We start from the raw sequence: 72,089 nt of genomic DNA, 5'->3' as shown, positions 1-72,089 counted from the left end.
GTCAACCACATAGCCGTCAAATCTAGATGCTGCGTTTACTTTTCAAAAGCCATCATTAACCAGATTTGTTCACCTTATCGCAGTGAAGCAACAACTCAGGGCCATACTACGGACTTCTTGTGCTTCTGTTTTGTCTAATTTGAGCATTTTTTGCTAAGTTAAAGTCTAACCTGATGGACATTTGACAAACCAGAAAACCATTTCTGTACAGGCATGTACTCTGAGTGAGCCGTTCTGTTTCAGCTATAGCACAGAGGAAAAGCAATGCAAGACTCTATCTCCCAGATAGCACTGTGAGAGCAGAGCCAGAGCAGACAAAACTCTGATGGAGGAATCCCAGCACTACCAAATCACTTAAGTACTTAAAGATACTGTTTTTATTCATACTGAGACCCTTTCCCATCTCTGGGTGCATCTCCATAGTCCAATGCAGACAGCTGCCAGGGATTTTTCTTGGGGGTCAGAGCACCCTACACTGAAGAGCCCGGTTGCCAAGAAGAGCTTCTTTTGTTGTTGCTGAACTGTTGTTTAACAGTCTCATACTAATCTGTCTGCAAGTCTGGAGCTGGCTTGCACCCAGCCATGCAGCCATAGGCTATGTTCCTTTAAACCTTCCCAAGCTCTCTGCTCCCTGTTTCTCATTATCTGTCCCCTTGCTCCTACACCTCTTTCACTGCAGTTTCCTGGCTGACCCAGCAATAAACATCAACAAGGTTATGGTGTGACAGCGCTCCAGGCTCCCCAGCCCACTTAGATGTTGTGACCATGAGAAGAGGAGGTGGCCTAGAATCTTCTCTGCTCTTTCTTAGGACATAAGCTGGAGCCACCTCCCATAGGAATCACAACTGTCCCTCAAGAGGGTAGGAAAGGACAGCAGCCGTGGGTTTGATGGGGCAGTTCTGGAAAGACTGAAGGTCAGTGTGAGGAACTGGAGTAGGCTGTGGAGGGAGAATTCAAAACAAGAGATGTGCAGAAGTTTGCCAGGAAAATTATCTCGGCATCAGCCCCAAGTGGATGTGAAACACATTGATCTCCACAGCATGATGAATGCCTGCCATTTTGTCAGGAAATGCCAAATGCCTTGACTTAATTATGTTGCCAACATTTTCCTGCTGGAAAGATAGCTTTGGATCATTTGACATAATGAAGCTTATGCAAACAAACAAGAACTGCATGATCTAAAGTCATCTCTGTTAATTTATCTCAGATAAAATTAATGGATGTTTTCCACCCTTCTGCCCTCTCTCCCCCCAGTTTACTTCCAAAGACTAGGGCCTATATTTCAAAGGATTTTTCTGTGATTCCTCTATGTAAAAGCTTCAAAGAACAAAAGAAAATGAGAATTTAACAGCAGTAGTAAATAGACACAAAGTAGCAATTTATGATGCCTTAGAAAGAAGCACCATATAAATATTCAAAGCTGTTTCTATGGAAGCATTGCCAAATTGGTACTGTATCACACAGGGGCAAGCAAGTTACTATGATAATCCCAAACTGGCCTCTAAAAGGCAGAGAAGTTGGAGAAATCGCAAGGAAAGTCAAGGAAAAGGGAAATTCAGAGAGTGACAGCACAATTTCTAGGACATAAACTTATACTGGAGGGTTATGAAAGAGAAAAAGGATGGGAGAAAACTAGCAGCAAAATCCTAATGGCTCAACTGTCATTCAGAAACAATGGGAAACCAAACGTTGGCCAGAAGTGATTGTTCTCTTGTTCCTGGAAGGGAAAGAATTATATGCTCAAATTACACACGCTTCATGAAGGAAATATCACTAGGATCTTCAGATGAAATGCTTATATTTTCCTAAGGGGCAGACTATCCAGTGAAAAGAGTCAGTGCTGACCCCAGTCTGGAATTGTCTCCTTTACTGACAACAGGGAGAAAATAACACTGCCGAAATCCTTAAGTGTTATTAAGCAAAACACAGCTGAGCTGTGTGAAGCAATCAATAAAACTTCCAAGGATGTAGAATTTTGGTAAGGGAATGAACTAACGCCAGATCCACTACAAAACATTTGTCCCTCCCAAATTAGAGCTGATTTCTGGATGTTAGTTGTTTCATCCTGGACACCTGCTGCAGAGCTACTGAGCAGAGTAGACATAAAGGATCACTCTTGGAGAATGATCTCTATCCAGATATAAAATTTTTAATCAGAACATAAATAAAGTCTTCTGCCAAGATGATTATTAGGAGAACTAATTTTGGCTGCTTCACTGATAGCTGTATTTTCACTTCTTTATTCTTTTGTAAAATGCCTTTCAAAGTCTGGATCAGAATGAGCTTATAATTTAAAAGAGACCATATATATCTGTAGATGTACATGGAGTGTTTTATATTTAAAAGCAACTTGCATTGATCCACAAATTACAGTACAAGACACTTCTTTTTTGAAGCAGCATCCACAGTTGAGTAACTTTTGAACTCCCAGGCAATGCTCACTTTCCAAGCAGGAGGAAAAGTGATACGGAATAAACTGTTGGTTGATAAATATCCAATTCTCTTATCCATCCCTGATCTCATAGGAGAATTTGAGGAACTGGTACCCAGACTGGCTCTCTCCCAGTGGATGTGCCAGGGCTCCTACTGGTGTTAGCAAGGTGCACATCTGGACTTCTTGAGACGATGTCGTTGAGTGCTCAGGCTCCAAGCTGAGCACTTGTATTCCCTTGTTTAGGTTCAGCTGCACATTACAGCAGTGTATTTCAATGTATCATAGACACAGTCTGGGGATTGACAGCACATCTGCTTGATTTTCCCAGTGGAGGAATCACAGTTGTGAGACTTTAGGTCACAAGAGGAGGAAACTGGAACGACCTCTGGCTGTGCCAGGAGCTATACTGAAAATTACCTTTTGTAACAGGAACACTGCCTTTTCCCAGAAAAGCTAACCTGAGGTACACCTGTAAAAGAGGGTTTCAGAACACACAGACTGGCATTCGGGCAAAGCCCAGCTTCACTCAGGAGACTTTCTGTCCCAGTTCTATCAAAGCAGTAGGTCGGTGTTTCAAAACCTACGTTGTATAACCAACTGCATATGCTTGAACATGCCCAGCTAATTTATTCATCTGTATTCATTCTGCCAACATTCTGCACAGATGGCACCAAGGAGGCAACCACCAGGTACAGGCCTGTGCTGCCGCCCGACTTGCAAAAGCTGTCAGCCTCTTGCGCAGGTCAAGAGCACATACAGATGTGGCCACAGCACAAACTTCATTCTAGTATCTGACCAGGGCACCAATATTCATTAATTAATGTCTCTGCTCAGAAAAAAAATGTTACAGCAGATACATTTACTTTCAGACTGTTTCCTAGAACTAAGCATCAGAGTAAAGAAAGGGAAGGCAAAAGCCCAGAGTCAGAGATTGTGCTCACTTTGTGAAATAAAACTGTCTTTAATCTTCAGGTAGTGAACAGTTGTTTGTAAAGTCAGGGAAGAAACAGTGAGTAGTGACCTGTAAGAGCATTGTTTGGTGTTAACATTCAGTGTAACCAAAGCTGATTTCTGGAATTTCCAGATTTCTGGATTTCAGAGCATTCTCGGTGGATAATTGCATCCCCTCATCCATTCAAGCCTCATTTTGTGATTAGATTTTTTACTTCTACTTTGGAAAAAGAAAGCCAAGATTTTTCAGCAACTGATGGCTGACAAGATGTATTAATTACAGGAGTAAGTCTCTCAGTGCCAAAGGCCAAGAAGAGTGGGTAAAATACTCTATATAGTATAGAAGTATAAAATATTCCCTGCAGCCAGTCACTGCCCTTTCATTGTACATATCACACATCCTTTAACCTTTGACGTGTATAGCTTTCACAAAAAATAAGAATAATTGCTTATTCGATCCCTCTGAAAAGAAAGTGTTTGGAGACAATTCTTCCTGAGACCTTCCTGCAAAATATCTTTCTGATTACTTTTCCTTTGATATTCCTATGTTATTGCAAATGCAACAGCCTGTCAATTTCAATTACTGCGGGAGAGAGAGATCACCAGTATGTCGCTGTTCCCACATATTCCAAACATGTCAGCTTGCATTATTGTGCTTTAGTATCACCCCTTTTCCAACTGCTATTTGCGTCGTACCACAAGCTGGCCAGCTTCTTTTAGAGTGAAATTGCTAATTATTGAGTAAGACTGACTTACAGTCAGAAATGAAAATGCATACTTGAAAGTAGTAAGGTGACTGGTAAAAGCTATGGTTTAGGTTAAAATGTAATTGAATGTCTCAGTTGCACTTAGACTTGTTGTCTCTTGTTTCCCAAATCCTTGATCTCCCTTGTCCCTCCCTGCTCTTCTACAGTTTCTCAGTTCTGTGCCAAAACCTGACATTACATCGCTGTGCCATTACAGACTGGTACAGAAATCAGAACTTTGGCCCTTGATCTGGGGCAAATTTTCAGAAAGATTGCTCTTTCAGGAAGCATGGGCCTGTGTGGGGGGACCTCTTACTGCAGTAGTCGGGTTGTAGAGACACCAGGAGTCACAACAAGAAAACTCCCGCCATCTACCCCCATCCCTAACATCCCAGCTCCTTGCCAGGTTCCCAGCTGGGGTCAGATGGGGAGAGGGACTGAGGTCCAGGGTCAGGCTGCAGGGCTGGTGGGAGGCATTTGCTGGGGCCTGAGGGGAGAGGAGATGGCAGTGTAATGAGCTCAGAGGATTGCAGCAGAAAAATGCACTGAGGGCACAAAGATGAATGAGCATCGGCTCTCAAAGGACAGGGGAGTTATCCTTCTTCCGCAGAAGCCAGAACCCATTTCTCTATCAAGCTACACAAACATAACTTAGAAATAAAGTAAAGCTACATTTACCCAGTACAAGTAAATCCAATTAAGTAACAAAGTAGCAGTGAATTCTCCAAACAGAACAGCTCTATTAAAATCATGGGGAATCCATTTATCTCTCCTATGTGCCATCACATGGGAAAGGCTCCCCCTGACTGTCTTCCAAAATTTTCCACCATGGAAAAAGCACAAATACTGGATCTTGTTTTATATGAGGCAAGGGTGCAACAAAGCTGTTCTTCCCTGCTGGTCAGCTTTGAGGATAAGGTACTGCTTTCCAAACCTGAGATTGCAAAACTAGTAGAAAGAGGTTCTGACATAGGAAAAAAACTCCAGAGACCTTCTGCATGAGTAGAAGTAGAAGGCTAGAATGGTTAATAGCTATTTCTAATTAAAAGTGTGCCAGGAAGGGAAGACAGGAAGGTTCTTTGGATTACAGTGAGGTTTTAGTTGATAACACAGTTAACAAAAGACGACTCCACAGGGATGCTCAGATGGGCTCAAGTTAGGCTCCACTCACATCTAAGTCAACATAGCACAGAGAAAGCAAGCCCTGAGGCCAAGGCCGTTCCAGGCCACTGCACTCACTGCAGGGAAGCTTCTTGCAGTGGCATATTGCAATGTGTCATCCCTTTGTTTTGCCACTGTCAGATCATCTCCTGTGCTCCACAGTTGCATTGCTTGAAAATCTCCCTACAACAATGTCTGCCAAAGGAAAGGCCAAAGGTGGGCACAGCAGTCAGAATGCAGGAGGGACAGGGAAGGAGCCTGGGAACTGGGAGAGGTCCTGCCATCACAAACTGGAGAGAGCAAAGGAAGGGCGCACTTGCTACACGCTGTCCCTAGGTGGGACCTTACAACTATCCTTGCTGTGTAACAAACCATGGGCACAAATTTTGATAGGGAAGACCAGAAGGAAATGGCAGGCCCTCTTGAATGGAGAAAGCACCGGGACTGTATTCTATTAATGCATTAAAAGAGCAAATGGCTCATGACTACAGTGTAGCACCGGTCTTCATCTTAGCTCTGCATCATTCAGTGCACCAGAACTAAGACAATGTTGTCGTGGAAATGCATGCAGGAAATGGAACAGCTTTCAGACTGAAGGAGAAAATGGCCCATTTTTAACAGGATGCAGAAAACCATGACAAATCATTAAGTGTGGTTTTATGGGCTTGTGGTCTTTATTGTGCCATCTTTTCTAAGCTCCTGTCTTCAGATGTTGGCAGCAGGTGACAAAATTTGTTAGGCAGTTATAAAGAGACAATTGCATGGTTACCACCTCACAGTGTAAAATGGGTATCTTGCTCCACTTGCAAAATAAGGCAGAAACATGGAGATCTGGGAGCAGAAAGCTCCAGGGAGGAAGAGACAACATAGGAAATAAGAAATGGCAGTGACTCAGCAGAGGACACCAACAATTCAGAGTGTTTTTCTTTGCAAGCAGTGAAATGAGGGATAGGAGTGATGACAAACAGAGATAAGAGGAACCTATTCACATTCCTTGTAAAGCATATGGCCCTGTAAATGAGAGTTCACTGCCTGATAGCATCCATTATTGTACATTCTGGACGGCGTGGGACTTTTCATCAGATGCTGTCAAATCTGCCTTACCCACCCTGTGTTTTATTATACAGATTACAGCCTTCCAAGTTGTAAGCTGCCTTTCTTTGGGTTTCAAAACAAAAACACAACAAAATGTGATTGTTCTCAAGCTGACCTATCACCGGCACAATCCCCTGACAGCTCCAGTCTGCCATTTGTTTGTTTCTGAAATCCTCCTCAAATTACTTAAGATCAAATGAATACGGAAAAATGGAAAAGCATCAAGTTGGAAAATACCATCAAAACACTTTGAAATCTGTGCAATGCTCTTGGAATGCTTCTGTGCCATTAGATGTGTGTCACACACAGCAAAGTCTGTCAGGCACTGGGGCTCTCATTTAGAGCCCTTTTCCCACACTTTTCCATCTGTTGACACAAAGTTCAAAGCCAGGCTGGGAAACCTGTTTTGTCAGATGGCTGCTAGCTGTTTAGAGAGGTTATTGGTAACCGGTGTGTTCACCCCATGCACAGCAGCACCTCTGCAAAGAGACACAGCCTCCTGTTCCTTATTTTACATAGTGGCTCATGGAGCTTGAAAGGAAAAGAAGAAAGTGTGAGCACAGGGCACAGTGCCACCAAAACCAGCCTGTGCCACCCCATTCATTCTGTGCCACAGAGGCTGAGCAGTAAGCCTGACTGATTTGGGTCTCTGCATGAAGGACAGCCAAACGGAAAATCAGAAGAAAAAAAAACATAAACATTTGAAATATTTTTTTTTACAACAAGCATAGCAAGTTCCTACTACTTTCATTGCAAGACTGACGCTTTTTGCTGTCTAGGAAGGTTCTGCATTTCACCACCTCCACACACTCTGCATTTGCTGAAGTGACCATTTTTTTTCCTCATGCACATGCAGTTTCCCAAGTCACACTCCTCTGTCTCATCATTAAAAGTGCCTGCATAACACTTAAACCAAGGTAACAGAACACATCATTTCAGCTGAAAATGCTGCAGAAGCACCATACTAAACATCTGTGCTTGTAAGACGAAAAGGCTGAATTAAATATATAATACACAGAAAAAATCCATCGTGCCTGGCCTTATTGAAATAGCAAGAAACCTGAAAAGTCTTTTCAAATAGGTTAACGAAATTAGGGTTTTTTTTCAAGGAGCAATCAGATTTTCACTTAAGTGAGATATTTCTTTAAGAAAAGTGAGAAACCAAGCTGGGTGGAAGATCTGTTTTCTTTCTTTAATTAATCCCGTCTCAGACTTTGAAGACCTTTCTGCCCACTGTCTTAAAGAAACATCATTTATCTTGAGTACTGGGGATGCATTTACTGGTGCTCACAGTCATTCAGCACAAAGTCAGTATCCCCACCCTTGATAAGGCCGGCAGATTTCAGTCCGAGCTGTGACTGTTAAATGTCTTCACAAGCATCAGCCTGCCCTTGGCTGAAGAGACACTGGGGGAAATCTATAGGAGTAATACTGTGGGAGTTTAAGGAAAAATCAGGGGTGGATCTGCGTGCTGCTCGGTTTCTGTCTCGCTGTAGGGCAGAAGCCACAAGCTGTCACACGGCTGCAATTGCTTTGTCGTGTCAGATGAACTGCCAACGAAAAGCACCCGGCTGCTCCCAAGGCATAAGAGTCCTCTCTGCAGGTCTTTCAAATACAAGTTCTAAGAAAATCATCTACTTATTTTCAGTAGGAAAAAGAAAAGGAATTTAACCGAAGTTATAAAGCTGGTGATGCAGTTAAACAGGACATTAAATCTAGGGGGGAAATGTGTTTTATAAGAGAAAACATATTCCAAACACAATGAACATTTACAGTTTGGAAGTAGCATTCTATCATGACTGTCCTCTTAGTATAGCCATTTCCCTATTAAATACAGGCTTCTGATGGGAAAACTGAGCGCACGAGTGTAGTAACTTGACTTTATAAGGTATGACATGAATTAAGCAAAGCCTTAACACTGAGCAAGCCACTCTTATTACAGTTGTGCACAGGATGGCATATTTCAGATTGTTAGACGTATTTTGAAAACATGATTTTTTTCAAGAATGATTTCTTTCTAGCTTTACACACTATATAACCACTAGAAATGGACAAGACTTCATAACTCCTGCAAACACATCTTTTCCTTGGACTTACGTCCCAACTAGATTCAACTCAATCCAATTCTGAAAGTGAGGAAATCCAATTCTGAAAGGTAAGGAGACATTTCTTTTCATATTTACTCAATATAATTCAGTTTTACTTGTAATCAAAGTTGATGAGAAAAATATCATCACAACCACATTTTGTTGATTTTTTTTTTTAATTGACATTGTGGAAGAATATCTCCCCCTCTGTGTTTTTACGACTTATTTCATAAGTAGTATTTTAGTACTTTATCAAAAACAGTTGGAATTTTTTTTCCGCTAGGCGTTGCATGCCAATGTCTGCTGCTCATCTTTTTCCAAACATCTGAATTAAACTGACATAAAGCAGAATACTCCAGATAAACCCCCGATTCAATGTAATTTAATGCCAGTTTCACCCTGGTTTTAACCTGATCCTTTTACGCTTCAGAAAATGGCCAGGACATAGAATGGACAAGAGAGGGAGCTCTTTTGCTGCATGTTCTCTGAAGAAGCATGCTTGATTTCCTTAAAACTCAGCCCTGTTTCCAGGATTTCATAACACAGGAAACAGAAGTTATGTGTTCTGCAGAAGATTAGATATTGAGCAATACTCTTAAAAAAAAAAAAAAAGAAAAAGAAAAAATCATATAGCAAAAGCAAGCAAACAAGCCACCTTTGCCTTCCCTTCCAAACTAACCTTTGAGGCAGTCTTTTCATTCTGAACTGGAGGGCTTTCCCCCCCTTTTTCTAAAGTGAAGGCTGTCCAAAAAAAAAAAAAAAAATCGTTTATAAGGTTTTATTAACCAAAAAAAAAAAAAAAAAAAAAAGAAAAAGAAAAAAGAAAAAGAAGAAGAAGAAATATACAGGGTTCTGTTCTAATGCCCTGTGTGTTGTCCAACTAAAATACATCCGTTTCATCATATCGTTATCTGACTCCATTCCCTGTGCTTTGCCTTGCCCAGGTAGCAAATTTTTACACATACATAGATCAAACCAGAACAACCTTGCTGCTTTACCCTACTACAAGTGGCATGCCAGCCATCCACTTGCCTGGGATTCTCCATATACAACGAGTGTTCCTGTGAGCATGGATGTGCTCCCTTCCCAGGTGCTCAACCAGGACTAGGGCTCAGGCCCCAGCCTTGACAGCATCGCAGCAGGGTTGGGATGAGCCCAGGCTCTGCTCAACACAGTTACTGTGCCAGACCTTGGTGAGGAAACTTCCCCTGGTATAGGTCTGCTACTGGCTGGCTTTGGGAAGGCACAGCACTGCTGCTGCTACTCAAGAGAGGGCAGCTCAGGAGCAATGATTCCACCCATTTGCCATCTGGTGCCTCTTCAGTTCTAGGGAATATAATCATGAAGAAAGAAAAAAAAAGAAAAAAAAAAGAGAAAAAAATATAAAAAAAACAACAAACAGGGCAGGTGAGTGAACAGAAGCACACAAAGAGTACGTGCTGGGTTTTGCCAGCCTGGCCACACTGCTTGTTGGACACATCACCAGCAGCTGGCACAACATCCAACAGCAAAGCCAGGGCCAGGGTCCGCTCCCTCCTGGCAACAGATTTTGGGTTGGGTTTGAGCAAAGAAAGAAGTGGGCTCCTGAAGAGATGGTGCAAGGTCTGAACCCATCAAAATACATTGGTGTGTGACTGACAGTCACTGCATCCAGCAGGTCACTCAGGCATGAACTTAAGGCTGGATTTTAAGCTTAGATGTGTTTGCTTAGCAGAGACAGATAACAATCCGAATTTCCAAGGGAGGACATGAGTTTTAAAAACATTATTTGGATTTCAGGCAAACTGCAGCAGTTGCCTCATCTAGTCCATGCCTACTTCAACTCTCTCCTTCAAAACATCTCCACCCAGTGATGGCTGCTGTCCCAGCAAGAGCTTTACCTCAGCACAACTTGAAGAGCCAGGCTGCAGGCTGTATTCCTGTTTTGTTTCATTTGTTTTTTCTTTTTTGCCTAAGTGCACCATTTGGTAAGCATGTAGCTAAAAAATAGCAGACACCTATTCCCTAGAAATAAGAAAATCTGAGAACTTCGTTGTAAACAAATCACATCGTTGCTGGACTCCAACATTAACAATGCTTCTTGTGCAGTGGAAGTGACCATAATCTATCCTATTTTTCTTCCTGTGACATAAAACAATACTCAAACCCCATAAATACTGACCTCTCTCCACTCTCTGACTGGAACTTGGCAGCTCCATTCCCAGCAGAATGGAGACAGACCCAGGAGGTCGCAAAAGCAAGGCATTACTGCTCATACTTTCTGGGCTGTGCTGTTCTGGGGTTGGGAGCAGCTGGGATGGGATTAGTGCTCCATGTCTGGTGCCCAGATAAACTTCTCTGAAGCATCCAGGAGGTCTGATTAGGAGGGATGGAACAATGGAGCAGCAGATCTGTTAGCAGGAAGGTATTGAGAGATAAGAGCCTTTTGTATTGTAGTTCCTTAAGGGTAGTTCTTGGAGGAGACAAGAGAATGAAGAGCTAGAAATAAGGCACTATGATAAAGGTAAAAGTTTTAAGACAACAAAGACAGGAAACTGTTGCTTTCACTCAGTCAAGATGCAATGTCTACATGTACCATCATCCAAGTTTGCATGGTCCTGAGGCCTCAAACCCAGCATTTTAGGTGGGCAGCTTATGCAGACACACTTGTGAAATGTCTATGCTATTTGGATATATCACTGTGTGGGAGCAACTGAAACACACTGCTCAAGAGGGAAGCCTCTCCCTCTGAGTAGGTTTGGGCAAAATACAAGAAGAAAAATTTGAAGGCAAGACCAAAATGTATGTTTGGGGAGGTTAACCCAAACCAAACAACTGGGGAACATGAGTACTGATAGAAAGGATATATACCTCATCATAGCTATTCCCAAAGAGAGATTTTCCTGTTTCTACTCGAGGTCAGGATGCATACAAAAACAAACTGACATATGTAACAGATTAGAACAAATACAAGGGAAGGGTGTGGACAGCTACCAAAAGCCAAGAAATGTAGGATGTCACAAGTGAACATACAGCCGGGTGGAGTGACAGCAGTTACGAGCAAAGGTAGGTTTTCTGGGCAGACAATGGTGACCTTGGATCCCTACTTCTTGTTGATGGATTTGGCACTACATGAAATATGAGTGAAGTTTCTGCTTCCACAGAACTGATCAGCTCAGCCCTGAAGTCTTGCGACATGTTTAGGAGGTGATAGAGAAAGCAATGATCATTTGTATGTCCAGAGCTCCACTGCAATCGCGGAGCAAAGTTAAACTGAGCAGTGCTGAAGCCAGTAAAGTACTTGAGTAATTGCAAATTTAGCCAAGTAGTCTTGACTTTCTGTTGTGCAGATTTAAATCACAGTAGCGTAAAATGATCCCATTCAGACCCAGATACTTTGCAACACTGTCCCAGGGCAGAGGGCTGTAGGCATTTCATGCAGCTCTGGGCAAAGGCTCTAATCCTTAGCGGACATGTAATGAGCATTACACTCCTTCTCAGGCTCTATTTGCAAACATAAATGGCAGAGGAAAGAGAACCTGTGCACTGGAAGAAGGAAAAGCTTCATCCCACCTCCTACCAGCAGCAATGCTCCCAACTGGTACAGGACTTAGCACTGGAGCCTGCCGGTTCTATGTTTCCAATTATTTCCATTGACACTGGAAAAGAAAAAGCCCATCATCCTGTCATTTTCTATTTTGTGACCTGTTAAAGCTTGCTTAATTCTCATTTTTTGCAAGATATCTCTGCTGCATAGATTTTCTAATGCTGAACAATTTCATGCCACAGTCAGGGAGCTTAGAGAGAAAGGCCCTTTTCTTCACCCAGTCACCAACTTTGGTGAAATTTCATGAACATGGTTGTCTCCAAGGCCTACACATTTGTCATACACTGCTGAAATTGGAAGGGCCGAAACCCCCAGTGTGTCAGAACAGCCCCATGAAACTACAGATCTGTGTCTGCCTAAAGACAGAGTGTGGCAAATTTCCGAAAGAAACATTTTATAAAAACTGCTTCTCCCATCCCTGTTTCTCTTTAAAATCAGTTACAACAAAGGCACTCACTATTGACCACAAGGTTTCTCATAATCAGGTTTCTGTCTCTGGAAGGCATCACTTTTCCACAGAGCACTGGATGAAATCCAAGGCACAAATTATGAGATCCATATGAGGGAAGCAGATGTTTCTAGGCAATGTTTATGGGGAATAGCAAGTCTTTGGGGAGACATAGAATTACATTTTCTTTAAAGCAAACACTTAAACTGTGCAATAAATAGCCAAAATATAAAGCGTAAGAGTTAGGAGATAGAGACAAAGGTGTATGTATCTTTGTTTAAAAAGTTTTAGAAGAGCTTGCATAGATCACAAGCACTTTAGTTATTCAGTATGTTGGGTAAGTGGTGTGCTGTTCAGGGGCTCCCTCTGACATGTCAGGCTGCAGTGGAAAGTAGTGTATTCAGCCACCCTGGAGCTACACAAGATTGTCCCGGGTCCCTTAAGCAAAGCTGACCTTACAGACCTCACCATTTGTATCCCCACAATCACTGACCTTACACCAGTGACTCCAAGGCTGAAAGGAAAGAAACTTAAGAGTGGAGCAACATGCTCACATTCTGGGGACAGCACCCACTTGGCGCAGTCATGGTCTACCCTTTGGTACTTTCAAACAAGTGCCAGGTGGTACATCTCCTGAACTCCACCATTTCTGACGTGCTTTTTTATTGCAGTGTAATGTCTGAAGCTAGGAACTGAGGGAGGGAAACAGAGCTCCTCTGATTGTTAGTTTTGTAGTTCCCATTATGCTTCCCATTGTTTAGAATCAAACTGTAAAGCAGCCCTTTTTTTGCCAGGGAAGAAATTAACCACATGGGAGCAACATTCAGCTCCTGAAACACACTCAGCATTTGCCATTTGAAGAGCAGATGGCTGGCATCCTTCTATACAGTAGCCCACAGACAGCCTTCCCTGTCATTTGGGAGGTCACTTTGGCTTAAGAAGACATTTCTGCCTTGAAGAGCTTAATCTTCTACGTAGATACTGTTGACACATTTGTCATTCTCTGTTCAGAAAGATCATATGAAGCACTGGCAGAACTAACTAGAAGCAAAGACTTTAATACACTATACTCAAGTCTTCATTTTCTACACTGTTAAGAGAATGCTACTGCACTGGCCTCACCCTCACCCTAAGCCATCTCAAAATAAATAGCTGTCATTTCATTCTTGGTTGGCTTTACAACTGATGGAGAGGAAATCATTCAGAAATTGTCAACTATATTATGCAGAATGATGTATATTTTCTGCTCCACACACTAGAAAATATCTGTGTAATATGGATATAGGAGAGGGATTAGAATTGTTAGGTGACTGCAGCCCCTACAGGGCTCTGTAACCCCAGATAACGTTACGAGCCCAAACATAGGGCTGGTTGTGGTGGACATAGGCTGGCCACGTGCCCAAAAAATTCAGCACCTCAACAGATTTTTAAACTATAAGAGGGAGACGTGAAAGATGTGATGCAGCAAGTCCAAACCACATACAGCTAGTGAGCCTGCAACCTGGATAAAATGCTTACAGCCATGTAAGTGCTGTCTTAAAATACAAATGAAGGGATGGCAGATCTTCAAATCATTGTTTTTTAGCAACAACTTACTTGTTTTAGCAAATAGTTTGCTCCAAAATTATTCATAGCTGTTGTAATATGATAACATAGATGCACTTAAGGCACTTCAGCTAACAGGCTAGTTAACAGGCCAGTGTGGCAGGTATTGTGTTACATGTTACAAAAACCAAGACAGGCAAAATCTTCTTAAGAAATTATTCTGAGACCAAACTCAATATATATACATATGCATTCAGAAACTAGGGGAAAAAAAATCCTTCATTGAATTAGCACTTCTTTCCTTCATAAGTCCAGCTCAGAAGTCTTACTGTCAGATACCTGAAATGAAGTGAGATTCTCCTCAGCCAGGGTTTCTAGTATTGCTTCTTGCCAATTTTGAAAACAGGTCTAATCTATGGTCTCCCTGCTGAAGTCCAGAAGAATTGCATCTATGCTGATTGAGATCTTGACAGTGAAATATTTAGACGGTTCTCTTCACAAACACAATTTTACACTACTATTAAATCACACAATCATAGAATGGCTTAGGTTGGAAGAGACCTAAAAGCTTGTCCAGTTTTGACCCTTTGCTGTGGGCTGAGTGGCCACTAGATCAGTTTGCCCAAGGCCCCATCCAACCTGGGTTGGAGACTGGCTTGAGACTAAAGTGATGCGGATAGAAAGTAAATGTTGTGACGGAGAGAGATTTGCAGTATCAAAGGCTGGAAGCATCTTCAAAAGTTTGCAGATTCTGCTGATCTCTGAGGCAAGCAATTTCTGAAGGAGAAATGCATAAAATGCTTAGCAGAAGCCCACTGCCGCACCTTCACCTGCCACATCTCTATCTGCCTTTATAACACCAGGAAACAATCTTTTTCCTAACATCACTAACGTCACCTATTGGTCTTCCATATTCTCTTCCTCACAGTTATGCACAGTCTTGCTGCATTTCACTGCTTTCCAGAATCCTATCAATCTCCTTTTAAAATTATTCAGTTATTTAGTTTCATATTTCCAGACCTAGATTTTCCCCTGGACACCATACCAAGGGAGTGCTGTGAACCTTAATTTAGCCATCACACCTGCAAAAGCTGTGGCACGAGGGCACTGAGTCCACTAAAACTTCTAGGCTAGGATTACATTAAATGTAACTATAATTTTTCTTTTCTATTCTTACAGAAAGCAGCTACTGGGAAAGCTGCTAGGTACCCACACTACCTCAGGAAATACTGCCTTCCCTAATAAGCATAGTTCCTCCCACTGAAGAGTAATGGTTGTATAATTAACACTCCATTTGGTAAAATGATTGTTTTTGGAGAACCTTAATTTATTTCAAGTATGTAAAGGATTCCCTTTTACCTCAAAAGAAATTTTCTAATTTTTCATAAATGAAGAATTTTCAGTCCTAGACAAACTTGAAAGCATAAATCAAGACAATTTTCTGAGTCTGTGGAGGTTTAATGAGTAATATCAACAATAGATGGTATCTTTATCAGAGAGGATTAGAAAGGGGTCTGATACTTTTGAGCCAGTTTTTTAGATGGGCTCATTGTAAGTGGTAGTTTTGGAAACAGTACAAAAATATCAAACATTATTCCCTTTCTTGGCTTCCCAGTTATGTATAGTGAGGCTTTTCACTAAGGCCCAACACCAAGAACAAATGGACAAGGCATAGAAAACAGATTTACACATGGAAGTTCAGTGAATAAATGAACTGCAGAGTCATAAGAGGAGAAACAAGTATGAAGTGTGCTGTCACTGTTGGAATACTCATGTGGAATTGGAAGCTGCAGTGAGGGATGGAGGTAACAGGCAGTCATTCAGAAGCGGGCAGCATCTTCTTCAACAGCAGAATATTATTTTCACTGGCAGTAAATGCTATCTTTCAACAGGTGTTAGATTTTATGCACTCAGGGAAGCCAGAACAGACACTAACAAACCCAATATGTAGGGGAAGATATCTTGTAGACCACAGCCAACGTTTAGCCTCCACCACCTTGCAGCTGACAGAACAAACTGTGTTAAAAAAAACTGCTGGCTTCTGCATAGAACTGGAATGTATATCTTTGAGCTGTAGGGCAGATCAGGAAGCTTTCATCATGCGTTCACCCCCTTCTCCCTCTTAATCCTGCAAGGCTCACCTCCTCAGGCCACATGAACTGCTTTGTAGCCTTTCAGGGATAAGGGGAAAGCCCTGCAGAGAAGATGGAAACTAAGGAACTGCAGCTCCTCCTGCTCTATCTGCCTTTCAGCAAAGATGGGACTCCTGTCTGAGTTGAGAAGAACTGCAAAAAAGTCAGCAAGGAACCACGTCCTCATCATTGGATCACATGTGTAAAGACTCAAACTCTACCAGAAAGGAGGACCATTAGTTTGGACCAGCATCAGGGAGAGCTGGTAGCCCATTGCTGAGAGTCACTTCAGGTTTTGTTCACTGTTCTCAGAGAAAAGGGGTCCCAATAGGCACCTGCAAACCTATCCTACTCAAGGACATTTTGTTTGTCTTAATCCTATAGATTAATCCCACAGCTTTTCAGTTGTAGCTTTGCTGCTATTGTCACCCATAAGCCCTCTATGAGGCTTGTAGGCCAGTGTACATTGACTTCAAGGCTGTCACTGTGATAACACTGACAAAGAAGAGCCCCCAAAAGTCACAAAAATTGACTCTCACACCAAATACATAAAATAAAGAAGAAGGTTGGAAGAGAATTGTCTCCTGTGACCGCTTAGAAGAATCTCAGTTGTTATTGGTAGCAGGAAGCTCCCAGAGATAGTAACAGTTAGAGTTATCAAAAGCACACAGAGGTATGCTCCTCTGCCACCTCATCACCATGAGTTGGCTTAGTCAAACCAGAGGTTTGCCTGAGCTCACAGTGTACATTAAGTGTACATTAAGTGTCATCATCACTCAAGCACCAGGCATTTGTTGGCACACTGCTAATTATGAATGGTATTACCTGTAAAGTATTTTGTACCATATGGATAGAAAGCACAAATAACTATGTATTAAGAGATTATTTTTACAAATATACAGGAAATTAGAAACTCATGGACAGTAAAATACTTTTTTGTATACAGGGCCTTTAATATGAGTTCCATCAATTTCCTGGACTTCACTGCTCAGTGAAACTTCAGTACCAAGAAACTCAGTTTTAGACAGTGTTTTCTTGGAATCAAAGCTAGCTAAAGCATTCATGCCACATCCAGATTTTCATCCATCTTGTTCACTCTACTTTTCTTTAGTCAGTTTATTCACTTTATAAACAGCCTGGGATAATTTCGGAAGAGCAATAAATCAAGCAGCAGAATACTAGAGCTCAGTTCTGCGTACCATGCTCATCCTGTAACTTATGCTCCTCTTAAAGAAGATTCAGAAGTATCTCACTTAAAATAGAATTGATCTCAGAGCAACACAGAGCTTGAAATACCATGCTCGTTCCAAACCCCACATTTACTGATCTCATTGAGACCATAAGCATTCTTAAATCAGAGCAACTTGCCTTCTGGATGCACCTTTTGTGAACAAAGCACGAATGTGCAAAAAGGTCTTAAAGTTCTGTACCTGGTACCTAGAGGATGTAGTAACGTGGGATGAACATCTGCCATTTTGTGAAGATCACATTCTGCACTTCTACAAAATAGTTTCCTGTGTCCGTGTGTTTCAAATGATCTATTGCAATGTTTCTGGACTCTTATGACCAAGGAGGGAGTCCATGTTCTCTTCACAAATAGAGCCTAACCCAGCCCAGACAGGACTTGATAGCAGGATTTTCAAACTGAGATTTGGCTACATTCCATACATTTGAACGGGGAAAAAAAAAATTTGGATGCCATCAACCCAGGGATGTTTTGGAATGCGCTAATAATCCCCAGCAGAAAGCAGCCAGGTTTGGCTTGTAGTGACTAATGAAGCTGTCATACACCATTCCTTCCTGCTGTTTAATAATACTTTTGAAAGAGCTCTTTATGGAGATGAATAGCATAGTAGTACTGCAGCTGAGGAACTGGCATGCTGTCAAAGAAAACAGAGGCTAGTTTACTATGCATGGCACTGTATTTTTCATTATACTTCACAAAGCCTTGTTATAACTGAAAATGAATTCATCACTGGGGGATAGATATTATTTAATAAATAGTTCAATACTGTTCTGAGACTTTATTCCAATAGGCAGACTTCATTATAGCAGCAAAATTATTTGTAGTTGATACAATCTGCGCTGTTTCTCAGATCCTGAATTTCAGGGGATTATATCAGACTTACCAGCAAAACTAATTGCGATGGAAATGCAATCCATTCTTTCCACTTTCTCCTCAGTGACACACATATGCACACATGCTCTATATAGCATACAGTTAATTGAGGGGCAGTTCAGCCAACTGAATGATGAAAGTAACAGAGACATGACAGATCCTGTGTTCAGATCCAGATCACAGCTTCTACTCTGTTGGTGGGGTGATGTAATGTAGAGCTATACATGCTATTTTTTGTATTCCTCAATGTTCTCATTGGTCATCTCAGGTAATCAAGGGGCACAGCAATACTACAGCTGTGCAGAATACTCATGTCAAACATTACTTGCAACTTGTAAAGACTTACTGGATATTTTTTCACTCAGGTGGAAGTTCACTAGCCTCCTGCCTCAGCACTGTGCACAGGCCTGTTTGGATGAGTTCACCTGTTTAGAAATTCTTGGGAACTTCAGCAGCAACATCAAGTAGATGGGTTGCACCTCTACTCCCTTACTGTCTTACTGTGAAGCATCTCAGAAAATCTAATGCTCTGCATAGCCTTACAAGTATTCTTTACCACCTGCTCTCACATGAAAAGCAGGGACACGAGACTGACATATCAGCTCTCCACACAGAGCTCCATCAGCATTAGCCAGAGCCCAAGATTGGGTTGCCATGCACGCACTGAGTACAACTAAATCTCAGAAGCTGTAGTTAGGGATCATGGGCCTTATCTATGAAGGGATATTTTTTATTAAATACCCCAGCTGGTTTGCTTTGAAGTACTGCAGGGTTGTACAAAACATATCAATGATTTTTAACATTTGCCAGCATCAGAATTGATACTCTATAGACCTAGCTTGTTGATTCTCTGTTCAGTGATATAAAGGGGGGAAAAACACCTCTGAACACCTTATATTGGCATAACCCATGTTGTTCTGCATCTGGAGAGCTACTTAACGAGTGACCCAGGGAAGCATTGCATCCTGCATGAAGATTCACCCCCCAGTTCTCTTTATTCTGATTTACCTTACGGAAAGTTATGGGGCTGAAGGACCAGAAGTCAGAAGGCCCATCCTTCTTTCATGGCATCCTCTTTTTGTTGCTGCCATTTTTAAGCCACTATCAGCCAGCCTAAAAGTCTCACTGATAGAAACCAGACAGCTATGTATTTTAGGAGTCACGCGGACAGATAAATTTGGCTTTTCATGCTAAAACCAGCTAATTGGAGAGGAATAATAGGAAAACTGAAATCGGACAAATACTTCTGTGAAACACCTCTCCAGCAACTTCACAGGACTGTTATTTCTAGCTTACATCTACTGGCAAGTGGCAATTTAGAGTAACAAGACAGTATTTGAAATTATTTGACAATATTTTCTTCCTAGAAAACTCTAGAGGGAACAGAACAGAACTGACCCCTCGAAAAGCCCTCAAAGTTTATGCCTTTTCTACCAGACTCTGATACCTAGCAAGAAAATACGTTAAGACCTGGGATAAAGGACTCCTGAATCTGCTTGACAGAAAAGGTCTGCATACTCCTAAACATCTGCAAGAAAGTTTTTTTAATTTGTTTTTTAAATGGGCTGGAATCAAAACATGAGATCATTTTGCAACTTCCTGCATATGTTGATGCATTTTGTCTCCACAAGTGCCAGTAAACAAAAACAAACAGAAAGCATTCCTTTGTTTACTGTCAGAAGGCAAAATGCTTAGTGCAGTAGAGATTAATAGAGGTTTCATTTTTGGTCAAGAGAGCATTTGAGTAGTTCTGCTGCCTAATGAATATTCTCATAGGTGGATAGTCCACAGAGAGGATCATGAAAAACTGAGACCTAACAACACCAAACAGCAACGTGTAGTCAATTAATTCTGCATATTATCTATCAGCATCCCTGCAATACAGTACATTAATAACCCAGTTTATTTTATAATAGGGGTATCTGCTAACATTTTACAGAGTGCAGGCAGCATCTTAGTAAAAAAAAAAACAAAAAAAAACCACTAGTTTGTGGAGGCCTCCCATCACATTTGCACAGATAATCTCTCTATTCACAATCCCAGTACATCTTTTTGGAAACAATGAGAAACAAAGAACAATATCTTACATGGATAATACATACTTGGAAAGCATCCATAATTTTTCTGTTTTTCTAATGCAGACGACAACTGGGAACAGGCAGCCAAGTCAGTTCAAGAGAGGCCACCAGTGAGCGCTGCCCACCAGAACTTCAGGGTTATTCATGTAGTGATCTCGGCACCCGCTAACTAAATAGGATGCTGCTGGATCAGGCATCCCCCAGAGGTTTGTGGGCATTGCTGAACACAGCCATTTCCCCAGATAAGCATTCTTCCCTTTGCACAAGTGCCAAGCAACATGATGCAATGGTAGATGCGGCTGCTTTTGCAGGTGCAGTCTTGGACTGAAGCTTAACCCATTGACTACTGAAGGCTGTGGCACACTGCTGGATAGGGCACCAGACTGCTGTCTGTTCTGGCTGAATTTCAACCTCGAGAACATGCTTTGGCATTGGAAATTTTATGGTATCAACATCAGTAACTTCTCACCACACTCGTGCAATATTCTGATAAACAGTGGAAAGCTCTTCGGTAACAGTAGGTGAAGTCATCTAATTTTATCTTAACTTCCTCTTACATCTGTGAGACTCAGCTGATGTCAAAACATTTGAATTTGATCTGGGGAAAAGAAACTGGGGTAACACAGATTACACTGTTCACGTTTTACAGAAATAGCCTAGAAAATCTACTGTTAAAAAAGGATAATTGCTTCTGTGGAAGATTGGCTGGGATTTTTGAAATTACATCTATGTATCTTAGTAGATCTGAGGAAACTCTAATGCACTCTTTCCATCTGGAAGTTGTGCAAACAAGCTGAGATGCGTTTGCTATTTTGTAAGAGCTAGATAACATTATATGAACAAATCAGTAAGCTCACACACCCTTTCTGGCTAATTTGATAGGATACTAAAAACATTTCAGCAAGGTAAGCGTTGACAAACACCTATGCACAAATTGCTTGAAGAAGTTAAAAAGCTGGAAAACCTCATTCTATGTTTCTCAGTCTCAAAACTACCAGCACCATAGCTGTCAGCTCCCCTGCTGAGGTGCTATGCCTGGGAAGTTCATCTGAGCTGCTCTTTGCTTGTCCCCCAGTTCAGCAGTAGTAGTAATGCATCACATACTTCAGTTTGAGGTCTCCAGGAAATTTCAGCTGGGGAACTGAGGACCAGAACCTCCATTTCACTCTTCTACTGATGTAAGACAAGTAAGTTTGAGGTATCTAGGATTTCTATTACCATTTCACACATAAATCAAAGATCAGACAACTCCATACTTTTTTCCCCTAAGATGCACTTCAGCCTCCTTTGCAAAACAAAATTGACACTTATTTAAGAGTTTTCCATTTCCTTATTGAGCCACATGCAGGAACAGAATTCAAGGGGCTGCCCACACTATGGGAGCAAGCAATGCACCCTACGTCTCAGAGGCAGCAAGTTGTCGCTGTCCCCTTGCTATCCTCTTTGGGAACCAGGCGGCTACTATCATATGTCTTCCCTATCCAGAAATTACTTCTGTTTGCAGTCACTGATCAGACAGGGATACTCTCAGAGAAGGCAAACTGCTGCTGTAGTATTACAGAACTTAAGCTTCCCCTAGACCACATCTGGAGGGTATGTGATGGACTGTGCCTTCTTAAATTGGTATTGCTGCACTGAAGCCTAGAGGCCCCACACCATCCATGGTTCTGACCCATTCATTATAAGGTGATTGCACACACTGCCAGTGCTTAAGAGAACAGCTATACAAGTTTTCTACTAAGAGTACACTTGTTATTTTTTCCTAGAAGATCACTGCTTTCAACTTTAGACCTTCTTAATCCCCTGACAGAAGCTTTAACCACAAGTTTGCTTTTATGCCGCAAGACATGCAAGTGACCACCAATTTCAGTTCCATCCCCAGAGTTTACATTATGGGCTGTTTGCCCACACTTGAAGGAGTGCCTGACATCAGGATTAAATCAGCTCCAAGGACTTCAGTAGCTGGCAAGTCCTTTCTGCTTCTCTTCTCTACTCATTTATCAGATCTGGCTCAAAGCCCACTCCTTCCCTCTTTTGATTTGTATCCTGCCCATAGGTATACTCACAAGGGTTTTTTGATTGTTTGCTTGAAAGGAAAAAAGTGTTAGTTAATTAACATTGGAAGAAATTAAGTAAAGAGGAATAGTCCTTAAACTTTCAATGAAGCAACTCTACATTGTTAAATTTTTTTCCTCTTGGTTTTCTAGGGCAGTATCAAATCCATGTTAGGAAAAGATAAGCTAATTCCATCTGCAGACAGGTCTTCATCTCCAAAGGAGACAATTACTTTGCTGCTGAATTAGCCAACGCTGCTAATATAAGAGCTTTTCAGACTTCAGGTATCACACCACTATAGCTCAGAATGATAATGAACGCCACTCTACACATCACACAGAGAAGGGCTGCAGAAGTTGGCAAAAATCAAGTATCAGAAGGGCTGATACAATGATAAGCTGGCTTTGGATTTAAGTTTGCAAAAGTCACGCAGTACAGCCCAGTGATAATGCATCGCTACTTCATTTCAGACCTAAGTAATACAGTTAAGTTTAAAGAGGTAGAAAAGTATCAAATGGACCGTGATGTAGAAACATATTTTGGAAATAAATCATTCTTCCTTCGCTTACAACACCTGCATCAGAGGATGAAAGCAGAGATAGAGAGATTGCTTTTTCCTAAATGAATGGATTTACCTGTTGGGAAGTTTTGTAATCAGGATTAGCTGTCCATAAATCAAAGGATTGATTTCATGCAATATCAGATGGCCAACTTTACATGATAGCTGCTGCAGAGTGCTTCACCATTTGAAATATTGTCTTCTCATAACACTTAACATCCATCCAGAGACTACAAAATTTAAACTGCTCTAATTAAATCTGGAAACCCCATACTTCACATGGGAGGTTCAAGAGGAAGAGAACTTGAACCAGAATGACAGGCGAAACTCATTCCAGTACAGGGGGCTCCATACCACTCTAGGCATTAACTTCCATTACAAATAAATGGAATCCAGCAAGTCACTAAGCCAGATGATATCCAGAAAACTCAATACATTGTTAGATACGCCCCTCATTTTCAATTCCCAAGGTGACAAGATGACTGGGCTAGAGATAGAAAGTCAGAATCCAGAATGGACTGTTCTTATTGCACAGATAAAATTTAGTGGGGGGGGGGGGGGGGGAAGAAAAAAATCAGCAGTATGGGAATAAACAGTCCATCTCCAACAATTTTACTGTCATTTTTCCATTCAAACACTCCTTGAAAGTATTTAGAGCAAAGTACTGCCTCTTCTGCAGCAAACAGTTTGCAAATTTACTTCCTGAAGCCCATACAGGTTCTCCACGAGCAATATTCTAGGAGCAGTTACTTGGGTAAGCTGGGAGATCTGTAAGAAGCATGTCTCAAAGATGATAGACACTATCTGCCGTAACTCCTTTTTTATTGGAATTGAGGGGACAGCTGCCTGTTATTTTCTGCACCCCAGGAAATGCCTGGCTGCCAAACAGCTCAGAGCCAGCAAGGGATTAGCACACAAACAGAATCCATGCACCTGGTAGCCACACAGTTAGATATGCCATCTTCATAGGATACAATACTTAAATCTCATTTACAAAGAAACAAAACCAAACAGAAATTACTTCATGTCGCTGTAATTATGATAAGTATTGGAATAATTTTGCAGTCTTAATACTACATTAAGTGGCTGTTGTTTTCCTTTAATTGCAGTAATTTGTTGAAAGACTTATATAACTGTCATAAATGTAACACTCCTGGTTGCATGCATAAACTGTTCCTAAATAACGCAGGACTAATATCATTTTAAGTGACCAGAGCCCTGATGGCTCTACAGATTTCATGTGCTCTGTGCAGTATATTAACTTTGTTCCCTAACACCATTCAGAAAGCCAAGTTTCTGCACGGCAGCCCTTCCTCCTCCCACTACTGCCTTTGTGCTTGACAGCTGCTGGAGGAGCTCCCTGCCCTTGGCTGTACATGTTGGGCAGGGTAGTGCTGGCTACCACTCCTGTGCCCAGCCAGGGTACAAAGATGCTGGATGTCAGCCACCTCATAGGGCTGAACCCTATGAATCACTCACCCATTCCATTGTCAGTGCCCACTGTGGGACCTCTGCCACCAAGCTGAACTGTAATCAGGCAAGCCTCAGTCTGCACTGGGGATTCAGACAGTCCAGAACAGATAACTTGGGGAGTTTTTCCTTCTATCTGTGTATGTGCTCATTACGCCAAGGCAAATGAGTTAGTAGAAGAATCATCAGAAAGTGTAAGAATTCAAAAAAAATGGTTCCCATCTGCAGTCTTATGTGCAAACACGACAAATGCTTAAGAAATTTCAGGAACAGGTAGCCAGAAATAAGGTCTGAATTTACTGAAGAAGAGCTGCCCCATCCTGGGAAATGAGAGCAGAGCCAAGCCAAACAGAGCACAGGAATTATCCTGACCATGGGTGGGAAAGGATGACTTTCACAATGGAGCCACCACTGACCCTTCAAGGCAGCATCTATATTGTCCATGCTAATATTATGTATCACAGGAACCCCTAGGAATAGCAGAAAGCAAATTTCAACAAAAAACAGGAGACCTTTAAGCCTCCCCCAACATAGGCCATGATGTCATTTCAGTCACTGACCTGAAGAAAACCAGGAGCAGAAAACAGACTGTGATGGATCTACTGTGACTGTTTTGAAAAGAAGAGGTTGTGCAATCACAGTAATATCTTAATGTTTGAAAATAGAAGCTAACAGAGTGTTCTTTCCCCTATTTTCCTTTAGGGATTTGTGAGCCATTAAAAAAGAAAAAAACATTTAAGTATATCTGCATTATTTCAAATTTACAACTATTGTCCTAAATTAAGGAACTGCTATCTACAAGATCCTGTAGTTCACTGCATTACTTAAAAGCCAGGCCTAGAAATAAAGGTCTGTATTCTCTTATCAAGCCACCTGCTAGCCTCTCCAGACTTCATCTTACCCCTTAACCTGAAAGAGGCTTCATCCGCTCTCACCTGATATGTGATAGCTGAAATGACAAATCCACAGAGAGCACAGTTCTGGAGCTGCACAGACCATCTCACCCAGAGGCAGCCTCCTCCCTCATACAGAATTGGGAGGCTTTGGGGTCACAGGCTCACAGAGTTAAAAGCACATTCACGTGTATTGGCCTTCAGTAGAAACTCTAGCAAGTGAAATGATTGGCAGTAATTCATGAAACTCCACCAGCCCCATTAGGATGTTAGGAGCAGCCTCCTCTCTTCATGAATCCCTCGTGTTCAATTCATTTCCAGTTTTCTTACCAGAGAAAACATTGAAAAAACAGAAAACTTGAGTCTGAAAATAACAGTTTCCCAGTCTCCCAATCCTGCTAAGCAGCTTCCTGACTGTAACCTCCTCTTCATGCAGTGTAGCACACCTAAAGCACACGCACTTCAGCACTCATGGGTAAAAATGAAACAATGCAATTCTTATTCTTAAATTAGACTTATTTTCAATGTAATATAGGTGTGTCATGCAGTTTCATCAGCTATCTAATACTCAGCTCTTAAAACAATGTGACCACAAATCAATGAAAGCACTAATTACTTGAATGCTTTAGAAAAAGTGAAAGAATATTTCCCCTGACAAAATTCATACAGAATACTCTGATTACTCCTTGTTCTCAAAGGAGATCCTCCACCAAAGCCACTATCACACTTAAAAAAAAAAAAAAAGTATTTTCCAAATATCATCACACACCATATCACCAACTGCTACACAGAAGACCTCATACACACACATAGGCTTTCAGTACATTTTTTCCTTCCTTGGTTTCATTTTGTACAGTGTCTCTCAGGAAGCCTTGTGGGAAGAGAAGACTGACAGAAATCCTAAACTCATTAGAAATCAGCTCAAGCAGTGATTACAGGGTGCTGATCTGCCTACTAGCTTTCTATCAATTTTTCAGTTTCCAGCCAACAGCCGCCCTCTAAGCAAGAGCTGCAGACGGCATGAGTCACTGTGTTTGCATACAGTACTGATGAAGCCAAGACTTACCTTTCCTGAACCCATCACTCTTCTGCCCTGTTCTGTCACTGAAGTTATCTGAAGTAACATTTGTCTCTGAAAAACAAATACAAAACAAAAAACCCTAAGTAAATCAGTAATATCTATACTACAGAGAGGATCAGCTTTCTGAAGTTATTAATGCAAGAAAATACAGAAATAGTCATAAAAATATGTCCACAACACAAGCCTCTTGCCACACGCAGCTCCATGTCTCTTTGCCTCATTAACTTTTTCTGTATTTCCTGAGAAACACTGGATTTTCTTCCACAAATTTTGAGATGCTGGAGGGCAAATGGAAATGGGTACTCCCTGTGCAAGTGGAATACACATATTTTTAACCCTCATTATGCACAAGGAGGGTATGTTAAGCAGAAAGAAACATGGAACCATGACACAATGCAGTGCCACATTTTGGAAAACCATAGTCCTTTTGTTCTCCTCCCTCCTTCTGTTTTATTTATATTGTTTCTGCGGTCATTGAGCTCCTAGATCTGGGTTTTCAAAGACTCCCAAGGCATCTCAGGACAGGGAAGCCTGTGGTGTCTCTCTGCAGACCTACACCACTGGCCATGCAGCATCCCCCAGGACTGACAATAATTCAGACCAACACCCTCATCTTGGAGTCACTCACTATCCTTTCCTGAACCAGCTATCATCCTCTCTCCCTCTCAATCTGCTTTTACAATCGCATCCACAATGGATGCTAGTTCCTTTCTAAAGCTGTTAGCAATCAAAATCTTTAGCCCTGAAACTGCTTGGGGAGAAATATCATAGCAACTGCAATCCTAGATGTCCTTCCATTAACTGTAGATGGCTTTCCAACACGCTAATGCGCTTCATGCTACTAGGCAGGAAACATCTGTTTCTCTGTGCTCAACCAAGTTTTCCTTATAAAGCAGTCCTCAGTATGCATCGCTGGGTCAGTTTGGACAGAGACTAGCAGATGAGGTATTTCAATGTATTATATAAGTTGGAAGTGAATTATACTGGAATAACTTCAGGAGGTCCACCTAGAAATGGTTCTCTCGACACACATGGAAGTACTTTATCTCAAAAATAGGAGAATTTATACTTTTTTTTTTTTCTTTTTGAAAGGCTTTTGTCTGTAATATTCCCAAGTAGGAGCTTACTCAAGAATTACTCACCAGTCAGATGCACACTGTGCCTGAGAGCATGACTGCTTGTGTTTTGATATTGGAGATTAATTCCCTTTTCTCCCCAGTGGTGAATTTGCCTAACATGTACAGAGCCACGCGTCTGGAGAAGGGAAGCCTTTTCCTTCAAGATGTGCAGCTCACACAGATGCATGGGCAGTAGGTGTTCTAGCTATCCCTATGGATTACTTCACACTATGATTATAGGTAAAACTAATATGTAATCACTACTTTTGTGCAGTACTGACAAATATTGGATAAGCTTATAAGAGAGTTTAAAAAAAAAAGTATTTTATTACCTTAAACTTTAAACACAATTATATAATCAACTAGAAGAGAAATGTGAATGCTAAATTATGTTGTGAGCTACATACATATTGCAGTGAAATTACCACTGTTTGCACCAATGTCAGTACATAAGAGATCGGAATATTGTGTTCAAATGATCCAGAATTGAAAGTGCTTCTTTTACAGCTTTCTTTTCCATAGAAAACAGCCATTTCTCTGCTGAAGAATTAGTTTTCCTTTATCCTTTCAAATAGCATACAAATATTGAAGAGGAGTGAGTTCCCACACAGTGAGTGAAGATGTTACCAGACAGAATTCACAGTTATTGGGGGAAGAACAAAGCATACTCTTGGGGATGTAGTTACATAATTCTTGTTTTCTCCCCTGTAATAAAGGGGAGTAAGGCACTTACTACACTTCAGTAGACCATTTCTGGATCAACGTATAAAGTCAGACAGTTGCTACTATTCCCAAAAATGCTTCAGCCTACAAAAGATCTGCTCCTGCAAAGGTTTCTAGTACGAGAAATTACTGATACATCAACGCAGCACACGTCAGGAGTTAAAAACCGTCTTTTTCTACTGTGGTTTAAAAAAAAAAAAAAAGCAAAAAAATTACACGGTCACAAGTCAATAAGAATTCAAGGATCTGCAGAAAACACTACCTAATGAGGACAAGTAAGTCCACGCAGCAACTACTTACAGTCAACACAAGTATTTCTCAATATTCAGTATTTTAAGATAAAATATTTGTGTGTAAGGTACTTTGGGACTTCCTATATGAACACTTTCCATTTGGGAATACCTTTTCCAAGTAGATGAAGCAGTACACACGAGTATTAAGAGATGAAGGAAAGAGCCCACAGACAAGAAGCTTCAGACAGCTTCAAAGAAAAGTTTCCTTCTTCCACTAATGGAATTTCTTAATAAGATTGTTTCTATTCAAACTCAGCCTTTGTTTTTCACTCTGACAACAAGTGGGGTGCAGGCAACACACCAGAAGGACAAGATGCCACCCAGAGAGACCTAGACAGGCTTGAACAGTGGGCTCAGGTGAACCTCAAGTCAAGACTGGATCAGGCCCTGGGTTACCTGATTTAGCTGTGCACACCCCTGCTCATGGCAGGGGAGTGTAGGCTAGATGACCTTTAGAGGTCCCTTCCAATTCTAAGGATTCTACAGCTAAGATTTCTGCTGAGCAAAGGTATAGAGCTCTGTATACAACAGATATTCTAAATTATCAAAGGATGAGTCATTTCTCATGCAGAACCACATAGAAGCTCTAATATGCCTATTGCTTTCCATCTATATTTACAGCCTTGATTTTAGTCCCCAGAATCATGGCCTCCCAGTGCACAAAATGCAGTTTGCAGCAGTGCAGCAGAACTCCATGCTACCATGGATTGTTGTGAGTTGCACAGAAGAGGAAAAAAAAAAAAAAAAAAGCTACTGAAGTTATGGTCAAAGCTACTGAATGTTGCCTAGAACACTAGATATAACTTTTACTCTAAAATCCTGATGTGAAATAAAACATCACACAAAACATCTTAAAGTACTTTTAGAAGCATTTAGAGCAAGAGTGAACTAGAAAGCAAATAGCATGCAATCACAAATCATTGTAGCTTCCAAGGTTTTTTGTCAATTATTGATTCCTTAGCATCAATCCAATGTAGATCTTCCAATTTACCTTTATCAACCTAAATCATAAAAGATATATTGATGATCAAGCAGCAATTTCTACTGTTTTGTTCAGATGGAGCTCAGTTGCTTCTTCTTTGCTGTCTCTATGCTATGATCAAAAGTTTGCAAAAGCAAGTTGAGTGATAAAAACATTTTCAAGTTAACTCCTAATGAATGTAACATATGTGTCTAATTACAAGTTAGCAACAGACTTGATAATAAAACCTGTACCTTCAATGTCCACTGCAGGCATGAAAAGTCTCTTCCTGCGAAAGAAGCAGCACTTAGCACCAAGGTATTTTCATTCTGTCAACATCAGTAAGAAGAGCAACCATAGTTTCGCTAGCAGAGATAACCTGGAGGTTAAAAATCAAGCACAGAACAGAAAAACCCTACCACTACACATCTGAAGTATCAGCCATCCCTGAAGCAGCTGTAGAAATGCCTGCAATTACCTCAGGAACGAGGAGCAGCTGAGTTCAGTTCCCAGTTAGCATTTATTGATCTAGTGGTTGTTAACCCTGTACATGTTGGTGAGTCTTTAAGAGTCTTTAAGGTTCTGTCCAAAGTAAGCCATTCTATGATTTAGGAAGTAAGCTAGGAGCGGAAGGATCTTAAGGTTTTACATCTTAGTAAATCCTAGTATAGTCTTAGGTTTGGAGGCAGTGGGAGGACAAGTGATGTGGGAGATAGGTGTGTGTTTAAGCTGTAAGTGTGACGTTTGATCTATTTCTCTGAAAGGCCCTGTAGTTAGTTGCTGAAGGGTTGGAGGAGAGTCTCCTCTTTAAAAAAAAAAAAAAAAAAAAAAAAAATCAGGTGTGTGTCACCACAGCAGAAGATACTGCATTTGGATGTGTGAGCTAGTGGTGGTTCCTCTGGGAAGTGCCAGCAGGGCCTGGTGATATTCATGCCTCCAGAAAGCTGCTCTGGATGTGGATCTGCATGTCTTGTTTATTCCATTTGCTTATCCAGGGCACCCTAGAGATGGAAGATAAGAAAAGATCAGAGGAATTTTTTTCTACCTGCCCTTTATCTTTCCAGCGCACTGTCATATATCTGTAGTTGCATGCACACTGCTAATACTGGAGCTTAGAAGAAAGAGAATGCCTTAAGATGAAAGGAATCACTTAGCAAAGTGTTATGAATGTTCATCTCCTCATCTTTCTGTCTCTCAGTTAGGTGGAGGGAGTGATTTTGCCTGAATAACGTCTCTTTTGCAAGTCTGACACTGGAAATATCACTTGTACAAAGAACATTTATACAGTTGCATGCACACTTCTGTAGGAAGTCTGACCAGAAATTGTAAAACCACTGCAAGCTCGCTGCACAGTGAGCCATTCAGGACACATGATACCACAGCCATTCATATGCAGGTAACAGTGGAATTGCCCTCTTAAAAGTGAAGAGTATTTCTCCCTTTTATTTTACAATATTTAGTGGACAATTCTGCATGTCCTTTGTACTTTACCAGCAGTAAGGGCGCAATCTTCACATGCTTTCACAAGGAGAATTAATCTTTAGGAGTCGTTTAACAAAGCAGATTATATGAAGGTGTTTTCTTAAGGGAGAAGACAAGTAATTTCCTGTTTCACAGAAAATGAATGGAGAAAAATAATATCACAGCCAAGAGACAGAAAGAATCAAATCTCAGTTTGTGTGTATGATTCACGATCCCTTCTTGTGATGAATGAAGCAGCATACATTTTGATATGGAGTCCTTTCACCATGTCCTTGGTTTCGTATTATTTGCAGAGTAAAAACAATTAAAAAGTACTTCACCTCCATGCTCCCTGCAGGAATTCAGATGCTCAAGTCACTCTGTCCTTTCTGGAACACATTAGTTTCACAACAGGTAAGCAGGAAGTAAAGACACTGAGTAATTTAGGAAGCAATGCAATACCTCTCATAGCTGAATGGGATGTATGGCCTTGATTTGAAAAGGAAATTCTACCTTTCTGTCCAAAGCTGTTTTCTTAATGTTGCAGATGTATCTTTGCAAGAGTTAAAGGACAGTCGTAAACATCTCACAGTCAATATTTAGTGTTTACTAGGAAGAGAAAGCTAATGATCGTATGGTCTGTAATGGGTAATTTTTCTAACTTTTATCTTACAGAGTATTCCTCATTTTCACTAGCTAGGGAAAGAATATTCATCTGCCAGTATGTTCTATGGATGCATTCTATAACTGGTGTTTTTAAACTAAAATCAGATGTATAGCATATTTTACAAAGAGACAGGGAGGTATATGGAGATCTAATTCAAGTGTCTTCATTTAAAACAGCACTGCCAAATGCAGGTCATTTGGTCCTTCATGGAAGAAGATGAACTTAGATCTGTTTTCCATTCTTTGTCCTGATACAGCTGTTAGTGCTGTATCTTTGAAGATAAGCTGTCCACATGTCCTTCCAAGGGAAGCCAGATGGTCACAACATATCACTGATGCACAACTGCAGTGTTAGTACAGGCTGAGTGGAACTAACAAGTGGAGCGTGGGTGGGATGCTCAATGACTTAAACATTTGTTTCTTTTTCCTTCTTTAGATGATGCTGGTGGTCCGTGCAGCCTAGTAACCTTTTGGTTCAATTAAAGTTGTAGGTGGATGATTCACACATTATTTTTTCTTAATGCCTGGACACTAATGAAAGCACTCTTCCCACCATATTGTACATCAATATCAGATATGCCGTACTCATAATCACCTAGACTACATCTAAAATGATATTTTGTACTTCACACAATGCTGAAGTAAGCCAAGATTTCTCATATAGTAAATTTAGTACTTTTATGAAGTTATTTTAGAGAGTAATTGTTGGTCTTTCCCGGACAACATTGCAAAACATCCTTTAACAAGGATATACTGACCATTGATCTAAAGCAGTCCTGTATCTTATCTTACTGGTTAGCCTGGCAATGCAATTAGGAAATTCTGTGCTCCTTGGAACGTTACTGGTTCATATTTGATTTTTGCTGCAAGTGCTACTTCATCTCTTTTGTTTTTTCTCTGAATAAAGTCGTTGTGCTTAATGCAGCTTTTGTAAAGGTGATGACAACAGTTTGTGAGACAGCAATAGGTAAGAGGAGGAAAGAGCTCTTGCAGGAGGGTGAGAGCACATGAAAGAAGTGAACAAGAGCCCAACTACCCCGCTGCTTGCTGCTGGAGATACGCTAAAGCTGACTCTTCCAAAGAAAACAAACCCAACCTTTCTATTCCTCCAGTTTTTCTGACTTTTCTATACAAGATCTGGTCACATTACATATTGCTTTGTTACAGGAAAAAAAAAGTAATCCTTAACACTGGTTGAGGTCAGTTAATTCTATAAAATTCACAGAAACATAGAATCATTAAGGTTGGAAAAGACCACTAAGATCATCAAGTCCAAAAACTGTCTCCTTCTGTGCTCTTTTCAGACATATATAATTTGGTCTTAAGTACTTTATAACTTTAGTCCTCTTTTCAGCTTAGCACTTCAAGACAGTGTTCTACAAACTATTATTTTAAATATATAAATATAAAAATATTTATTTAGGAGATATTTTGGGGTAATCCATATTTATTTTGCTGAAAATTTAACTATAAATGAAGTCACACATTTTTTACTTTTCTTGGTATTTCATACTCTTCTTTTATTCTGCATTTAACCATTGTCAACACTAAGAAAAAAATAGCAGAAGTTAGCCTGATTTCCTAGAACAAGCCATGCATAGTCACAGTACATCTCCCTTGGCTTTTGGCCTAAACCACAAGGATTATACTCTTCACTGCCACTCATAACTTCTAGTTTATGCTTTCCAGAGCTAAATTCCTGAATTAGACACCATATTTCTTGCAGAAAATAGTCTAACACGTTGTAAAGAGAGAGTTGGGAGTACCTGAACAGAGTTTTCAGCCACCAGCACGCTGACCAGAGAGAAACCGAAGGCAGCACTGTCAGAACACTGAAGTAATGCAGACCCCTCTGGGATTCCTCTGCACAGCTTGAGGCCATCTCCCCTCCCTGAGGCTGGGGCTCACAGTCTGGAAATCCTCCTCTGGACACTGGCACCTGCCCTGGGCGACGTTTTTCATTCAAAGTTTGGCAGAAGAGAAGCAGCGGGAAGCAGCTCTTCTTTCCTCCCTCAAGGGACATAGATGCAGTCATATGGTTTAAGCTGGTTTTTGAAAAGTAGTTTTCCACCTTGACTCCACTTCTTTGCATGCATGTCCACCTTCTGTGTACAGAACTTGATTTATCAGAGCTGAGGCTGTCTACTGGCTGCCCTTTTGGCTCGCTCCTATTCACACACTGAGCACAGTGCAAACACAGATCCCTCTGTTACAGCCCCCAAAATGAACCCCAGCAGCATGTGTTGTCACCTTCAACTGCTGTAGTAATAACAGCATTCATCATTAGCATTGTTAATTGGTAAACTGCTAGTAATGTTTGTCTTTTGTCTGTTGCCAAGCTCTTTTATTCTGCATAAGGGATACGGTGAAAGTATCTAATACATTTACATGAGCAGAATCTCCATTTTGCTGTTTGTTTTTCTAAATCTGAAGCCAAAATATCTTCCAAACCATTGACACAAAGAAGACAGAAAGCCTTTAAACCTTCAAAAATTAATATTTTTCTAAAGATTTTTTTATTAAATGAACTGTGCTGAAATACTGGATAATTAACAAGGTCTTCAGAAATACAAAATCAAAGCTATCATCATTTTTTACTCAGTTTGGGACAAAAATTGACTACAAACAATTACAGTATACCTTTCAGGTACCAGTGTGAGCCTGCAGGAAAATCAGAGCATCTCTGTAAAGCAGGAATTCCCCTGCCCACCCTCCAATATGTACAGTGGTTCCTGATGACAACAGAGGCCAGCAGCTCACCTATTCCTGTTCAGAAGATGTAGATCCCACAATCAGAAAAGCAGCGTTGAACCTGAATTATTCTGTGTACTGTGTACTAATTGAATTTATTAGTTCCCAGGCATGCAGCTAGGTTAGAGTCTCACTCATAAAATATCTGAAACCTATCAATCGGCTTATATTTAGTCCATTAAAACAAGCAAAACTAGACATTAAAAAAAAAAAAAAACAACACAGCCTTTCTACAGTTTTTCCAAGTCATCCTATGATAATCAGTAGCTGTGAAAATGAAGTCCCTACACACGCATACAGAATCATATCATAGAACAATAGCATGGCTTGGGTTGGAAAGGACCCTAAAGCCCACCCAGTTTCAATCCCCTGCTGTGGGCAGGGCTGGCACTCACCATCTCAGGCTGCCCAGGGCCCCATCCAACCTGGCCTTGAGTGCCTCCAAGAATGGGGCACACACAGGTTCTCTGGGTATCTGTGTCAGTGCCTCTCCACCCTCAGAACAGATATTTTTTTTCCTAACATCTAACCTAAATTTCCCCTCTTTCAGTTTAAAGCCATTCTCCCTTGTCCTATCACTATCAGACTGTATAAATAATCATTCTCCTAAAGGGAGCTATAGAAGGTATCTCTCAGTGGTTCCTGAGATGGGAATCAGGAGTCAGCATGTGTTGGAATGCAAACGCTGAGCTGCACAACAGTGTGCTTGTGCCCCAGTCCTGGGGAAGGGTGGGTGCAGCACTGCGCTTTAAACAAGGGCCCACGAGTGGAGCCAAGATGCTGAAAGCCATCATTATAGAGCCTGAGACAAAACAGAACAATAACAACAAACAGTGGGTAACCTTTTTGAAGTGGATGTGCTCCTCTTTCCCTGTTTTCTGAATCTTCTTAAATTTTGATTGGCTTTAGGTTAGAAAGCAATTGGCAGACAGTCAAAATTTAAAATTGATGAAGCACAATCAGTCTGTTCATGGGCCTCTTGGAAAAGAAAATAATGATCTTTCAGACAAAAATGTTCAGAGGAAGCTAAGCCACAATGTCAACACGTAAGAAAGCAAACAGTGGCACTAAAATGTCTGGAGCAAACAGTATTTAAAAGAAGGATTTGTCCTGGAGGAGTTGTGGCAGATGTAGAGAGCTTTGTGCTTGGCGATCTGCAGGACACTCCTTTATGCTTCTAGGACATGATGGCAACACAGCGAGGCCCAGGGTCACAATTCATTTGCAGAAATCACATTAGTTCAGAGGTGTGACCTGCAAAAATGTGATTCATGACATGAAGGAGTGGTACGGCTGCATTTATCCAAGAATTAAAAAAAGTCAGCCTCATAAAGTACCATCGAAAAAGGTAACCCAAACAAGAGCACCTAACACACTTTGAGGGAGCTGTGACCTATGGTTAAATTTTTATTTTTTTTTTTATTTTTTTTTTGCTAAGAAGGCATATGAAATACATGCACTAGTCTCTCCTCAGCAGGAGTGTGGCAGTGCTAAGTCACTGTGAGTCCATCGCTTACTTTCTCTTCTCCCTGCACAAAAAGAAGCAAATGCCATGGGACAACCTGCTGGGTCCTGGCTCTGAATCCCCTTGGGATGCCAGGGCAGCCTGTGGGATGCTGGGATTCTGATGGAGCTCATGAGTTCGGCAGTTCTAAAGCTCAGTATTTGATTTGTATATCAAATTTGATCTACTTTTACATCTGTATATCCGAGCGATGTGTCACTGTCTACTTGAGACTAGTAAAAGCTGCAAGAGACAGATAAAGGAAAGGTTTGAAACAGAGTCACTCAAATTTGAAGACGTGGAAGCCTCTGGTCAACTGTGAAGATGATGAGATTTGGCAGTCAACCAGACAAAACTTCTAAAATGGCATTGTGGTACCTTACAGAGAAGACTTTGGGATGTGCAGTTGCTTCTCTTCAGCAAATCCAGGCCTCTTTATGGGTATCTGTCAGGTAATATGTGAAAATATCAATAATAGTTCTCTTTTTCTTCATGCCAAAAGGCGTAGTTGCAGGTAGAGGCCTTAGATGTATAAGTGTGCCCAGAAGAAACGACGTTCCTTCCAGTCAGCCAAGCAGCAAGTTGTGCCTAGACTGTAGCCGGACTTTTTGGTGTGTGAAGGATCAGGGATGGGATTAAGTGAAGGATCTGTTCTTATGGGTTTACCAGTTGTCTGCTGGAGTAGTTTGAACATTTGGGGGGGGCAGGAGAGGGAGGGCAGTGGGCTGTGTGTGTACATGTGTGTGAGGAGCTGGGGAGCGGATAGAAAATCTGTAACTAATAGGCACCTTTTCATCTTTCTTTCTCTGTTTTCCTTCCAGTGGTGCCCAGATAGAGGACAAATCTTCCCATAAACAGTAATCCTTTAGAAAGTGCTCAAGTACTGCTATTACTTAACTTCCTGATTAGTAGCAGTCACCACCTGCTCCTCCTGCTCCTCATTGTCCGGCATAATGGAAGCGTTCATTTCCCCTGGCTGTGAAAAGGTAATGGGAGGGGAGTCCCTCTTCTCTGCTTTGGCAAAAAGAGCAACAGGCCCTCCTTTTCTCCTGTAACTAATCCCAGACCATATTTATCCAAGAAAATAAAATTCTGTTTCTGCCAACAAATAGCTGGATAAGGCAGGTTATGAACACTTTTGGAAAACAAAACACCGCACAAAAGCAATCATTCTGATCACTTTGAACTAAATCAAGGATTCCTGCTGCAGGGCTCTTTTATTGCCTGACTGTGGCTTTGAGATCCCAAAGGAAAGACAATATATTCAATATTTTTGACACCTCAGTCATGCAAAGACTTCTGTTTTCTTCTGAACTTAATAGCTGAAGCTGCCAAGAGAGCTGCACATGCTGCCTTGAAAGACAGCTGTTAAAATAGTCTCCTTTGATCAAAATTCTTCCACATTTATAGTTAGAGCAGATAGAGTATTATAGGAATTTCTTAGCACGGGCAGAAAATCATAAAAAGAATGAAAGTTGCAAAACCCAAAAACTGCATTTGTCATGAGCGGGCATAACTTTTGAAATGTCAGTTAAAAGGAGACAACCCCTGAATAGACACTGAGGATTCTCAGACTTTCTATTTCCCTAAAGTCCCCTATTGTTTTACACCAAGAGTGGTGCTGTCTCTTCCTAGGGAAGCACAGGCGGGCAGTAGATTAGTCCTTATTTAGATGGTAAGTTCCAGCCTATTTGAATTGTATTAAGCATTCTCCTTCCTTCTGTGGGATTTGTCATAAATCTTGAGTAAATATACTTAGCGCAATCTCAAAGACTGAAGTTTTGATTTCTCAGAGGGCTCAAATCTTTAAGCCTTAAAACTTCTCTTGTTTAAGGGAGATAAAGCAAAAGAATCTACTTGTCAAAACAAACACGGGGAAAAAAAGCCTCCCTACAACCCTAGACATTATCTCAATGGGAAGTGGCACTCATTTGAGGCTTTTTGCTAGCATTCTTTGCCCAGGAGTGAAATCTATTATAGGAATTAGTACTGCCCCTTAAAATGGTAGCATCGCTAAGAAGCAAATGAATCCTACTCTCCTTCCCTCTGTTTTCCTATCCATTCTCCTTCTTCTAAACAGTATTCAAAGGTTTCTTCAAAGGTCTTCATCCTATCTTTGTTGCCATGGTCTCTCACAGAGTTGAATCAACATTTTCAAAACTAATGCCTGCTCTAAATGCATTGTTGTTGAGATGCTGAGTCAGTTCTCTGCTGACTATGGAGAAAGGAAAAAAGGATCTTTGAAAATCAGTTTTAACATTCAACTAACCTGAATGGGGAAAAGCAAGAGATCTGTACTCTGCTAGAAAGAAGCAAAACTTCTCAGGAGTGAGATGCCTTGCATTTCGGGAAGAAAAACAAACCGTCCTGAGCTTTTTGTGCCAGCTGTTCTGTCTTTTTCCTCTTTCGCTTTATTCATACTAGACCTGAGAAAGATAATTGCTTCTTAGAAGGAAAAAAAAAAAGAAAGAAAAAAGAAAACAAAAAGCCACTGCAGAAAGATCCTGTTGATTAACACATAGATCCCAAAGTAAACCCTTGCTGTGAGGGTGACAGGGATGCTTGGTATGCAGTAGCAGTGACAGGCAATGCTAGCTTTGGCACGCTTGAAGCAAGCAGGGGTAAATGGTGAAGAAGCATCATTATTTTAAGGGAACTAACAGGATACTATGCTTGTATCAGGTGTTGTTTGCCTCTCTTGTTTAACTACTTGCACGTTCTTTGGAACAAGGTCCAACTCTAACACATGTATTTGTACAACACACAGAAAAATGTTTGCTAGCCTAATTTGAACTTCTCAGCTTTGCTCTATAAATAAGAACCTCTATTTGCTATGTAAATGAGAGCACTAGACGCTTCGTAGTTGAATTACCAGAAGAGACGAGATCTTTGTCACAGGTGAAGCTGCATCAACCTTAAGCTGCCTTTAGCTGCCCAGCCCCAGCTCTTTTAGTTCCTTTGAACAACTGTCCTGAGCCAGTGGTCTGACATGGCATGCTAAATTCTGTATATTTGTTCATTATTCCTAGGGGAGAAATCCACACGAAAATTCTGCTGGTGTATTTATATGCCTCGGCTAGAGAAACTATTCATCTGTCTGCAACAGATTTCACCTTCATGTAACAGATGATGACTTTGCCAGAGACTTTCTGGACGTTGTAGCAACCGCAGGTTTTACAGCATGTATTTGTAATATCGGTCATAAACTGAAAGAAAGGAAAAAAATCCAAAAGTGATTAGATCCTTACAGTGTGCTCGAAAACAGCCCTTCATCCTCAAGGAAAATCACAGTTTAATGGGGAAAGTTGTTAACCGCAGCTTAGGAAATGTAAATGCAGTCCCTTTACCCTTCTGCCATTCTATTTCCCAGTGCTAGGGAATTCAGGCAGCGAATGAAGAAATGCCAGAGAAGGATCTGACAACAGCATAGGAATGTGTTGTGGGTCTTGATTGCTGAGATAGATGGGGCACAATATCTGATACATTTCATGGTGACAAGACTCCTATAATTAAAAAAAAATAAAAATAAAAATAAAAAAGGCATCTATGTGAAGTACATTCTTAATTGGGAGTAGTAACAGTTGTCCCCAGTTTTCCTATAAAATGAACACACTGAAACACAGATTGTGATCACTGCCTTTAAAGTTTCCATGTTTTGAAGGCTTAAAGATATTCCCAAAGAGACCATACCCAAATTGTACGTTGTTATTTATGAAGAGAGACCATGCTCCATTTTTTTGCCCTTTTCTCTGTGACGATGTCGCTTTTCTCCCCACAGTTTTAATTCACATAACTCTCCCCATTTCACCTCTAAATCCTTTCCTTTCTGGTCTTTGGAATTTCCACTTTACTTTTTTTTTTTTCTTTCTTATCATTTGTGTGTGTGTGTGCTATTTGTCTTCCCTCACTAAAATCCACTGATTTTCACTACTCTTCAATTTACATCCTCTCCCTAAATTCCAGCCTCCCAAAACTTTCCTGTTCCTCCTTTCTAGTCTGTTCTTCGCTTTACAGACTATTTTAGCACTGTTTGTTGCTGGAGCTTCCATGGCCTTTTAGATTTCTAGAATTTATTTCCACACTCTGACCAGTCCTGTCAACCCATCAATCCTACAGCTCAACGTACTGTGAGCACTTGCACTGCAACAAAATACTTCATCACTTGAAATCCATTTTCCCAATTAATGCCTTTTGTTGGATAGCAGTGCACCTGTATTCTTCTTGTGACTTTCCGTCTTTTGGATTCCCCCAGGCTCATTTATTTTACGTCCAACAAGCATTTCTTCTAATGAGTAAATTCTCAGAGCTACAACATTTCACTATGTTTTCTGTTATCCTTGGTTTGGTCTCAGATGCACTGCCCTTTTTGTGCCAACTGATGTCAACCAAAATCTCTCTCCTTTCCATGTCCATTTCAGTGCCATCAGCAATTGTGATGAAAGGAGTGGAGAGTAGTCTCCTCCCCGTCTGCCCACTTGGGCTTCCTTCCTTGCAGCATGTAGCCTCTCCATGGAAAAGATGCACCAGTACTCAATGCCACACGGGTGGGTTTTCCCACCCCACACGCAGCACAGAAGAGGGATGAGCACTGCCCTCCTCCCTTTCTTCACTCCACACTATTGGCTTCATCTTCATCCCCTCTTTGGGCAGATTCAATGAGGGCTCTGACATCACATCTGGGGACCTGGACCTCCCCAACGCTCATCAAGCAAACAAGAGTGTCTGCCTCTTCTCAGTAAGGGCCAAGAATGAGAACAGCAAGGGTATTTCAGGTCAAGCCTGAGGCAAATTATCAGACAAGTTGCAAAGCTCACACAACATGTGGCCACATTATGTGTGGCTCCAGTCAGCACTAACAGCCTTCATTGAGCTCCATGTTTAAACAATTTGAGCAAACAGGAAATACAGAAGATAGGAGTGGGGAAAAAGCCTTCGAGGAATTGGAAAGATCACACTGCTTAGTATACTTGGTAAGCAAACATTGCAGCAGTGAGGAGGGCAGAGTACTCACGGGATAGACAGAGATGTGCCTAACTTCCTGCCGTGCAAAACCAAATGTACATAAATAAGTCATCCCATTTTAAAAAGTCACTCAGCCAGCGATTTTCAGAGCTGCATAGGAAACTGATTGCTGGTTTAGACTGTGCTTGATCATGTGAATTATCTGGGAGAAAAAAATTGTGGTTTTGATTTAGCAGCAAGGAAACCAAAATGGGGGGGAAAGGAGGAAAAAGAAAAACAAGTCTTAGTAGTAACAAAGTAAAATTCAACCACACCAATATAAATAACGTTGATACCAGTGTTGGGAAGTAAATATAAAAACATTTTAAAATAGAACTTAGAAACCATATTGTATTATTTAGTATGAAAATAATAGGCTTTCAAGGCAGAACTATTAGAGAATGTATTTAATCCAGAGCAGAATTGGCTATGAAACCGTCCACTCTACCATGGGAATGCTTAGCTCAGTATCTGGTAGGTTGCCAGCCATTTAAAATGTTTTTGTGTTGGTTTAATGATTGTTCCCATGAGCACTGATGGTAAGGGTTGACATTAATTAAAATACTAAGTCATCAGAGCTTGCATTGTGGGGAAAGGGAGAATGGGCTGGATCCGATTGTCTTCAAGGTTTCTTTGGCCTTCCACATTATTTTTTTTCTTCTTAGATGCATCATACATGCCAAGTATCCTCTTAGCAGAGGTATAACAATGTAAACAGACTGTCTCTGCAAATATAATCTTTTTAGGTTTTCCACACACTCGTTTAACTGATTAGAGGACACTCATTAAAATCAGCTAATCATGTAATGTGGCTGTGTTCTGAATGCTAAACAAAATGCCTAAATGAAAGAGGATTTTAAAACATTGTCTGCCTCTCTTAATTTATTTCTACTGTATACTCAATGGCACACAATACAGTAGGAATGCTGGGCCCTATCCTCATTAACCTCAAAACTCATTATCTCATATAAAATCCAGCCTTTTACATAGAGTGTACTGGAAAAGGTATGGAAAAGGATATGAAAGACAATGTCTTTAGGGATAGATTCTTGGAACACTACAAAGGATTTCACTTAGAACTGTGATGCTAATATAGAACAGCACAAAATTGCAAGTATGATGCTATGCTGAAACAAGACTTGCAGAATTTGGATACAGTAGCTATCATTATGTCTTTCACTGTCACTTCATTAACTATCCAAGATTGCTCAGAGAGGTTGTGGATGCCCCATCTCTGGAGGCATTTCAAGGCCAGGCTGGATGTGGCTCTGGGCAGCCTGGTCTAGTGGTTGACGATCCTGCACATGGCATGGGATTGAAACTAGATGATCACTATGGTCCTTTGCAACCCAGGCCATCCTACGATTCTATGATCCGGATCTTCACGGGCATACAAGCAGAGCTCATTTAATACATAGAGTTTTCTAAAGGCCAAATACAGGAGTCAAGGCTGCACTTTTCTGCTACCACCACCTAGCCAGTGAATCAGCAGAGAAGCAAATCCAAATAAGGTATTCAAATGAGCTACCATCCCGGCCCTGGTACTGGCACAAGGAACGGGGCTTCCTGTGACACCGGGATGCTGTGCAGTAGAGTCCTTACCTCTAAGTACCCGCAGCTCAGCCACCATTGCTTTGGCAAACACAGACGTCGCTCAGCCAAGGCCCTTCATGCAGCCGTGTCACCCTGACATCGGGTGGGGCTGAGGTCACCACAGGCTGGAGATTTATGCTTGGAAGGGATGGGCATACTTGTTGGCTTTTGGATGTGAATCTCCAGCCTCCTCGTATACAAACGACCAGGTCTTTGAGTCCCCCCATGTAACATGGAAGAAGGAGAGCGTTTGAGGAGGCCTCGTCCACGCACGCGGGGCAGTATGCCCGCTGCCCTCCTGGGGCTGTTCTCCAGCAGAACCACCTCGGAGCACGAAGGAAGCTTGTCGTTGGGGAAGGGGGAACGGCTTGCTTTTGTTTTTGTTGAAAAGCGTTTTTTGTCTAAGCGCTGGGAGAGACGCGTCCGATGTGCGATTCCCCCCGCCCCTTCCCCTCGCGCTGGGTGCGGAGCTGGAGAAGCCCGCAGCGCTTCCGCAGGGCCGGGGCCCCGCTCCCCATCGGCGGGGCGCTGGGAAGGGGCCGGGGGCCCCGCTTTGTGGCCGCCCGCCGGCCCCGCCGTGGTCGGAAGCGCCAGGGTAATCCGGGGAGCCCTCCGCAGCGAGTGGGTGGTCCGCGGGGACGAGGCACGGGCTCCGCGCTGCCCGGCCGCTGGCCTGAGCCAGCTCCTGCAGCTGGGCCGAAGGCGGCCGCAGACCGCTCTCGGCACATTTCTTCATTTCTCACTTGAGTGCCCTTCTTTAGTTCCCTTTCAACTGCCCACTTTATATCGGCTTCATTACACCACCGCTCCATTTGTAATGTAAATCGGGAAACTCAGGGAAGTTTTTCTTTTGGCCTTGTCTACGGAAGAATACCGAGAGGTATTCAAAACGTATTAACACAAATCAATGGCACCAATAAAAGCAAAATCTCCTTAGCAACATAATCTTGATTGCAAAAGGAGAACTGAGAGCATTTAGCAGAACAGTGGCCCACATGGAATACGCATTTGTCTAGAAGAATGCAGCACAAAGCCTAAAAGAGAGATGCTGAAAAAATCCAAAATTAACTCACACCGAACAGTTACTCTTTTTTTCAAAAGTACACAATTGGCTACATTAAATCTACCGTGCGCTTTTCTGCTCAGCAACATTGTATCATACCGCTTTGCAAGGCGAAATTACAACACGGAATGCTTCACAGCCCCTGGCCGAGCACCCTCCCGCACGCACTCGGTCTGATGCGCGCTGCGTTGGCGCAGACAGTTGATAAATCACACATGCACATATCACACATGCAAGGTACGAGGAAGCTGCTAAGATCTCTACACTCGAGTAACCCGAGAGCTGTAAAGTGTTCCACTCGCAGGAGAAAAAGCCAGCTCCTTATATACCACACTAAGCCCCACGCCCCCGAAAGCACAGGATGCCTTCTGTTCGCTGGTTCAGGTCTGCCTGCATCTGGTGTCGGAGCCCTACACACACACAGGAATTACACGAATGGAGTGATTCCCTTGTGAATACACGGTGTCTACCTCAACGAGATGTGAAGTACATATGGAGAAAACTAGCACATTAAAAGCGTGAAACAGCTTCAATATTATCACCCAACCATAACGGTAACATACACAACTGAGCTTACTGGCATTAGGATGTGAAAAGCTTGAGTAACTCCAAGCGCAGACTTGATGCTAGCCTGGAAATTTGAAGACAGGCAATTCCTCTAAGTTTGGTGACTCTTGGACTAGAGTTAAATTACTGCTTTCCTTTCTTCTTCCTCCACCTCCCCAATCCAACCAAACATTAACTAGAAATGAGGAGAGAACACTGTGTAAATTTCTGAGGTATTTTGTTCTTTTTTCTTATTCCTTCCCCTCCCCCCAAAATACTACATAGGCAAAAAACAATAAGGCTTAGCAGATAAGTTAACAAACATTTTATTAGTTTGTAATACAGACAACTTAAGAAATGCTTTAAAAAAAAATCATATTGGAGTCCATTCCAATTCTGGGTCAGGTCAGGAAAAACAATGCCGATGTAATTAAATAATACTCTATAATTCAACAATAGATTAACTTCAGTAATTTAGCAGTTGTGGTTAAATATTCTTAAATACGTGTATTTACAATTGTGCAGCCTTAAAAAGAAATCCCTTTCTTCCCATCTTCTCTCCCCAAAGCCCTGTGCCCTGTGAACACAGTGCTGGCCTCTGAGCTTTCAGACTCTCATCCAGACTTAAAATATTTGAAGAGGAATGTTACAATAGCAAAAATCACAGCAACCCTATCTTCCTAAACTCTTCATTAAAGGGAATCCTCTGCGGGCTTTATATTGAGTCCATATAAATAGCAGCTTCTTAATATCCAGTTCTATGTTAAATTATTGCTTATGCATTTTCTGCTTCATAGATCTAGCATAGATGCAAAATATTCATTTTATTTAAAAGTTTGCCATCTTGAAAGCTACCACCCCTTAAGTGACTCACTTTCTGCTACTGCTTTTTATGTTTAAGAAGTTCTTCCTAAGCGAAGTCCATGACCTTTTAAAAAAAAAATGAATTACATTGGGCTAGCACTCAACATTTAGGCACCATTTTCTAGTTTATTGTTCTTTTTATGCTTGGAATTAGTTGCGTATTCTCTTTGCCGTATTCAGTCTCCTATAGAAAGACTCAAGTTACACTTTCCAAATCTCTAACTGCCCTGCATTCCTCGTTACCTCACTGAACCAAACCACTCAACTACCAAGCAGTTAACACACTGAATATCCCAACAAGTTAGAAAGCCTATTGCAAGCACAGAGGAGCAGAGATAGTTACAGTTGATGAGTGAGGTGTGCGTACTGGTAGACTTAAATCAGTTTAAACAGAGCCAGTAAAAATATCAGTTATATTGCATCTGGATATCTGACTTCTGTTTTGTTCAATTTCTAAGCGTGATCATAAAAAATGGATTCACAAACCTAAAGCAGTGTAACAGAAAAAAAATCATCAGCTGATTACTAAGTCTAGTTTCCAGCATGAGGCAAAGAAACTATCAATGATGTAAACGAGGAGAAAAAGCGTGTTTCAGCAAAGCGTTTAAGATCTGCCCTCCAAAAATGAGGATTTGTTAACAGTTCTCTTCTCCACGGAACTAAAAACAAACTACAAAGGTCTCTTAGTTAGCTGAACTTAAGCTATCCTAACTGGATGCCACTCCTGGCACTCAGATATACTGTCACATGACAGGAGCTGCCCGGGCAAGAAAAGAATTTTCTTTGGGAACAATCAGCCGTGCGATACAGGCCCCAGCCTAGGGAAAGACTGGTCTGTAATCTGTGCAGCTCTCACCAGTGATTCCTTTTCGGTCTGGATACTTTAAATTGAAAGATGCTGAGTTACAAAGTACGCTTAAATCTCCCTATCTGCATAATAGCACACTTGTTATAACAAAACTACAATAGAAATGGAGACACTCCATATAATTATTGAAACGGACTGTTAGCCTTTACTTAACTTTCATTATTTAACATCATTTCATATGGTTCAAAACTGTTTTCCAATACACACAAAATTTTAAACCTAAACCTCGAGTTCAATATTTCATGTGTTGCTTCTTCTAATGTCTGTGTTTCATTAAATTTCTCCTAATGGTCTGTCGTATTTTCAAGAGTCAAGCATTTATTAATCTCATTCAAGATAATAAATCTTAATGAAATATTAATGAGCATAATTGAAGCAGAAGAATTTTAAATAAATACAACATTCAGCTAATAAGAGATGTATTTTCCAAATGCCACGTGGTGGAGATGCACACATCAGAACAAGTCAAGAAACAGTTTCATACAAGGACTCCTTTTTAAAAATTTGCAAAAATAACTTCTAATTCAGCCCATGCTGACTGAAACACCACTGTGAAATAAGTTTAAAAAAAATTAATGAATTACAAAACGCTGTTACCAACAATACAACCTGAATGGATATCTGTAACTAATCTGTAATGAAGAACAAATGCAGGATGTTTTTTGCTGTAGTTGTTTTTTGTTTTCTTGCAGTGAAAGCATTTGCTTTCGGGTACTTCTCCCCTTGAAATGCTTCTACTTCCCTAGGAATTACAGAGTTTCCTCATTACCAGCACCTCCTGATTCATCCAGCCTGAAGAGAGAACTTGATACAAGGAACAAACACAGTAACGAAGAAGGTAGCACCGTTAGAAATAATCACTCTGTCCAAATCAGCAAAAAAAAAAAAAAAAAGTTCATTTATCCTTATTCAACACACTTTGACATTCAGCAGCCTAATAATACAGGGTAAATAGAGCTCTCATTGCCATATATTGGTAACATTCACAATGGTCATGCATAATACAATCAGAAATTTTCCGGGGTGCCGTTTGCAAGTAAGCCTTCATGCAGATAGGCATTCAGCTCATAAACTCCATTTTCCTATTTCCTATTAGTCCCTGAGTAGTTAATATTTCTACCTACAATATGGCTATTAAAGGCATTATAACCACCATTACACTTAGTTGCTTGTAACGGAAATGCAACGTGGCTTTAGGAAGAAGCAGCATGGAAATTACAGCAAATTAGTGGTGACAAATACAGATTGCATTTTTAGAATGCTTTGTTTTTGTAAGCAAGGTAGCTGAAGAGCAATATAAATTATTTTAGTCATGGGTACAAACTAGTCAGCTCCTCTTACCCTTCATTCATAAGTCGCTACTGTGAATCCAGAGATTCGGGGCTCTGAGACCTCTCCAATTAAGCATTTCCTTTACACAAAATCATCTACATTTTGACCAGATGTATGGTCATCAGTATCCTTCTTTTAATTACCCAACAGCAGTGCTTAAAGAACTTAAAAGAACCAGGGATTTTCTTTGCTTAACAAGTCTTTTGCCTCTTCAATTCAAGTGATCTCTAAATTATTCAGAATTCAAATGGTGGTTTTTTGGTGGACAACTTGCATTATTGCCAGCTGCTCAAAAACTATAAGCTAGGGCTCCCAAAACAAGGGGACTGATTTAAAATTAAGACTCCAGGATGGGGGCTGGGAGGAGGGAATGAAGACAAGTTCTTTCCCTTTGACTTCTGCCTTCCAAGCAGTTACAGATTGCATTTTCAAGCTCTCCCCTATAACCTTCAGGGCTAGATAATGACTGTTAGAAAAATGAAAACTAACTTTTAAGCAAGCACATAACTCAAAAATATGTATTTTTTTCAGCACATGGTCTTGACAGTTACAAAATAAAAGTATCATTTAAAAATGAATTTCCTGATTTAGCTTACGTCTAAGTACTGTAAATAAGTTCTTATAATATACTTCACCTGGTTTTGTGTATCAAAGGAAATTTTTTTGATTTACTACAGCTGTTTTTGGATTTGCATACACAGTGTATTAAAACTATTACACAACACAACTTATTCCCAAACATTTTAATTTCTGGTGAAATTTGCTAATCCCAGTTTAAACTTCACATTATAATTATTTATCAAGAGATAAACTCTACAGAATTCTTATATATGGTCAGAAAGAAAGCCCTTCTACCTCAAAATTTATTTCTAGCTATCACTAAAAGAATAAAAATATATTTTTTAATATTACGTTACAGAATAACTCTTAAATGACTAGCTGAAGGCCACTATACCTACAAACAATAATTAGCTTTGACAGAGAGCCAATGATGCCTCTACCAGTAGTTATTCAGGCTAAAGGTGAAACAGACATAATTAGCAACAATCGTTTGTTAAACGATTAATATCAAGTGGCTATCTAAATTTCACTATTCAAGGAAATTGGGAATAGACAAGATCTGTAGGAACTGCTGAGTTACTAGAAGCTGAATAGGTTACTCTAATGTAATCATTATTTTAGCAAAGAACAGCCTATGTCTTAAAAGTCCTACTACAGCTTCTGATCTGCTCAAACAATTTCAACCCTGGTCAACTGGACAAAAACAAGGTAATATATGTATTCTTACTGGCATATAAAATAACAAAATCTAAATACTTTAGGAAAAAAACAAAGAAAAATCCTGTTGACTGCTGCAGGCTTTAAGTAGGAGATTTACTGAAGTTTTTCTTCCATTCAATTTTTGTTACTGTAATTACTGAATGGAAAGGGATTGTGCTAAAATGCTTGGTAACATTCTTACTAGACAAGTGTACTACCTCAACAGGGAGTAATGCTTTTGAGCTAAACTCACTGATATATAAACACACTTTTTCAAGTTTTCTGGGTAGTATGTTCAGTCAGAGATAATAATAAGAAATGTTTTAAAAGGCAACTAGTCTACCACCTTACTATGGGGTTTAGGCTTTTATTTGCTCAAAGCCCTACTTTGGACCCTCTACAAATAGAATTCTCAGAGAGTAAGTGATAGGGAAAAATACAGAAATGCCTAACAGCAGATGCACCTAAAATAGATGAGTTCTTAGAAAGCATTACTACTTAGGTGGTATTTTTACTAAGAAGATGTTCTCAGCAAATCTTAAAGTCAGACTGCATTCACTGCACTTATTTCAGCACATATCAATCTCAAAGCAGCTTTAAAAATCAGAAGGTTTGACAAAGTAGTCACAGTGTCACAGAATATAGTAAGGAAGGTTGGGGAGCAAACTAAGGTCATTGGCTGACACTCAGCTCACTACTGCTATGAGTGTATTACAAGCCATTGCCAACTTACACCTCTGAACTAAAGAACTACCAGTAAAAACCTGCATCCACGCAACAAATCTGCCTGCACTGTCAACTGTGAACACTGGTAATAAAATCTAGGCATGGCATATTCAATATTCATTTTATTGAAAACTGAGTCTTCGAGAATTCAATATGCATTTCTGGTCACCACTATTAGTTATTACTAGTTATTATTTCAGTTCATTTTCAACGTCATCCCTGCAACTCCCAACCTCCAGAACCTCAGCTGCCATCAACTTTAAGCTTTTGTCCTCCTTCACAGGCTGAAATTGGTCCAAGATTATAACAATACTTCTGGGTGTGAAGAGTGCTGCAGACCAGATTTGTATTAAAGAAGAGGCTGCAACTGATTTTAAATGAAAATAGAAATGGATATTCTAACTAGTTTCTTTGGAGAGAAACCACTGTGGGTCCCAGAAGACCTAGACAGCACAAAAGTGATACCTGTTGATTAAAAAGTCACCTTGAGTCAAATCAAAGAAACGCTTGTAGGCTGTATGAAAAGCATAGCTGAGCTATTTTCAAAGTAAACAGCACGAATTCACACACAAAAGCTGAGCAATGGATGGTTTTAGGGAGCTGATACAGGGATATGAACTTAAGAAAACTTAAAACTTCCTAGAGCGCTCCCACTATCAAACATTTAGGAACATAATACTCACTGAGAATATTTTACAGAGAATAAATATTTTGAAGACATAGAAAAATAGTTCACAGCGTCAAGGTACCTGTAATATATTACCTTGAAATAAAACTTGTATTTAAAAGATTAAAAAGAGAAAATTACTCTTGTAGTGGTATCAACTTCTCATTCATACAAATATTAAGCAGAGTATATCTGTTTTTCATATATTCACATTATTGCTTGCTACCACAACTGTACAAGGAAGATATTCATAGCTTACATTAATGTTCATGTACAGTAATTTTAGATACATAAAGCAAACCTTAAAATATAGGTAGCAATTTAGAAAAGCCATGTGTGAAGATATGTACAACTCAGATACAAGCAGAAGAAATAAAATACAACTGGCCTGACCCAAGCATACATCATATATCCAGTTTTAAAAAAAAATCTTTATACTGTGCAGAAAGTAAGATTTGTAAACCAAAAGCAGACAATGAGCAGAAGCAAGGGTGCAGTACATAATTATATAACATAATTAAATTTACACTGCTGACCAGCATACCTTATTTTGATAACATCTGATACATGGCACCTGCATTTGTATCCAAAAATGTACTACTGAAGATTAGCCCAATAACTTTCTTCTGTTTATGTGGCTTAAAAAATAAAAACAAAAACAAAACAAAATGACCCCCAAATGTCTGCCTGGAGAAAAAAATTTAGTGAAAAGATTCCTTCTGCACCCCTGTATACTGTATCTGGTAAACAATACAAATAAAATGATACATGGCATTAGCCTGAATTAAAACTGCTACATTATAGACCAATATAAAATATTGGTTTATATACTAATATATTGTTGAACTCTTGAATTCTACTAATCAGATGCATGCAATTTGTTCAACAATTTTCTAATATGAGTAAAGTAATTCTATTTTGCTTTTTTTCTTCTAAGTTTAGAACTTTTTCAGAACCAGCTGACAGGACTTCTTCATGAAAAGCACAGAGATTCCTATTAATGCAATGGCATCTGGGTTCCAAAAGGTACAATTTCAAAAGGAACTTTATTACCCTCTTTTGTTGGAAGAAGCTAGCCAATATCCAAAAAGAAATAAAAATATTTACAACTGACTAGTTACTGACAAAAGTTTAGGTAGATCTTCGATGGTATTTCAGCACATAAACTAATAATCAAGAGGACTTACACAATGTACAAACAAACAGTTTTGTCATTTGGGGGTAAAAAAAATACCTGCTCACTTGTAGAACATTTTCAGCTGTGTATTTATAGTAATATACGTACACACGCGCGCACACATAAAAGACTCTGAAAATCAAGATACATTAACAAACAGAAGTAGTAAAAGTAATAACTTAAGTAGTAGTTAACATTTGCATGAAATGACTTCGCAGAGTTTGACCAAATGCACTTAGAACATGCAAAAAACAAACAAAAAAAAAGGATGGAAACACCACAAGAGTCTGTAGAACCAATGCTATGTCACCACCAGGAGAGCACCAAGCAAGGCACCATTGGAAAGACAACATACTTGAATAAGTCTCTTAAAAATAAATCAAATGCTAATCTGGTCGAAAAATCGGTGTCTTTGGTAAAAATTCTATAAGGATGACCTGCACAAAAAGAAAAAAAAACAATATTAAATGTCAGTAGCAACCCTACTACTTATCACAATGATAATGCACTTTTTTTTGTTGTTGTTGGTTTTGTTTTATTCTAAAGTCCATCAGGTAATAGTATTTTCAACAGGTATAGAAATCATGTTAAACAGATTATTTTGGAGGAAGAAAACCATAGCTAGTAAAGAACCAAGAGGAAACAAAAAAGTTTGTCTGGTAATATTAAATACATCTTAAACTGGAAGAACCAAAAATGTATGCAACATCCACTTTCAATTTCATATGCAATTCTCTTGGAAATTGTTTCCACTCAGTATAGGATTCTAAAAACAAGTCCACACTTCAAAACTCACATAGAAATTTGTATCAACTACAGAAAAATTTGCATATCAAACAAACCTGCAAGTAGTTAGATTTCATTTACTTGTAAGGGGAGCTTGGTCTTCTATAGTTAAAAAAATTTCTAAACATTTTTTATCAAAAAGAATAATAGAATTTGGCTGCGTAGAGTATAAATAAATGCTCCCATCTGATTACGCACCAAACACAAGAAAAGAAAAAGTATCTCTGATATGACTCATGAGGCCAACGCTTTCGAGAAAATTGAATGGTATATAAATAATTTTAGAAACACTCAGAAGTGGTTTGATATCCTGAGAGCAGAATGCAATGCAAGCAGCTCAAAACCCACTGATGGCTGACACGAGATGACCACTGGGTGCTGGAGAGCTCCCAGGGCTTCTGATATTCAGGCAAGGTTTAAAAAGAGCAAGAAGAAAAGCTGGAAGTCTGTGTTTATGCCAAGGAAGTATGACCACCTTACACAATTTAGCATCTCCAACAGTGGGTGTAGAATGTGAAGCAAACAAGGCTGCATGTTTTGTATACAGGAACCTAATTTAAAGCACTTGTTTTGAAAAAATATTTAAAATCAAATCAGAACTACAACGTTTCGGGTAGGTTTTTTAAGGGACTAGCAAATTAGTTAACCAAAACTGAGGAAATACTATAAGGAAGTTTTTAAAATCTGATTAAACATATCCATAGATTGCAAACTCGATGTTTCATTTCACAAACTGAAAATAAAATCTTAGGCCATCACCCTGCAAAACCCTACATCCATTCTTACATATTAATGCAAATAGTTCCAATCATTTTAAACTGTATTTAACGTAAGAAATGGTCATCTTAAAATGCTGCTGAGCCACAGTATTTAAAAACTGTGTATGTGCTGTTTTTTGTTGTTCTTTTTAAATTGAATCTGCGGAACATTGGACGGAACAAAGTTTTTCTTTAGAAAAATATATTAGTGAAATATAATTCTTAATTAAGGAGAAACTCAAATTTACTTTGTGAAGTTTGCTTTATGCAAACTTATCTAAATTAACAAGTTTTGTGAAAAAGGCGACACAAAGTCCCTACTTATTCAGTGAGTAGAGCGATTCTGCAAAAGAAAAAGGAACTTGAAAATCTTATGTTTCAGGCTAGAAATCAGATCTAGTGTAGAAACAGGGAAATAGAAAAGGCTAAAGGGAAAAGGTTAATATAATTTCCTACTATTTAATCAGGCTTTAAATCAATTTTACATGCCTGATAGCTTTGTTGTTTTAAAAAACAGACAAAGTTTCATACAATGAAAGATCACAGATAAGTTAGAACTAATACAGTAAATATTTCTCAAAAATTATTCTTTGTTTTTTTAAAAAAGTTAACTCCTCCCGTCACCTACTTCCCAGAGGGTTAAATGAAATTCTGCAAATTCAAATAAATCTTACATTTTAGCAGCTTCATTTCACCCTCACTAGTACCCTCCATGCATCTCCAAGAGATTTTCAAAATGGAAGCATAAACAGCATCAAGAACAAGTAAGAATGCTGCCAGCTAAACAAACTGAAATCCCACACAGGACATGATATATTATACATATAAGTTACCACTGTCCATTTCTTAGAAAGGCTTATGTGGTCGTCTCAGCCAAAGCCTGGAATTTTGATTTTAAATGCTAAACTTAAAAATATTTAGTGATGTCAATTTGAGATAAAAATACTTTCAAGACATTTGAGATAAGGGGCAGTTAAAACCCAAAAAGGCTACTAAAGGTTTCTTAAGCTCCAACAGCTTAATTGAAAGGTCTTCTCCCATACTTTTAGACTTGATTAGCATCATACAAAACAGCCATATCTGACTTGCTGCGTAACCAAAGTTGTGATTATTCTTTATACAGCATCTAAAATTTCACACTCCATCAGCACATGTTCGAGCTATTTTATCTTGGCAATTAATTTATTATTTTTTAGAACACAGTGAAGCCTTGTTTTCAAGTCATTCATAACTTTATAAATCAGTCCTGCACATGAAACCATGCATCTGTGAACCGTAGAAAATCCTTGCACTCAGGCGATTAAGCTCCTGACACCTTTACTGATTAATAATCACGAAAAGAATAAGATCAGAAGCAAAATAAATGATCATTTAATAGAGAAACTCACAAAACAGCCCTTTAACTTACATATTCCATCATGTTATTCGTTTCACATTTCCTTTTGCTTAGTCTCCAATGCAAGCACAGCTAGACAAGGAGGAAAGAAAAAGAAGAAAAATGAGCTGTATTTTATTGCAGCACACAGACTGGCCCATTTGTCCACCTTTCATATTTTTCGTTCAACAAAAGCATCTGTTTCCATACTGTGCAATTCAAACTCCAACAGTACGAAGCTGCTCCCTGCGGCACTCACCTTGTGGTATAACCTATTGTTTTCCCATTCTAATAACTTCTCAATCGATCTTCGTGTCTGGAAGACAAATGAGAAAGAATTTTACTCTTGAGTGGTTTTAGAAAAACTTTGTTTTGCAGCTGCTTTTGTGTGAAAAGGAGAGAGGTACAGGACAGTGACTGAGTACAGGGTGGTCTGCAGCACTACCAAAACTTCCCTGGTTTTCAAAAGTAACCAGTGGAGAAAATTGCTTTTTATGACAAGCAAATAACTATCGTCAAAACAGTGTAGAAAGATATAACCAGTTTGGAACAAAATCTGCTCACATATATACAGCAGTTACAGCTTCAAAACCTATTACAGAAACTTTAACGTGACCTAAGTATAAACGCAGGAGCATAGCTCAGTAGTACCAGTTTTCTAAACTTCACTTCTCAGAAGGTCAGTATTTCAGCAGACAAAAGTTGCAAACAGTATTTTACAATGTCATAGGTTGAGTACAAACACGCAGTAGTCTATTTGAGCAAACAAAAAAGGAGCTGTTACATTTATGCTCAGATTTTAGGGAGCAAATCCAAAATGCAAAAAGTTCCAGTAACTCACAGAAGCAAATGTTAGAAAACCTATGATTTGTATAAAGAGCAAACCCAGTATTTAGGATTCTAAAGCTAAGTTTGAATGCCTGTCTTTTCCACAGTTGACACTTCAGATAGAGAATTCTGAAATCTGTTTCTTTACAGCTTTTTCAAACCACACACACAAGCATTAAAGGACTTTCTGCACTGTAAAGTTTCACGGCATTTTGAATATAATTATTCTGTTGTATTTACATTTGAGAAATACATTCTGACATTTATGGTCATTTGACTGCCAGAATATATACTGCTTAGCTCTAAATGGGATTTGCTACTGACTATGAATAAATAGAGGATAATTCATGGTGCCAGGTGTTAAGATGAGACCAACAGAGCTGCAGGTGCAGAAGGACGGAGCAATGACAAGGATCAAATACAACTTAGTGCAGCTGCAGCTTCCTTACGAGGCACAGAGGGGTGAGGGGAAGGGATGAGAAAGCATCTTGCTGCTATTGCTACAAAATACAAGTACTGTAAATGAACCTTAACAAATCAAGCTAAATGCAGCCCTGGCAAAAAAGAATGTCCAAACAAAATAAAAATTAGACAACAAATTATTCATTTCCCATCAAATTCTAACATCTTCTGCTTTTAAACCTGCAGTCACTCTCCGGCATAACATTGTGGTGGCTACAGGGAAGCACGTCTAAGCATGGACTGAGGTCACGTGATTAAAAATTAGATCACTGCCATCCATAAATACTCATTAAACTGAATTTTTATTATTCTGTATTTTAAAATGCGTACGTCAAGGAATTATCCAAAGGTGGAGGTGCCAGCGTCTAATTTATCACTTCAGTTTGGAACTGAGCGTTTTGGGGGTTATTGTTATTATTATGTTTTTAAAGACAGTGCCCTTTAACAATAATCAGTAGACCTCACTTGTTTCTTTGTAAAGATAGCCTTTTAGAGTCTGCTCTCCTTTTAAATGAAAATAGGGCAGCAGTTATGGTCACACTTTTGTTAATTTAGTTGCCAGTCAGCTCCAAATCAAAAGAAAATAAGGCTGCAGAGTGTAATTAACATTCAGTTCAGTCGTTTTGTCCCTTGTCTAGCCCCCAAGCTTTGTTAAAATTGCCATCTGAATGCTGAAGGCTGTAGGGAAATCGATTTGATTCTAATCGCACCATGAAAAGAACATGATCTAACTGCTTTCAGCCCTCCGTAAATCTGTACTAGGTCTTTAGCACAATGCAACTTCCAATTTAAAAAGCACTGAATGTCTCGTCAATGACTTTGTGAAGAAAAAAGAACAAGGAGCAGACATAAAAATTCCAATAGTTGTTTAAGCATTAAAGTTCATTTGCATCACAGCAAACCTGAAAAGGGCTGACCTCTCAAACCGCCTCTCAGGTCTATGAAGTTGTAGCCTTGACAAGCTCACATTGACAGAGCTCATTGACTCTGAAAGGCTACTCTATCAATGGTGAAAAATGGCAATAGGTTCTACTCTGAGCAGGCATCTGCCTGCCCACCCGCTGCTAAACCAATGGCAAAACCGATTCAAAACCTGAATCTACCTTGTAATCTTCCTTGCCGGGACCTCTTAATAATAGATTAAGATCACTACACAATTTAATTTCATTGTTTGCCCAAAAGAGTGTGAAAAACATCTAAGCTTTTCAAATTCCAATAAAATTACAAATATATTACAATGCATACACATAAATAAGAAACTGATAGGTAGTTATGTAGTATTAATTGGTTGTCTTAAGTAGGAACCCAGTTTAAAGTCACTTGACCAGCATTAGATAAAAACACACGCAGCCCTGTAACCATGATCATTCGAGTTCCCGAGGATGTACATCCAAACCCTCTGTAGTATAACTTGGGATATTCACAGCTCCCAAATCACACCACATTATATATACTAAAACGTTAATGAAAATTAAACTGTAAATTATTTCTGCAAATCTCAGAGCTTGGAATAAAAAGAAATGAATTAAGCAGCATCACACAATTCACTATAGTAAGTTTTCTTCCTACTTGACAGGTGAAAAAAAGCACTTGCACGTGCAGCTTAATTAATCACTGCTCTTGACATCTCAATGATTTACAGTGAGGAGCAGGTGAGGATATACAAAACCAGAAAGGAGCACTTGATTTGAGTGTAGCATTTCCAGCACACCAGGATGACAAGCTTATATATTCTGTCAATGGTATACAGAAAAACCCATACAGCAAATTATTTGTTAGCCACAACAAAAGCACAAATTAAGTGGAAGAGAGACTTGCTTATTAGAAAGATCTAACACTATCCAGCTTCTATATTTTTTTCTTAGAAAACGCATTAATTTTTGAGCAAAGCTGAAACTGCAATTTAAATATAGTTTTTAGTAATACCAATGAAAGAGTACTTTGTAACACGCTCTGTAAAATAGCACGTCGTGTTTAACGTTGTCTACACATTTTTGTGACAGAGATCTCTTCAGTCTAGATGCAACCTTCAACAAAAGAATTTTTATTAAATGACTTTAAAGATTTTAAAGATGTTAATGTAAGACTGTATTCTTTGGATAGTCAGACTACCAAAAAAGCCCAAATCAAAATGCACGTTTACCAATTCGTGTTACTCTCAATTAGATATAGCTTTGCTCTAAGCATGAAAAATATCAGAAAGACTAACTATGAACTCTTCACACAGAAAAAAGGCAGTAGTTACTACAAATAAAGTGCCACTTGTACTATCAACCACAAGAGCTTTCTCCTATGTCTTCACAGTGTCTAGAGAAGTTAGGTTGCAGTTGCAGGTGCTATGACCTGGACCACGAGGCTGTACAGACCTAAGGCTCCTTGCAGTGTGTAACCTGGAACATACACACTGCATCAAGTAGTATTAGCAAATGAGCCAAAGCACCTTCACCTCGTGCTGTAACCCAATGAATGACTAACGTAACATTAAACAAAAGGTCTTATGTGATACCCAAAGTTGTGCTCGTTTGAGTAACTCCCTATGCTTTAAGTGGAGAAACAACAGACAGTTACAACACCATTCATCATTACCATTTTTATTCATAGCTGTCTAGAAACAGCAAAAGAATCTCCCCTTATGTGCATTTGATCTGAATCTGGAAACTTCCAACATTTATGCAAACGTAGTCTTATGCTAGCCCCATAAACTGCACATGGAGACTTTCAAATATAAAACATTAGCACAATCAAGTATTAATAATCTCGAATATTGCTTTGAAAAATAAACATACTTTATGCTCAAATTTCACAATACAAGGAGACTGATTCAAGAAGCTTTTTGTAATGGTCGTACAGCCCAAATTTCAAATACATCTCAAGAAAAATAAGCTGAGAATCTTATCAGAATCTGATCTCCATCATCTCCTTTCATTTAAAGGAAAAAAAATGATGGAAGTAGGAATGAATCCCTGTTAATTTTCAAGACAAAGAAATACTGGTCTACAAAATTCACACCCAAGTAATTTAGTTATCACCCTATCACCCCCTAATAGTGACCTAAACTACAAGTTAACCAAGTCACACAGTTGTACGCTCACTTTCAACAAGCCAGAATATCCCTAAACTACCTCTCTCACATAAAATGCTGTCAGAGATTTAATTCTTTCACAAAGAGTTTGGAAAAAAAAAAAACACACATTAAAAGTGTGGGTATACAATTGACACTCAGGCAACATCAAGCACCGATTAATCATATTTGTGTGAGAAATGTAAAAACACTGTAGGTGGAGCTTAGATGGAGGTCTTGATATGCTGTCACACAGCATGTTGCTTCTAGTACTAACATGCCATCTGTAGAGTTTGTAATGTGTGGACTGTGAAAGAAGTCTAACCAGTTTTAAGTTCTATATTAGTGGCATGAAAATATCAATATTGTAATCAAAACATACATAACTGAACTATAAGTATCTTGATAGTGTTTGAAAAGCTGTCTTAGATTACATTAGTGCATTTTGCACAATCTTTCCTGTTAGCAGCTAGGATGCTTCTTACAAGCTTAAGTGTGTGCTCATATCAGAAGCCATTGCAGCAAGAAAGTGAATGAAACCCATACTACACACATATTGAATATCTGGAAACAAATGTAGCATTTCTGGTGGAAACTTCCTGCTATGGAGAAGTCTTGTAGTGAAAAATCTTGACCTTGGGAAAACTAGCAGTATTCCTCTGAGAAGGCCTAACTGTGAAGTGGATAAACACCTTTCCTGGTCAGATATATACTGATTCAATCTCTGAAGCATCAAGATGATAACTAATATTGTTACTCCAAACTTGAATTGGTAAAAAAGGACTTTCAATTCTTTCATTCCAAGATGAAATTCCAGCTCTGAATCTGTCATTAAACTCACAAATCTCCTTCCCTCCAAATAGATTTAATTCTGGGCACGATAAAGGCATTCACCTCCTGCTGAAGGACACCCTCACAGAAAGGGCCACACAGAACATGAAAGGTAGAACTGACCACAGCAGGGATGAGAACAGAACAGAATCTACCAAATAACTAATTTGGTGTTGTCCACTGTGAGAAGTTATAAACTGAGTGCAGATTACTAAAATTCTACCTCCATCTCTCCTTTCAAGATTATAAACGTCAGTTTGGATCTCGATCATTTATTTCCAAAGTATCTAGTAACATGCTACAGAATATAGTTCAGGGCCAGTGTAGGTGGAGAAACTCAATGATCTCAGGTTACAGCTGTATTAGGAAATGAAGCTGTGCCCAGAAACTTTCCCATTCAGTTGAAGCCAGCTGGCAGGGAAGAGCTGACATCTCCATTAGTAAGTTTTCATAACCTCCGAACCACCCATAGTGTCCGGAGCACCCTGATAATGCCTAGAAGTTGTTACACAACACAGGACCAAAACCTGCCACAGACCTTCCTGCGACTACAAGTTATAAAGCTCCAATTCCTAGGAACACTCCCAGGTTTCATTTATTAATAGGAAGCCTTTGATTTGTGCTGTTAGGATTATCTAAGGGCAGGGATGAAGAACGGAAGAGAAGCTGCATGAAAGGCAGCACAAAGCAGCAAAACAACTTCAGAAGGCCCTGCAAAATCCAGCATTTCACGAGCATGCACACTGAAGATCTTTCTAAAAGGAACAGTCTCTAGCACCCTGCCTCTCTAGGACTGAGCCAGAAGATCACAGAATCCTAGGTGTGCTGATCCTGTACATAATCAATTAGCTGGGAAGAAAAATAAGTGTTGCTACATTAAAAATAAGATTTTCCATCATTATCATCATTGTTCCAAATTCAAAAATCAGTTAATAGGGAACAAAATGAACAGTAACTTGTCACTTTCTGCATGCATTTGGTACAGTAGAAGACTTACGAACTCCTGCAGTCTTCTCTTTGTAGGAGAGCTGTCTCATCCTTCAGAATCAATACCAAAAAGGAGATGATTTGAAAAAACTGTATATTTGGTGCATACAAATTCTTCTTTAAAAAAGTTTCACTAAGCTGGCTAGACCAGCAAAATATAAATTTTGCATGTTTTCTGGTTACAATAAACAAAGATGTTACAACTTTCCAGACTCTTCCAAATTAAATTAATTACAATGTAAGCTTATAAGAAAAGAGAGTCTAAATATAAAAAAAAAGCAGCACCTTTTGTTTTATAGGATTGTCCCTTGAAACAGTTTGGGAAAGTATTGCCATATCAGAGCACCTCTAGTGTCAAATTCCTGGCAGGTATGCAGAGAAGAAAATCTTTTTTTTTCCTTCAATTTTGAAAATAAATGAAATGTATTAATAGCAGCAATAAACAGAACTAACGTGCTTTATCACTATCACCCATAAATTTAATCCTGCATCTCTACTGCATGTTTAATTTAATCAGCAGTTTGGAAGTTGTAATTAGCTTATGTTTATACAGCACTCTGAAGATGTAAATTGCTATGCAAGTGACAATTAATAACAGGGTTTCAGCGCATTCATCAGCTTTGTTTGAACTCAAAAACAAACAAGCAGCTCTTGAAAGTATTAGTACAGATTGCTCTTAAATATCTCATTCTATTCATTTTAAGAGACTGCCTATGAACTTCCTGAAACATGCAATTTACATGCAGAACACTAACTATTAAGAAATCTAGAGGTATGGCAATTTTATCATAGCTTTCACTGTTACAGTTTCTGTTGAAACCATTTACCCCATTTACACATTGAGAACAACAGCACTTAGTACTGAAATGACTGTCAATTAATTTGAAAAAGTGGCTTCAAATGGGCACCTCAGCCTGTACAAATTTTTGAATTATAACTCATTATGTCATTCTTTTTATTTAAAGAAAAAAACTCAAAGACTTATTGTCCATCTGTACAACCTGGAACTTGTCCCAGGAAGGATGGTACAATCTGTGAATAACTGCTGAAGATCACTGACAATCTAGATCTGCAAATAAGGGACTGTACTTCCTGCAATTTTCTTGCAGCTTTTATTCATCTAAATCCAATCAAGACCACATTAAAGGAAAGAGGCAATAAGATATTGAATCAAATTAAACATTTATTCTACTGGTGAAGAGTACCAGGCTCTTTCTCTAATACCTCACTGCAAAAGAAGAAAGGAAAGAATACTATACAAAGACTTCCAGAAACTACACTGAACAAAGTAATGACAAGAAAAACACAGTGAAGGAAAAGCTTTCATTGTAATGGAAATACATTAAAGTGATAAAATTAACAATCAGGCTTGCAAATGCCTATGATTTAAAAAATTCCTAGTTTGAAGGACTTGCTGATTTAACAAGACAAATACTTAACTTAATTTTCACACAAATGCACAAAAATAAACATATATTCCCATTATACTAACAATCATTCAAAGTGTGTAGCTTCAAAATAATTTACGTTTGTGATAGCATTCACATATTAGAATTCAAAAAGCTACTTCAAGCAATAAGTTAAAAAAAAAAAAAAAAGAGAATTACTGTGACTAATTCAAAACTCTGATGAAAGTGCTGTTTTCATTTCATCAAGTCTTTCTCAGCCAGCTTCAGGATTGAGAGTTTCTATTTGGGAAAGCACTCCTGTATTAGTCAGTTAATTAATTCTCCTCTATATTATAGTCATCAACTCACCCAACTGAGTTTTCAGTTCTTCACCTGATAGACAATAACCCCCTAAACAGACATCTATATGCTGTATTGCTGATACAGACAAATGATGTTGCCACAACATCTGACTTAAAGGATTTTCATTTCACAGCAATAATCAAACAGCCTGAACGCATGTATTCAGTGCTATCAAAAAGGCTGTAGGCACCATGTCCAGTGCCACTATGCCACTCACAGTGGCACAACTCAGTGTTCAGGCAGCTGAGACCTACCTTTAATTTCACCAGGTTCTAAGCTTTTAAGTCCAGCATTAATCACCCATCTTCAGTGCGGGAAAAGCTGTGGAATTCCTTCATTAATATCTTCTGAACAGTGTATCCATGCCTTTTTTCCAGATTTATCCTTCTGGAAGAGAGCTTACCAGAATGCCCATCCCAAGCTAACCTCAACTGAAGCACTCCTCTGTTGCTTCACTAAGTTCCTCCACAGAACCTCTTTCCTCATACTGCAACTCTGTTTCCTGGCCCTAGATACTATGAGCCCTCACCTTTTTTTCTGACTCTGTTAAACAATGCATTAAGAAGTTGATTACTAGTGACTTTCAGTACTGCATTCAGAGACATCAGCCTCCTCCTCCCAAAAGCAACATTACTTTGTACCACCCGGTTACATTCTGCTACAGCAGCACATTACATGAGAAGAGGAATCAAATTTAAGAACACCAGAAGCTTCCTCCTTTGAAAGTTAAGCATGAATAGTAGAGATGCGAGTTTCCCTTGTGTTTTTAACAAACAGAGTTAGACTTCGAATAGAAACTAGTTATCTCTGCAAGCTGGTTAAGTCACCAATCTATCTGTTGAAGTAATCAGCTGATTTCCCGCAGCAGACTTTCAGGATATGGATATACAGTCATCCTACAGGAAACTCACTAGTTCATAACAACTTAAAGGTACAAAACACCAAGGGCTTGAAATAATTCAAACTGACAATAACTGTATCTTTCCATGGACTCCAATATTACCAGCAGGTTATTCTGCATACAGTTAAAACTAGTTTAAAGTAATCCCTCCAAGAGAATACTCATTAAGATTTACACAAAAAATTAGACAAAAATACGCACTGGTTTTATTATGCTCTATTCTTCTTGTTTGTTTGCTTTCAGTACCTGGGGGTTTCAGGAGTTCAGACATAGCTTTTACAGTATATAATGGTACTACCAATACTAAAACTACAAAAGCAGTTTGCATAACTTCTGGTTTTAGCAGCACCACATGCTTGAGCAGGTGTGCATTTGTGCAGAAGCCTCCATCTGAAAATGCTTGATAATATTGAAAAGATGAGCTCACGCTGCAAAAGCATACAATCACTGTCAACCTCAGAGCACTGATTTACTGACTGTAAAATGAGGTCTGCAGTAAAGAAAAGCACGATAGTGCTCAATGTACAGTACAGTGATTTGCAGCATTAACAGGTATTACACAAGATGGAATACACACAAGTGTCATCATAAACTGGAAAGCATTACAGCACCAATATAAGGAGAGGATGGTGATGCACAGAGACTTCTTGCAAAGAAGTGAAACCAGATTAGCCAAAGTTTTCACACATGTGAAAACAGAAGAGATGGGGAGAGTTGTAAAATTACTTGCAAAGGAATAAGGGAGGGGAAAAAATCAGACACGTGCAAGAAGCTTCTGTTGTGCACAATACACTTTGAGACACAGACAAAACACTAATTTCTAGCTGTTGATGCAAGAAGAAATATTATTCATCTACAGGAAGGAAGATAAAGCAATCTTTAAAAAATTCATTTGTAAATGCAAGCATATGGCTACTTAGGTCACAGTATAATTAGAAATTCCCCACATAGTCTTCACAACAAACAATGTCCAATTCTGATAATCCCAAACAGTATCACAGAGAAGCTATTAAAAGTGTTCAGGGTTACAACTATAACACTAAGTGCTGTACAGTACATGGCTCTAGCAGAGACACTGTGTTAAACTACAAGTCACTGAGTTGTAAGCTCAGCATTCTGACTGGTGTCTATTTTAAGTGGTATGACAGACAACAGGGACTAAAATGTATGAAATCAAACTTGTCTACATAAGCAATAGTATGTTTTATTAAAGTTGACAAGGAAAACAAGAGGATATGAGAAATAAGAAGAAAAAAAAAGAACAAAGTCAATACAATTCTGACTACCAAAAATAAGAATAGTTCAACTTACTCTTTTACTGAGGCAGATAACTGGCCACATACTACAACCTAAAGTGCAGCAGCAGCAAAGGCATCCACAAAGTAGCCATCGTACATTAACTGGAAGGTTCTTCTTAAGACAACTGTTAACTCTACTGATGCTGGCTTTAAATTCTTCGGGTGCAACCTACAAGAAAAAGCAAACTACCTATTACCACAACAGTGTGATTTATTACTCTTTGAGAGGACCACAACTTAAGCTTTTGCTTTTTTAATAGTAAGAGTCTTAAATCGAATACTAATTTTTTTTTTTATTCACAGATACTCACCTTTCCAGTTAAAGATGAAGGAAATTCTGCTTCAAATTTGTTGCTTAGTCCAAACCTGAAAAAACAAAATGATACTCATACCAGAATCATAAATAACCCCAACCTATGACACAAGCTATGAGCACCTGATATGAACCCAAAGAACAGCATCAATTTATGGAAAAAATTGTTTCCTAAAGATAATTACTAATGCTATCCTAACAGGCAGAAACATACAGTCATAAGCAGTCTGGAATTCATCCTGCCTCCAGCCTCTTTTAAAGTTCTGTTGACTCTTCCTTAAATTCAGCAAAATCTTTATAAGCAACAGTATCAAATAGGAAAAATGAGAGGTATGTTCTCAAACTTACTAAACACAGTTTAAATGCTAGCTTGAAATAAACATCCATATCAATTGAGAATGAAAGCTATGAAAAAGTCTGATATGGACTAGAATTACTGGCTGTCCTGGGTCATGGAAGATCTCAAGATTATGAGTTTCACCTTGTCTTAAAAAATAAAAGACAGAAAAGCCTGTTTGTTTTCTATCTTATAGTTGGCTAACAGGGTTCATGAATGGAAACATCTCAAAGAAAACTTGAATGCTTTCTGGCATCCAGTCTGGGTTGTAGCTTAGGGACTATACAACCTGAAAAAGGTGATAACAAAACTGTATGACAAGCTACTAATTTGGAAAACAACACTCAGATCAAAATTTAATTTGCAATTAACAACTTCCTGAATACAAACCAATGCAAACTTACCACCAAAACTACAAACCAAATCTGAAATTAAACTACTCAAGACTTCAGTGTTGACAACAAGACCAATTACACAGCTCAGTTGTGCTTGAGCTAACTTGAGCCCTGACAGTTGACTATTCTAAAGAAATTTTTTGAGAATACATTCACTGAGCAGCTGGGTATTCCTCAGACAATCATTTTCTTACTAAACTGAGCGCTCTGCTTGCCAGTGGACAACTGTGCCCAAGTACGGAAATGGACAACGGGCAGCTAAGTGCTGCACCAATGGAATCACACTGTAGACACACCTCACAAAACCAAGTGGACGAAAAGTGGCACGTGAACTTAAATAAGAGGTCCTGAATCTTGGGAAAGCTAATGTGAACTATGCTTATAGGAGGCTCAACTTAGTTCTGTAACTACATCTCTCAAGGTATGATTCTCCTAAAACATGAGCTCAATAGCAGCAGCCATGAAAAGTAGCAAGGAAAGATTAGGAACCATTAGCTAGACAATTAAGACCACAACATAGGGCATCATTTTGACTCTCCATAAAACCCTTGTATGCCCACATGTTCAGTACTGGTTGTTCTTCTGGCATTCACATTTCATGGAGAACGTGGAGTTGAGAGAAAGCAGAGAGAGAGAAGGAAGACTGATATAACTAAAGGGAGTAAAACAGGTGCCTTATAAGACCGTGAGGCTGACATTAACTTGGAAAACAGCAGGCTAAGTGGGGGTTATGGGACCAAAGTACAAAGATTCAGGAAGAGAGTGGTTAAGGTGAATGATCAACTGTTAATCATCAAATCCCACAACAGAGGGCTGAAGCTGGCACGAGTCTGGTTTTAAACAGATAAGACAAGAGCTTCTTTAAACTGCAAGTAGTAAACTTCTGGGTTTATTTTCACTTGAGATTATAGAGGTAGATTGTGCCAACAGATTTTAAAACAGATTAGACAAGTTCCCAGTCAAACAAGCACTAAAGGAAAAAGATGTTAAAGTATACATTACCCCTACACAGCTGCGGATGCCAGAGACTATAGGACAAACAGACGCCAGGAACAACTAGGGTTTCACGCAGCCTCTAAGCAGCAATGTCCATTGCCACAGTTTGCAAAAGCATGCTAGGATAGATATTGATTTGATGCCATAGGTAACCCCTACATATGTTCTTCAGAAGTTAAATAAGTCATACTCCTGCCACTTGCCAGAATACAGTACCTTACTTACACCTAAGTCATCTAACACAGTGGAATATTTTAAGTAGAATGGCAGCTCTGCAATTCCTACAAATCCCTCGAAACTGAGGAATTAAATTGAAACTTAACTAGAGAAACGTAAGACAAGTTTACCACTTCAACACAGAACACACACACACAAATTCTTACTGGAAATACAACTCCACAACTGAAAATTCTGTGGAATACTCTAAGTCAGGAAGACTTTCTACATTTCTCCAAAATCTTGAGTCAAACCAAGTACTCAGGCAAAGATTATGTCAGAAGCACCACACCCTATCAGTTAAGCTATTTAAAATTGCCAGTAGGCTGAAGATGAAACCAAGAAAAAAATCTCACGTATCCACACATATTTCATATGCAGCCAAGCCTGGTAACACCATTCTAATATATAATAAGTTAATCCGCTCAACAGAGACGTTCTCTCTAAAACGACTCATCTTCAAAGAATGAATCACAAAGCAATCTTCATGTACCTGATACTTCAACACCCAGAAAAGATTAAATATGAACTCAAACAATAGAGGAGTGGCCAGCTGTAAGGATAATTCCATTCAAAGCAACTCTTGTTCCCCAAATGGAAGCCAGGCTGAGCCTTGCACCAAGAGATGAAAGAATTTCAGCTGTTCGTCTACCTGCAATGCTAAGGAAAGTCTTCACCCCGAGGCACAAGCAGGAAAAGCAAAAGCCCAAGTCCCCCTGTTCCCAGTGAAATCACAAAACAACATAATTGCAGTCTCACGCTGAAGTTCAGTTGGGAAATCAGCAGAACAGAAACAAGGCTCGATCCAGAAGTATTTAAATACTCACAGCTTCAAACATTACAGCATTATGCCTGACAAAGACAACCCAACTCAAAAGCTCCAGAATTATCAGAGTCTTTAAGAATAAAACATCAGTACTTAAAGTAGACAAAATATTTTTCCCCACTCTCCCATTTGGAAACAGTCATGTTGCCTCAGTGTGACTGTAAATTACTTCAAATGCAGCTTTCTAGCATGGAAACTTCTGACCAATACAGATGCACTTTGATAAAGCTACAAGCAAATGAGACTAAGCTTCAGTATTTAAGATTTGTGGCAAGGTTTAATACATGTTGGGATAGCTAAACTGAAACATCAAAGCTAACCAGCTACCAATAGCATTCTGAGCTTTCTATTTCACAGTTGCCACATGTAGGTGGTAAAAATGATGACTCCATACTTCAAATGCTTTGGTAAGTAAATGATATGATCCCAGTGTTATCGCTGTTGACTGCATGCTATAATTTGGAAATTAAAAGATTAGGAACTACTCATAACACTGCTACAGTTTCACTGTAATGATACAGGAGCTCTGAAAAAAACAGCAAAAAATGTCTTAAAATCACTTGAAATAAAATTCCAGAGCTGCATTTCCTCAGACAGCTGTCCTCATTTAGCACTAAATGTCTTTTGTACAATGCCCCATTCTCAGTAAAGCATACATTCCTCTGTTTGCTCTATGCCCTTTCTTATTTCATACCATGACCTCCATGTTTTCAACCTATCCACGCTCACCTTGTGCATGAGCACTTCCTTTAACCTTCCTGGAACCTGAAAAAGTGTTTCTTGAACATGTCTCTGCTTGAAAGGCATAGCTGAGTTCCTCCCTTGTTTACACTGGGGAGAAAGAAATGGTGAGAGGTGCAATCTTCAAAGGAAAACAATTACAGTATAGGACTCAGCCAACATGCAACCTTTTCTCAGGCTGCAGCTCTGATCTTCCTAACACATAAAACTGATAGGCATTATCTTCCTCCTCTTTGTCATCTCTTATCGAGACATTAAACCATTTTTTCCATTCTTCTCATCTATCACAGAATCATAGTTGGAAGGGACCCTTAAAGGTCATGAAGCCCAACTCCCCTGCAATGAACAAGGACACCTACACAGCTAGATCAGATTGCTCAGAGCCCCATCCAGCCTGACCTTGAATGTCTCTAAGGACGGGGCATCCACATCTCTGGGCAACCTCTTCCACTACTTCACTACCCTTATTGTAGAAAACTTCTTCCTTATATCCAATCTACATGTTCCCCCCCCTTTTAATTTGAAACCATTTTGCCTTGTCCTATCACAACAGACCCTGCTAGAGAGTCTGTCCCCTTCTTTCTCATAGACCCCCCCTTAGATAATGAAAGGCCACTATCAGGTCACTCCAGAGCCCTCTGTTCTCCAGGCTGAACAGCTCCAACTCTCTCAGCCTGTCCTCACAGGGAAGGTGTTCCATCCCTCAGATCGATTTTGTGGCCCTTCTCTGGATGCACTCCAGGTCCATGTCTCTCCTGTACTGAGGAATCCACGTCTGGACACAGTACTCCAAGAGAGGTCTCACGAGCACAGAGCAGAGGGGCAGGATCACCACCTTCTACCTGCTGGCCGCACTCCTTTTGATGCGGCTCAGGATAAGGTTGGCTTTCTGGGCTGTGAGGGCACACTGCTGGCACACGTCCAACTTGCTATCCACCAGTTCCACCAAGTCCTTTCTGGGCTTCCACATATTCACAACTCTTACAAAAGACACACAGATTCCACACATCTTAACACTCTCCCATGCATGATTCTTCCATTACTCCCATGAAAATATATTTTTGAAGTTATTACCCTGCCACGATGCCCCAAACAGTTATCTTGCGTCAACACAAGAAGCACTAAGATGCACAGCACCGAAAGGCATTCAGAAGTGCATCGCAACAGCTCTCTATCAGTCTGGTGCTGCAAAAGACAACTAAACCCAACCTTACTAGCTAATACAGCCTGGGATAAGGCATGTATGTTTCAGCTGATCAAGGAACAGGGAAGCCCAGAAAAAGTCACTGAAAATACAGTAAGATATCATCTACCACAAATACTCTTAGCGATTTCAGACTCATCCTGAGCCTCTCCATCCACCCTAACAAGATTCTAGAAAAAGTGTGAAATACCCTGGATTTTTCAATTCAGTTAATTAATGTAAATAATATTCTGTATTCTCTCAGCTCTCAAGGTTCTTGCCACTAGAAGAGATCTCCTCAAGAAAACAAATGCCACCTCAAATACTACTACTGAGTACCAAGATACCTAAATTTTGCTGGTGTGAAAATGGCTTACCCAAATATTTAAAAAACAACGCTTCTTAAAATAATATATAGAATTGTGTGCAGCATGCTCCAAATAGTGAGTTTAAAGAGGATTACTCCTAGCATCAAACAAAAGTCCCAAAATTGAAGGCAAGGCCTTCATACGTTTTACCTGGATAATATTAACCCGAGTTCTTTTGACTCTCTTTTAACTACTTAGCTTAGAAAGGACTCTCACACATTTCCACTGTCTGTTGGATGAAATCAAGTAATAGTAAATGCCTTTCTGACATTAATCTGTAGTCATGGAAATGACATATTTCAAACAAAACATTATGACTCCTATAGAAGATCAGAGGATATGACAGAAGACAATGAAAAGAGAGCATCTATTTAAATACACACCAGCCCAAGCAGTCAGCACCTCTTTAAACAACATTCAGAGACAGATCAATCCAGTATTTGCTTTAACCACTGATTTATTTTTTTTGCCAGGCCTTCAAAGCACATACATGCTTTTATACCACGCAAAACAAACTAATTAGACTTGTACACTTTGACCTATTTCTTAAATTCAACAAGCGAGTGTCCTGACAGTGATCTAAGTACTAGTAAGTACTAAGCTTCTCATCACTAGGAAAAATGTCATAGGCTGCAGAAAAGTGAAATGGCAAACACTATTCAGGGAACTGTTTGTGCATCCAGTACACATATCACTACTCACCCAGAAGCTACAGAACTAATATTTTGAGGAAGGCATTACAGCTATAATGAGCTAGTGATCATTAATAAACAATTAATGAGGCAGCTATCCTTTAGCCACAAAGTCCATACCAGTCACAGACACGGTATGCAAGCTTCCTCATGGTTTTATTAACGGATCTCACACAACTTGTCTTTGTGTACTGGAGAAGAACCGGTGTTTGCCTCAATTTCAGTTCCTGATACATTTCCATCCGTCAGTAAGACAACCATCCATGTTCTTGATCTGCTCACCAGAAAAAGATCAAGGCTACCAGCTTATTTTCACAGATGGCAAACAGCCACTGTATGACAAAACTTCTTGATCACAACAGATTGAAATACAAAGTCATACACTGAATATTTTAGATATGTTTCCCTTCAGAGGGCTTCACAGCCTCCTGCCCACTCCACACCCTCCCAAGCTTCTAAACCTCTCTGTCTATCACATTTTGTTTCCTGTTTATAGCCAGCTGGCAATCTGCACTATCTCGTTGTCAGCATTTCATAATATCAATCAATTATAGCGGTGATAAATCAAAGCACCACCAAACTATTCCAAAGTTAAATCCAGATTTCTGGACAGGGCAGTATATGGATATCAGCAGAGGTCAGGGAGTCAGAGGAGAACATAATACCTTCAACTTTGATGCTTCTGCTGCAAGGCTAGTCCTGCTGAACAGTTAGAATATACTTTTTTAATGCATATATATACACACACAAACATAAGTATTTATATACAGTTTGCTGTGCAGTGCTTTGTCTCTAGGTTGTTATTTCAGTATCCGAAGCTGAAGACAACCCTATGCTTCAGCAGGGTGAGCCCGATGGAACCAACTGGAGGAAAGTCACCCCTCACCTGTTTAATTATTGAGAAGCCCCACACCAACTCACAGCGTTAGCGCCAGGGATATTTGCAATCCAAAACTCGCAACAACTCCCGTGTCAGACAAAGTGAAACCACGTGCACCCACTGCAACCCAACCCGACCGCAGAGACACCCGCGTGTCCCAGGGGTTCCTCCCGCCCCCCGAGAGCCCTCGGGGCGGCCCCACGTGGCCGCGGACGGGCAGCAGGCACGCAGACGGCCCCGCGGCGCATCCCTGATCCCCCACACAGCCCCACGCACCTGACTTCCTGACACCTCACCGCTCCGGACCCGCGCTTCGCATTCCTCTCTTACTCACAGTCCCGCATCCTCCTCGCCTCCCCGCAGCTCACCTGCGAGCCCCGGGCGACCCCAGCTGGCCCCAAGCCGGCACGGGGGCAGCGGCAGCGGCTCCGGCCGCCGTTACCAGCCCGGCCCGCCGTCCGCAGCCCGGCCCGCCGCCCGTCCCCCGCCTGCCCCCGGCCCGCCCCGGCCTCCCCTCACCTCCCACCCCGGCACCCAGCGCGCAGGCCCCGGCGCGGCCCTTACACGGTGACATGGCCGGAGCCGCGCACCACCACCGGGTCGGGAGAATACTTGAGGAGCTGCTCCTCCAGCGCCCGTTCCTCGTCCTCCTCCTCTTCGTAGATCTCGTCGAAGTCCGCCATGGCCGGGCCCGGGAAGGGGAGGTCGAAACGAGGAGCCGAGGCGGCGGGCCCGGCGGGTGGGGGGGGCAGGAGGGGCGGCGGGAGGCCGGGGTCCGGGGCCGGAGCGGGCGGCAGCAGGGCCGCGGAGAAGCGGCGGCTGCGAGACGGCGGCTCCGGGCGAGGAAGCGCCCGTCACCCTCCGCGGGGGGAGGGGGTGAGGGGCGGGGCAGGAACAACAACAACAACATCCGGCCGGAGGGACGCCCCGCCCCGCGCCGCACGGGAAGCGCGGATGGGCGGCTGGGGCGGGCGATGCGCCGTTGGGTGACTGGGGGTGTTACGGCGTCGTGCGTTTGGGTGGCTGTTGGTGCCTGTCTTTGCTCTGCGCTCTTTTCTGGGGCGTCCATAGAAGTGGTGGGGATACGGGT

The 72,089-nt window shown here is 40.2% G+C and overlaps 1 protein-coding gene across 1 annotated transcript; it reads right to left on the bottom strand.

The window, feature by feature from the left end:
• Positions 1-44,430: 44,430 nt before the first annotated feature.
• CHIC2 (cysteine rich hydrophobic domain 2) lies at positions 44,431-71,888 on the bottom strand. Its single transcript, XM_085223146.1, has 6 exons — positions 71,564-71,888; positions 64,364-64,418; positions 64,066-64,221; positions 54,193-54,249; positions 53,967-54,026; positions 44,431-51,451 (listed from the first exon to the last, which is right to left on the bottom strand). Exons 1-6 carry the CDS (start codon positions 71,680-71,682, stop codon positions 51,401-51,403), a joined length of 498 nt encoding a protein of 165 aa, XP_085079272.1. The 5' UTR covers positions 71,683-71,888; the 3' UTR covers positions 44,431-51,400.
• Positions 71,889-72,089: the final 201 nt, after the last annotated feature.

This window comes from Meleagris gallopavo, chromosome 4, assembly GCF_905368555.1.
Source record: "Meleagris gallopavo chromosome 4, MGAL_WU_HG_1.1, whole genome shotgun sequence".
Taxonomy (NCBI): Eukaryota; Metazoa; Chordata; class Aves; order Galliformes; family Phasianidae; genus Meleagris; species Meleagris gallopavo.
Note: the sequence above shows the minus strand (reverse complement) of the source record. Positions and strands in the feature narration are given on the sequence as shown.

Bases quoted from the DNA above. Each gene is read 5' to 3' on its own strand.
- CHIC2 (XM_085223146.1), bottom strand. From the start codon at position 71,682: ATGGCGGACTTCGACGAGATCTACGAAGAGGAGGAGGACGAGGAACGG. The intron at 54,250-64,065 runs GTAAGTTGAACT...TTTGTCTTCCAG, and splicing joins TTATCTGCCTCAGTAAAAGA to ACACGAAGATCGATTGAGAA. The intron at 51,452-53,966 runs GTAAGTTAAAGG...CTTTTTGTGCAG, and splicing joins CGAATAACATGATGGAATAT to GTCATCCTTATAGAATTTTT.